This window comes from Salmo salar, chromosome 11 (assembly GCF_965601325.2).
Source record: "Salmo salar chromosome 11, fSalSal1, whole genome shotgun sequence".
NCBI lineage: Eukaryota > Metazoa > Chordata > Actinopteri > Salmoniformes > Salmonidae > Salmo > Salmo salar.
Window position 1 is genome coordinate 26881226 of NC_138301.1, and position 72089 is coordinate 26953314.

Sequence of the window (72089 nt, forward strand, 5' to 3'; positions counted from 1 at the left end):
GCTTTGCATATTTTATGGCTGTCGGGTTCAGATCCATGCTCCTCTCTCTATTGATATGAGCAGAAACCTGGTTACAAATGTATTTTAATGAAAGGGATTCTCTTTTTTGAGATTCAACCTCTTGTTTGACCACTGTGTAGAATTTCAATCATTTCTTTACAGTAGAACTAGCAGGGAACCCTACTAACTAGTGGAAGCCTGTGCCCCTGTGCAGTTCCCTGTGCAGTTGTTACCCTGAAGGGCAGAAGGAGAGTGAGAAGACAGGGTTGGTTTCTCCACATAAAAGACTACTGCTGACCTATGGTTCCAGCCAGGTCTTTAAAGAAATGGATGACAATCAAAAGGACAAATGTGACGGGAATCCCATGTGAGGTAACACATGAATGCGAAGTGCAGCCCGCTGGTTCTGTGATGTCTTTGACCTGGTAGTTCAAAGCTGCTGCTGGACCTTTGGACCTCTCTCAGTGTGTGTGCCTCAGACAAAGGCTTTGTTCATATTAAAGTAAACCCACCACATTGTTCCTTTGAGCAACACAGCACCTTTCAGAAAGCACAGGGATGATACTGCTGCTGCAGACCTAGACAAATCTACATTTTGTCTGCAAACAGAAAACAGAAAGTTCGTTTGAGATTCTACTGAATCATACTTTCCATTGAAATGTTCATTCTCTGTGATGTTGTTTCTCTCCAAGGCAATGAACCTGTTTTATGATTGGTGAAGCATTCCCTTCTCTCACCCTTTCGTTTGCTTGCGAACATGTGAGGAATTCATTGAGCTTCCACTCTGTTTAAATCTGTCCACTGAACTCAACTAAGATACACCTCAGCAGCACACGGCTCGCCTATTTAAAACATAACCTATAGCGTTCATTCATTAAATGTACAGTTTTCTCAACAAGTGCATCCTTGTGATGAGCCACACAAGTGCACCTCTGTTTGTGGGGAGAGAGAGGCACAAGGCAGGGTGGTGTGTGGTGCTACAGGAAGCCCGTTACGGTGTAGCACGAGGGGCGGGGAGGTGCTCTCTCTAGCCTACGGTAATAGTTAACCGTGTCAAAGCAGAGAACAGAGACCCTGGCTCAGGAAGGCGGCTCGTGGTGCCTCTATTTCTCCAGAGACACAAGGGTGAGCAGGGCTTAAATCTTGAAAGTGTGGCTGGAAGACAATATACTGGAAGCATGTGATCCTCTGTGTCTTTGGTGGGGATGGTGTCTGAGGGAAGGTAGGACTATGCTAATGGTGCCCTGCCTCACTGTGCTCAGCAAAGCAAAGCCTCTGTGTTGCTGTGTACACTACCTAGTGGACTATACACACTAATGGGAAGAACTGTCCTCAGCACTACGATAATAGCAGAACCAAACAAACTACTGGGTGTATGAAACTATGTGATGTTATCATGTGAACTTTATATGTCTACAGCAGGAATATGGTAAGCAGTGTGGTCAGGTGGTTGTATCACTGGCTGGATGATATTACCTGCACTATCCAGAAATGCAAAGCCACAATTACTTATATAGGAAGGTAGAATCAACCAATGACCATACACACTCTGTGAATACTGGCTCCACATAAAACATTATTGTGACCTTAATACATGTGTGATCACAAGACGCACGTTCCCACAATAAGAGGCTCTCTGGGCATGCCAACCAGTTTATTACCCATGGAGATCCCTCGAACTCCACGCTAATGAGTTATCTGACAATTAAACCCTCGTGCAGCACATCTCCTTTAAGAGCACATTAAGATGCTCCTCTTTATCAAACATACTGGTACAAGCTTCGTCTGTCAATTACAATTAGGCCTCAGTGATGATGGCCCTTCTGGAATGTATATACAGTATGCATATGTGAACACAGGCCTGCTTTACACTACGGAGTACACAGGGCATTCCAACGATTTGCACAAAGGGGGCCTTCAAATCAGAGCGGCTGGGCTTTGACAGCAGCACAACGCCGGCCTTGGGAAGCCTGTTTAATGTTGGCTTTAGGATATCCATTCAACATGATAGATGGGTCCCTACGGGTCTGGGATGGCTGGGTGGGCCTGGGGGTCTGACGTCACCATGGGTGACCGGGCCGCTGTACTGTGAGGGGTGTGGTGGTGGAGACATATGGCGAGGGCTGTTGTACCACAACAACCATACGTACAACAGCTTATCAATGCCAAGGGGCCTGGTTGGTAGAGAGAGTTTATTCAATTAAATGATACATCTAGGTTGATACATCGGTGTTGTTGATGTATAATTTAACAGTCTATTTTACTGATGGGGAGGTTGCCATTCATTTTTAAATATTTGCGTAAAAGTTGCGGGATTTCTTTGCATAGTTCACTTTCATATGCCAAACTTTATAAAATAATCATGACAACAAAATTGGACTGAGCAACAAAGACTTCCTAGGTTATCAGCTTGTTGGGTTGCACATGAGAATTCATCCGAGAAGGTCTGTCGACGAGTTTAGTTAGACATTACCAGCTGATGAACTGGTAATGGTGAGTAAAAGGCCTCTTCCCTGGTCATTCCAACGCAGTGTAAAAGGCCTCTTCCCTGGTCATTCCAACGCAGTGTAAAAGGCCTCTTCCCTGGTCATTCCAACACAGTGTAAAAGGCCTCTTCCCTGGTCATTCCAACACAGTGTAAAAATCCTCTTCCCTGGTCATTCCAACACAGTGTAAAAGGTCTCTTCCCTGGTCATTCCAACACAGTGTAAAAGTCCTCTTCCCTGGTCATTCCAACACAGTGTAAAAGTCCTCTTCCCTGGTCATTCCAACACAGTGTAAAAGGCCTCTTCCCGGGTCATTTCAACACAGTGTAAAAGGCCTTTTCCCTGGTCATTACAACACAGTGTAAAAGGCCTCTTCCGTGGTCATTCCAACACAGTGTAAAATGCCTTTTCCCTGGTCATTCCAACACAGTGTAAAAATCCTCTTCCCTGGTCATTCCAACACAGTGTAAAAGTCTTCTTACTGCAAGACAACACATACCAATCAAACGAATCAAAACATCCTCACCTGTAAAGCAGAAAAATACACACAGTTACAACACCTTAGTGATTTTCTGTGATTCCAAAGCATCTTACCTTAGTAACCCTCCTACTGGAAGTGTTTTTATTTATCTTAAGAAGATTAACTTTCTATAAAAAATGTATGTCATAAAGCTGGAAATGTAGCAAAAGGAAAAAACGAATAAATAGTTCCTAAACAACACTGACTTGATTTGTGGTCTTATGTAGGGTGGAATTTTGGAGATGCATGGCTCTTTGCTGCCACCCTGAGGGGTTTGACGGTATCACATGTTTGGGCTCCGAGGGTTATCACTATCTCTGAGCCTTCTCTTATTTCAAATGTATTTCCATTGAATATGGCCATCATCTCACTCTCTCCTTGTGGAATAGCTGGATCTGACATTACATTTGAGACAGTGAAACGTGGCTAAGTAATGGTGTGTACATTCACTATGGATGAGGGTCATTTGGAATTGAGTATATCTGATAATAGATTATGAGAAATTGCCCTTGGCCCTCACAGTACCAAACCGGTCACTAATGCACAATTTGAAGTCAAATTGTGTAGCTCTTCATCTCACTCCTCTCTTTTGATATAGAAACCCTCATATTATCGGGCACAATTAAAGGCCATGGGTTATGATTATTTTAAGTTCAATGCCATGCGCAGCAATTTCAGAGTTCATCTTGAAAATCTTGAAAGTCTTTGGAAACTTCAATTGGAGGATATCCAGATCAAATACAAAAGTTTCATTCAGCACTGACATGCAGGAAGGCAAATTAGGCCATGAAATGACATGAAATTAAACCCAGCAGACTCCAGTGTTCATCATGGTGCATTATGAATATGATATGAATGTGTTTTATTATTGAATAGGTTCCTCTTGTAGGCGGAATGGAGGCGGACAGAGCAGAGAGACTGGTGTGTTTTGAGTTTTAAAAAGTGTGAAGGCTATGTTCATATGGTAATATTTGATGGTCTTACCTTTGGTCAATGGATGACCAGAAAGATGTTAACTTTCTAAGTAACATAGTTAATTTTAATTAACCCTGCCCATTTATTCAATAAATTGTAAGTAGAATATTTTAGCAAGATTAAAACAGTTTGTAGTACTGTATGTGTGCACTGCACAGTACGCATGTCTGCCACTGTGTGTTGCAGGTCTACACTTTCAGATAATGTCTATAGAGAGGCCTCTGCTTACAGCTTATATGCATACAGCAGGCCTTTCTCACCTACCACAGACTTGGTCAAACTGAATTTGCTTTCTCGTCACCATTTTGGCTCAGGCCCAATGTCTTTAATCGCCTCATTATACATTTAGCTTCAACAAGCAGTTTAATGTAATTGAAGCTCTTTTATAGTGCAGGGAAGCCACTGACCTCAGCGTTTTTGTAATAAAAAAGCTCAGGTCTGGCAGAGTGCCCTCCTCTTATTTTGGGTCTTATTGATTGTAATTGTGTACGTCAGAGGATGGGCAGGCAGGGAGAGCAGGACAATGTGTCATAGTGATTGACGATCCACCACCTCTATACTAAACCTCATCCCACAACCTGTATGAGGAGCTGTCTTATAAAGGGTTATGTCTTATCTCATATTGGTGACACCCTGTCTTCTATCACAATGTGCTGCTGTGACGTGTAATTTATCAAGAGAGCTTCACATAGTGTGTGACAAAGGGCATGACTTTAACAGTACTCTATTTAAGCCACATAGTGGCGATGCAGCATACAGTTTGAAAGAGATGAGAGGTGGGAAACTGTGGGCTTTGCGGTGTGGTTTCTGAAAATGAGGCTCAATGAACAGAGAGGACGAGCATGTGGGTGTCAGAGTAGAAATAAATATCCTAGGAATGCAGTTTATCAAAAGTGAAACAAAGCTTCTGGAAGAGAAACATTTCTCACACAGTTTTCATTTGATAAACATGTTTAAATCCTATTCTGTGCATATGAGTTTCCTGGTAATATAATCAGGTAATAACTTTAGAGGGAGGGGGAGGAAGATAATTCCAAGGGTTCAGTCCGTGTTGGACTGTGTACTGTGCGCATCATCGGTGACATGGTGGGTCAGTCTCAAGTCATGTTCTGGGAGGCCTTTGATAACGTCAGCTGTCTGCACCGTCAGTTGTGACGCACAACAATGTGTGGGTCATATCCCACCCGCCCACAGAAGAAGACTCTAAACTTCCCTCCAGACTACTCTCTGTTCAACTTCTCAGCCTCCAGCAGTCCAATCAATTCGCTATGACCCTTGATAGTCAGTTGAACAACTCTTGGTTGAACAACTAGCCTGAACTAAGGATGTATTGAAACTAATTGAATATTGTGCAAACTCACTCCCTAGACATCCAATTGTCATGTAGTCTGTTGATGAGGGTGTTGTGACAGATGCTGCTCCCCAGACAGACACAGAGATAGGCAGGAAGCTCCTTGGACAGCTCCTCTGGGGCTGGGAACAAGCTGTAACATCCACCACCTCCTCCTTCATTATCACTGGTGTTGCTTTTACACACAGCTACTCTCATTCACCAGCTCTGGGTCCCTGTGAGTAACTCTGACCAATCAACTAAGACAGGGATCGTTTGTGTTGACAATTAGAGGAATCAAACACATTTTTAAACAATCTTCTTCATGATGATCAATACGTCGACATGGAGATCAAAACAAATGGCTCTATATTGTGGCATAGGTATTCACAATACATTGTTTGCTTTACTTCAACAACCTTGAACTACTGTTTCCATTTTTAGCACCTGATTTGTAGCTGCATGTAAAATACAAAAACAAATCATCACTGAAGTGCCGTGGAATTGCCAAAGCAAACATGCTTGAATGTGTCTATGCAAGTGACACCCTTCCACAAAGGGACATGCTCTCGTCACAGCAGAATTACTCCTAACATGAGGAGGAAACTGCTGCTATTATCATGATAAGGCCCATTATCCAGCTGACAAAGCATGGACACATTGGTATTGGGTTTTCTAGAGAGGAGAGGGAATGGCTGCCTTGTCTAATGGTCTTCCTCACCAACCCAGTATTTTCCCCACTAATTCTTCTCCGCTCACTGGAGAGCCCTCTACATTCTGTCTCACAGATAGTGGGTCTCGGGGCCAAGCTTCCTGCCCAACCTGAAGCTGCCTTGGTAAAACAACATAGCCAGCCCCCCAAATGACCTGTCCTGCTCTAAGAGTTCACTGATGTGTAAGACTCATATTCTTCTGATTTGAATCAATAGTAGTTTGCTATGTGACAATATCTGTAAATTACAAGTGATGGAAAAACTTGATTAGCCCTAGTTAAATATTTAGTTAATGAAACACAAAATTGAGGATCTTACATTTTGTTTCACAAGCCTTTATGGATTAATTCAATTGATAGATAAGAGAGGAAAACCTCTTCTGGCAGTGGTGGAGGGCACTATTTTCTGTGGAGTGATGTTATTTCTATCTCAGTATAAGGGTGGATGAATAATGTATGGGAATAGTCTCTTTTCATTATCCTGGCTGAGTGATGCTCCTGACTTTATATGTTCAGCAGAGCGAGCCGAACTAGTGGTGTGTAGACGTTGTGCACCCAAAACTTCATTCCTAGAATCTATAGATCTGTGAGGAAATCAACCCTATGTCATGCTATACACAGTGGGGTCTGAAATTATTGACAACCTAGATAAAGTTGAGCAAAAATTACTGTATAAAATAATGAATACAAATACTGAGCTGTATTGTATGCAAAAAATTGAAATTGTTTTATTTTTGTTCTAATACTATTGCTCAAAGAAAGAGATTTTGTTTAACAAGTAATACTTTTTACTGTATAAAATAATGAATACAGATACTGAGCTGTATTGTATGCAAAAAAATTGAAATTGTTTTATTTTTGTTCTAATACTATTGCTCAAAGAAAGAGATTTTGTTTAACAAGTAATACTTTTCTCTCTCAAAAAGGTAGGGGGTTGACACCCCTGTTTTCAATATCCTCACCTTGCGAGGATAATGGCACTGAACCTTTCTCTAAAATGTTGTCACTGACTTCCGCCGAAGTTGGCTCCTCTTCCTGTTCCGGCGGCGTTTGGCGGTCGACGTCACCGGCTTTCTAGCCATCGCCGCTCCATTTTTCATGTATCCATTTGTTTTGTCTTGTTCCCTGCACACCTGGTTTTCATTCCCCATTACCTCACTGCTGAAGGGGGGTCCTGTACGTCTGCAGTGGTCGGTTGAGGCGGACAGGGCTTTTGGGCACCTGAGAGCTCTGTTTACCTCGGCTCCCGTCCTGGCCCATCCGGATCCCTCTTTGGCATTCATAGTGGAGGTGGACGCATCAGAGGCTTGGATCGGAGCCATGCTCTCTCAGCGTTCGGGCACACCACCGAAGCTCCGCCACTGTGCTTTCTACTCGAAGAAGCTCAGCCCGGCGGAGCGGAACTATGATGTGGGGGACCGGGAGCTGTTGGCTGTGGTTAAGGCTTTGAAGGTATGGAGACATTGGCTTGAGGGGGCTAAACACCCTTTCCTCATCTGGACTGACCACAGCAACCTGGAGTACATCCGGGCAGCTAGGAGACTGATTCCTCGTCAGGCAAGGTGGACCATGTTCTTTACCCGTTTTATGTTTACCCTGTCCTACAGACCAGGTTCGCAGAATGTGAAGGCAGACGCACTGTCCCGGCTGTATGACACAGAGGAGCGGCCCATGGATCAGACTCCCATTCTCCCGGCCTCCTGCCTGGTAGAGCCGGTCGTGTGGGAGCTGGACGTGGACACTGAGCAGGCATTGCGTACAGAGCCCACTCCACCTCAGTGTCCCGTCGGGTTTCAGTACGTTCCGTCTGCTGTCCGTGACCAGTTGATCTATTGGGCCCACAGATCACCCTCCTCTGGTCATCCGGGGATCGGTCGGATGGTGCGCTGTCTGTCTGGGAAGTACTGGTGGCCCACCTTGGCTCGGGACGTGAGGGTTTATGTTTCCTCCTGCTCGGTGTGCGCCCAGTGTAAGGCTCCTAGACACCTGCCCAGAGGTAAGCTACATCCCTTACCCATTCCACAACGGCCTTGGTCACACCTGTCGGTGGATTTTCTAACGGATCTTCCTCCCTCACAGGGGAACACCACGATCCTGGTCGTTGTGGATCGTTTCTCTAAGTCCTGTCGTCTCCTCCCTCTGCCTGGTCTCCCTATGGCCCTACAGACTGCGGAGGCCTTGTTTACACACGTCTTCCGGCACTACGGGGTGCCTGAGGATATAGTGTCTGATCGGGGTCCCCAGTTCACTTCGAGAGTCTGGAGGGCGTTCATGGAAAGTTTGGGGGTCTCGATCAGCCTCACCTCGGGTCTCCACCCCAAGAGTAATGGGCAGGTGGAGAGAGTGAACAAGGATGTGGGCAGGTTTCTGCGGTCCTATTGCCAGGACTGGCCGGGGGAGTGGGCGGCGTTCGTGCCCTGGGCAGAGATGGCGCAGAACTCGCTCCACCACTCCTCCACTAACCTCTCCCCCTTTCAGTGTGTATTGGGGTACCAGCCGGTTCTGGCACCGTGGCATCAGAGTCAGTGACAGTACCCCCCCCCCCCCCCCCCCCCAAAGGTGTGGACTCCGGCCGCAAAACCTGACTCAATAGGGGAGGGTCCGGGTGGGCATCTAGCCTCGGTGGCGGCTCCGGTGCGGGACGTAGACCCCGCTCTGCTTGCGGATCCGCCATCCTCGGTGGCGACTCTATTTCGGGGGTTGTCGCTGAAAGCTCCGGACCGTGGATCGTTGCCGGAGGACCCGGACCGTGGATCGTCGCCGGATGCTCCGGACCGCGGATCGTCGCCAGTGGCTCCGAACCAAAGACCGCCGCCGGAGACTCTGGACCGCAGACCGTCGCCGGAGACTCTGGACCGCAAAACGTTGCCGGAGACTCTGGACCGCAGACCGTCGCCGGAGACTCTGGACCGCAGACCGTCGCCGGAGACTCTGGACTGCAGACCGTCGCTGCAGGCTCCGGGCCATGGATCATCACTGGAGGCTTCGTGCCATGGATTATCACTGGAGGCTCCGGGTCATGGATTACCACTGGAGGCTTCGTGCCATGGATCATCACTACAGGCTCCGGGCCATGGATCATCACTGGAGGCTTCGTGCCATGGATCATCACTGGAGGCTTCGGACCATGGATCATCACTAGAGGCTTCGTACGAGGAGCCGGAACAGGTCTCACCGGACTGAGGAGACGTACTGGCAGCCTGGTGCGTGGAGCTGCCACAGGGCTTACCAGGCTGGGGAAACACACTGGAGGCCTGGTACGTGGAGCCGGAACAGGTCTCACCGGACTGGGGAGATGCACTGGAAACCTGGTGCGTGGAGCAGGCACAGGATATACTGGGCCGTGGAGGCGCACTGGAGGTCTGGAGCATAGGGCTGGCACAACCCGTCCTGGCTGGATGCTCACTTTAGCCCGGCAAGTGCGGGGCGCATGCACAGGACGCACTGGGCTATGAAGGCGCACTGGCGACACAGTGCGTAGAGCCGGCGCAGGATATCCTGGACCGAGGAGGCGTACTGGAGACCAGGAGCGCAGAGCCGGCACAACCCGTCCTGGCTGAATGCCCACTCTAGCACGGCAAATGCGGGGCGCAGGCACAGAGCGCACCGGGCTATGAATGCGCACTGGAGATACAGTGCACATCACTGCATAACACGGTGGCTGACTGGTCACACAGTCAACAGTAAGCACGGGGAGTTGGCTCAGGTCTAAACCCTGACTCCGCCAATCTCCCCGTGTGCCCCCCCCCCCCCCCCAAAAAAAAATTGGAGCTGCCTCTCAGGCTTCCGTCGTTGCCGTGACTCCCGATCTCGTCGCCGATCCTCCCTCGCTGCTTCCACCTGTTCCCATGGGAGGCGATCCCATCCAGCCTGGATCTCCTCCCACGTCCAGGATCCTTTGCCGTCCAGGATGTCCTCCCATGTCCACTCCTCCTGGCCACGCTGCTTGGTCCGTTTTTGGTGGGATCTTCTGTTATGCACGTCGTAATAAGGAGACCAAGGTGCAGCGTGGTAAGCGTACATCTTTCACTTTAATAGATGAACACCGATAAAACAAAAAAATACAAAAACGAACGTAAAATTCTGCAGGCTTCAAAGCAGCTATACAAAAACAAGAACCCACAAAAACCAAGTGGGAAAAGGCTGCCTAAATATGATCCCCAATCAGAGACAACGAAAGACAGCTGTCTCTGATTGGGAACCATATCAGACCAACATAGAAATACAAAACATAGATATACATAATCTATAATGCCCACCCAAATCACACCCTGACCTAACCAAATAAAGAAATAAAAAGGCTCTCTACGGTCAGGGCGTGACACATTTTCCTTAAGTTTTTAATTGGTGGCACAAGCTTATGATTTGGTCACGTCAAGATTTTTTTGTGGGGTCAGGCAATATAAAAAAAAAAAGTAATCTAATGATCATATCTAAACCCATTCAAAGTGCTTAATTATAAGTGTAATAGGCTACTAAAATGATGATTTAAGAAATACATTTTTTAAACAAATTAACATGTTCAAGCAGGAATGCATGATTCAAGATACAGTACTTTGAGGCGCAACCTTAAACAGTGACTGTCAAAATAGGGTTCCAGAATGTTCAGATACGTTTTTTTTCAATATAGAGATGAATTTGACTAGACCTTTTTTAATTATCAGATAAGATAATTAATTTGGGACTATTTCACCACCTGAGATAGTGGTTAGTTCTCCAACTCTAAATATAGCCTAATTATTGCTGATAGTTTGCTGTGTAGTTGATAGACCTAGGGAAATATCTAACAGTAAGTTTAATGTAGGCTATAGGCCTGCGCACTCACCATGAGTGCCCTTCACTCAGTATAAGAGTTGATCAATAAAATGTCAACCTATAGAAAACTCATCACCCTCTTCTTTTTAACATTAACAACAGTGTTCAAAACAGTGGAAGGGGAATGAAACGTATGACCATGCTATGGGCATGTTCTGTGTTACATGGATCGGGTTGAATGAGATCAAATGTGACACGCCAGCCGGTTTGGGGCTGTTGACTTAGCACATAGCTGCATGTATGACTACGTGTTCAACTACAGCTCATTGGGTCAGCTCATTGAGGAAGTAAAGTATAAAGGGCCATACAGGCAAAGCAGCACACTGGTGGTGCATCTTGCAGCAAGCGTGAAAGACCCACCAACTACATTCATTCCAAATTCTTTGTGTCAGAGAAGAACCTTTAACATCCTCATTAGAAACCTGAACTGAAGTACATAGCGATCACCAGCTGACTTCAGCCCAGATGTCCTCCATGGGGACATGGTCACAACCCTTGCATGCACCCCCTCAAAAAATTGCCTCCACAATCCACAGGGACAGTTGTTTCTTTGATAGAGCCCAAATCAAATCAAATCAAATTTTGCTTGCGTATCTGACGGAGGATGGGTGTGTGGGTTTAAAGACAGTACAGGAAGACTCTTATCAAGAGTGTGGACTGGCCACTCTACTAATGGTATCTGGGTGTTCACAACACTTGACCTGGGCCTTCTTATCTCCATGCAGCTATAGGATATATTTGTCTATAGGGACAGACGGACGGATGGACGGACGGACGGACGGAGGGAACGGACAGACAGACAGACAGACAAACAGACAGACAGACAGAGAGACAGACTAAACATAGATTCATGTAGAATAGTCTCAAAACGAACAGAAAATGACAACCACTCGCTGCTTTTAACCATTAGTCAGCCCGGTGTGTTTTGTCCTTAACCACATAAGAGTTTTACTTGGGTGAGTGAGAGATTGAACGGTAAGGTGAGATGGACAGTCTACACACTGGATTCTAGAAAGAGCAGTACCTGATCAAGCCATTATGGGCTGGGTTAAAATGACTCAACACTAGTTTATTCACATAAAAAACAGATGTGTGTTATTAAGATGTAATTCATTTAATTAACTACGGAATAAGTAGATGAAATAGGAGGCCTAGTCGATTAAAATGTAATTAGCATATTCAGCTTGAAAAATATATCTGTAACACTCACATTCTTTGTAACTGTATTATCTGGTCATTGAAAGGCCATGATGTGATATGTTGGGCATTCGGGCGGGGTTGACAGAACATTGCTCCCAGTCCATTGACATTTCCACATTACTTGGAGGAAAACAACATCTGTCTTTATATCATTAGTTCTAGTAAGTGATCAACATCAGTGTTGTTGAAAATGATAATTCAATAAAGAAACCACACTTGCTATTTATCCAAACAGAGAGCCTGGATGAACGGAAACTATTTGTCAGAAACTGTTGAAAGAGACACCACGTCTCCAGTAAGTGGAGACATGATATTAAATGAATATGGGGGTATTCTCTTCGGCTTCTCCTCTTCTAAACATTTCCTGGCTGCTTCATGTGTCACACACGTATTATAGATGAATCATGTCCAGCTTGCTCTTCCTGGCCTGCTCAGGAAACATTTGTTTTTGTGTGTTTTTCTTTTCCATGGGGTGACATAGCCTGTCATACTTTGGTACAAGTACAGTTGAAGTCGGAAGTTTACATACACTTAGGTTGGAGTCAGTAAAACTCGTTTCTCAACTACTCCACAAATTTCTTGTTAACAAACTATAGTTTTGGCAAGTCAGTTAGGACATCTACTTTGTGCATGACACAAGTAATTTTTCCAACAATTGTTTACAGACAGATTATTTCACTTATAATTCACTGTATCACAATTCCAGTGGGTCAGAAGTTTACATACACTAAGTTGACTGTGCCTTTAAACAGCTTGGAAAATTCCAGAAAATGATGTCATGGCTTTAGAAGCTTCTGATAGGCTAATTGACATCATTTGAGTCAATTGGAGGTGTACCTGTAGATGTATTTCAAGGCCTACCTTCAAACTCAGTGCCTCTTTGCTTGACATCAAGGGAAAATCAAAAGAAATCAGCCAAGACCTCAGAAAAGAAATGTGGACCTCCACAAGTCTGGTTCATCCTTGGGAGCAATTTCCAAATGCCTGAAGGTACGACGTTCATCTGTACAACAATAGTATGCAAGTATAAACACCATGGAACCACGCAGCCGTCATACCGCTCAGGAAGGAGACGCGTTCTGTCTCCTACAGATGAACGTATTTTGGTGCAAAAAGTGCAAATCAATGCCAGAACAACAGCAAAGGACCTTGTGAAGATGCTGGAGGAAACAGATACAAAAGTATCTATATCTACAGTAAAACGAGTCCGCTATCGACATAACCTGAAAGGCCACTCAGCAAGGAAGAAGCCACTGCTCCAAAACCATCATAAAAAAGCCAGACTACAGTTTGCAACTGCATACGAGGACAAAGACCGTACTTTTTGGAGCAATGTCATCTGGTCTGATGAAACAAAAATAGAACTGTTTGGCCATAATGACCATCATTCTGTTTGGAGGAAAAAGGGTGAGGCTTGCAAGCCGAAGAACACCATCCCAACCGTGAAGCACATGGGGGGCAGCATCATGTTGTGGGGGTGCTTTGCTGCAGGAGGGCCTGGTGCACTTCTCAAAATAGATGGCATCATGAGGAAGGGAAATTATGTGGATATATTGAAGCAACATCTCAAGACATCAGTCAGGAAGTTAAAGCTTGGTCGCAAATGTGATGAGCATTTTAGAGCATGCCATTACAATTATTACACATTAATGCCTGAGACTATGTGGACGACCCCAGTTAGTAATGTATTTAATAATTATTTAATTGGTTTGAAAAATACATGTTTTATGGTTGATATGGACCATTAATGCTTGAATTCAGAATGAGATTGTCCAATCCAACTAGCAAAGACTTAAAAAAGCCATCTGAGGAATAAAGTCTTGTTAAGGTCATGTTCCTCATGCAACACTAGTTCCTCCTACTCAGAGTGCATTTGATCAAGGTTCATGGACAGTATATTCTCCTCTATTTCATGGCTTATTGGTAATCAGAATATGAATTGTTGAAGGATGATGGACAAACTATGAGTCATTGCAATTTAATGGTTCAGGAGTTCAGAGCGCATTCTCAGATCAACCAATTGGTAAAGCAAAGGGAGGGAGGAACTCACTGAGACATGTCACGACTGTAGGTCTACAGACTCTGTTTAAGTATAGCTATATTATAAATAAAACCTCTTACAATCACGACAATAAATGATAAATATATACCATGGAGGTGTCTTGGTAAAAAGGTCGTGTCAATTGATTGTGTACAATATAAGTCATATTGGGAATGCCCTTCTTGGTTGCGGTTTTTGATTTGATTTATTAGGATCCCCATTAGCCGATGTCAATGTCGACAGCTTGTCTTACTGGGGTCCAACATATATCGAAAAAGACATTACAGACAAAAGACTTTACAATTTGCATGTAGTGGAGTGTGTGTGTGTGTGCATCTATCAGGTACACAGTACATACACACAACAAGTAGGCCACATGGGAGAGAGGTGCTGTGTCGTGAGGTGTTGCTTTATTCGTTTTTTAAAACAAGGTTTGCTGTTCACTTGCGCTATATAAGATGGAAGGGATTTCCATGCACTCATGGCTCTGTATAATACTGCACATTTCCTTGAATTTGTTCTGGACCTGGGGACTGTGAAAAGACCCCGGGTGGCATGTCTGGTTGGGTAAGTGTGTTTGGAACAATTTGGAATTTCCAACACATTGTTTCTTATAAAAACAAGAAGTGGTGCAGTCAGTCTTTCCTCAACTTTTAGCCAAGAGAGACTAGCATGCATAGTTTTAATATTAGCCCTCTGATTACAATGAATAGCAAGACGTGCCCCTCTGTTCTGGACCAGCTGCAGCTTAACTAGGTCTTTATTTGCAGCACTTGATCACATTACTGGACGATAATCAAGATAAGATAAAACTAGAGCCTGCAGTACTTGCTTTGCGGAGTGTGGAGTCAAAAAAGCAGAGTATCTCTTTATTACAGACAGACCTCTCCCCATCTTTACAACCATTGAATCTATGTGTTTTGACCATGACAGTTTAGAATCTAAGGTAACGCCAAATAATTTAGTCTCCTCAGCTTGTTCAACAGCCACACCATTCCTTACCAGATTCAGCTGAGATCTACAACTTAGGGAATGATTTGTACCAAATACAATGCTCTTAGTTTGAGAGATGTTCAGGACCAGTTTATTACTGGCCACCCATTCCAAAACAGACTGCAACTCTTTGTTAAAGGGTTTCAGTGACTTCATTAACTATGGTTGCTGATGTGTATATGGTTGAATCATCAGCATACATGGACACACATGCTTTGTTTAATGCCAGTGGCAGGTCATTGGTAAAAATAGAAAAGAGTAGAGAGCCTAGAGAGCTGCCCTGCGGTACACCACACTTTACATGTTTGACATTAGAGAAGCTTCCATTAAAGAAAACCCTCTGCTCTATTAGATAGATAGCTCTGAATCCACAATATGGCAGAGGTTGAAAAGCCATATCACATACTGTACATTTTCTCAACAACAGGTTATGGTCAATAATATCAAAGGCTCCACTGAAATCTAACAGTACGGCTCCTGTAATATTCTTATTATCAATTTCTTGATAATAAGAATGCCCTTCTCTATAAGCATGCTGGAAGTCTGTTGTTAATTGGTTTACAGAGAAGTAGCATTGTATTTGGTGAAACACAATTTTTTCCAACAGTTTACTAAGAGCAGGCAGCAAGCTGACAGGCCTGCAGTAAAGGCCGCTTTACCACTCTTGGGTAGCGGAATGACTTAGGCTTCCCTCCAGGCCTGAGGACAAAGACTTTCCTCTGGGCTCAGATTAAAGATAAGACCGATAGGAGTGGCTATAGAGTCAGCTACCATCCTCAGTAACTTTTGATCTAAGTTGTCAATGCCAGGAGGTTTGTCATTATTGATCGATAAACATACATTTTCCACCTCTCCCACACCAACTTTAACAATTGTTTTTAAACATGACTACGAAAGCTCACTGTTCATTGTTGGCATTTGCTGCCTAAGTTTGCACACTTTGCCAATGAAGTAATCATTAAAATAATTGCCAACATAAAATGGTTTTGTGATGAATAAGCCATCTGATTCGATGAAAGATGGAGTTGAATTTGTCTTTCTGCCCATAATTTCATTGAATGTTTTTTTTCCATAATTCTTTATATGATTGATCTTGGCTTCATAATACAGTTTCTTCTTATTTGTTAAGTTTAGTTACATAATTTCTCAAATTTGCAGGAAGTCCGCCAGTCAGATGTGCAGCCAGACTTATTAGCCACTCCTTTTGCCCCATCTCTTTCAGCCTTCCAGTTTTTCAATTCCTCATCAATCCATGGAGCCTTAACAGTTCTAACAGTCCGTTTCTTAACAGGTGCATGTTTATCAATAAATTAATCAAGAGCAGCATCTGGATGTTCCTTATAAATCACATCAGACCAACAAATATTTTTAACATCATCCACATAAGAGCCACAGGAAAATATTTTGTATGATCTCTTATACACTATTATAGATCCTTTGGTTTAATCAAACATTAGACATATATGAAGAACCAGAGGATTGTGTGTGAACTTCACATTCAGAACAATATTTAATTGATGCAATACCACAATCGCAACGTGAATCCATTTTCTATAAATCAAAAAAGGTTTTGAAGTCAATCTGAACAATCCAATTATAGTTTGGAATGGACATGTGTGTTATTTTATTGAACAGGTAGTGATTTGGTTAGGTCCTCCATGCAGAGTTCAGGTCTAATGAGACTTTACTTTCACTGGGATTACATTCAGTTTAGTTGCATGGGCTTGTGTTGATATCCACTCTGTATGGGCTCAGCGGCGTTCAGTTGAAGATGGTATCAACATATTGCAATTCTACACTGTAAGCTGTCACCCTGTTAGCATTGAAGGCTGAAGTATTAATGATTTTATGTGTCTGTGAAACAGGGACATGTTGAAAACATTTCGTAATATTCCTATTCATGTTACTTTCATAGCGCCCATACTTTGGCTTTACAAGGAAGAATATACGTCATTATTCATCTCGTTTGCCCAAGTAGGCCTACGTATATTCTCCATGAAGACACTGATGAACAGGTATGACTGTTCAGGTATGACTGTGCTGTAAAGAGTTGAAAATCTGTCTTTTCTGTCTACAGCTTTCATAATAATTCACTCTAACATCTTAGACTACACACTCAAAAATAACAAAATATTTGAAAACAGATCAATACTTTATTTCTGGATGTTCAACTGATACACTTCACAATACATTTGTACCATCCATTCCAATTGGAATTGATGTAGTTCCTGTTTGTCTAGCCAGGCAGCAATGTGTCATCTGGTTTTGGGCCAAAGTGTCCATTTCATTTTCTATAAACATTAGTTGCAGATACCAACATGAAAAATAAATATATTTGTTTCGCTCCCAAGCTGCCCCTCGGTACCATTCAGGAAAGAGGAGCTTACTTAAATTAACTTTTATATATTCCTCTTCTGATCTCGTTGGGAGATGTGTACCATGTTCTGCTTCAATCAAAACAATTATCTACAGCCAACCAGTATACATATTTAAGCAGAGCTGAAGGAGCCAATACTACACAGTTATGTGTAGTTAAGCTTCAGACTCCTACTCATTAAGAAGATCACTTGGGTTTAGAGAGTTTAAATATCATTATGAATATTATTAGAGTAGCTAACTGTGGTTTCAATTATTCCACGTAAAATAGAAAACAAATCAATACTGAAACAAATAAAGTAGGACTCTTTTAATATGACTCCTGTCACGTATTCTCTTAGGAGCAGGAAAGGAGCAGAGTCAAATGCAGGAGACTGAGGTCCGGTAGATCAAAAGTTTATTTCCACCGTAGACAATAAGCCGTCCGAAAAAAAGCACAGGGTGCGCATAACACCCAAAACAGGAGAATCGTACGGAAACGTTTAACGCACGGGGCGCAGCCCAGCAAACACCGTACAGAACAGTAACACGCTTAATATTAAGCCAGCGCTAACTAACACCTGTCCTCTAGCGACAGATAGACAATCCCGCACAAGAATCCCAACTGAAAATGCACACTAAATAACCCCCCACGAATTACAGACACAAAACAGGTGCGGGATAGACAGACAAAACCAAAAGACACAGAAACAATGATCGGTGGCAGCTAATAGGCCGGCGACGACGACCGCCGGGCGCCGCCCGACCGAGGAGGGGCGCCACCTTCGTTAGATACTGTGACAGTACCCCTCCCCTGACAGTACCCCTCCTCGGGGACGGCCCGGAGGGCGAGGCGCCGGCCGATCCGGACGGCGGCGGTGGAATGTCCGCCGCTGGGACCCAGCACCTCTCCTCCGGACCGTACCCCTCCCAGTCCACGAGGTACTGCAGGCCCCCTACCCGACGTCGGGAGTCCAGGATGGCTAGGACTGTGTACGCCAGGGCCCCCCCGATGTCCAGGGGGGGCGGGGGGACCTCCAGCACCTCATTGTCCTGCAGCGGACCAGCTACCACCGGCCTGAGGAGAGACACATGAAACGAGGGGTTAATGCGGTAATATGAAGGGAGTTGTAACCTGTAACACACCTCGTTTATCCTCCTCAGGACTTTGAACGGCCCCACAAACCGCGGCCCCAGCTTCCGACTGGGCAGGCGGAGAGGCAGGTTCCGGGTCGAGAGCCAGACTCTGTCCCCCGTGTTAAACACGGGGGCGTCACTGCGGTGGCGGTCAGCGCTCTCCTTGTGTCGTTCACCAGCCCTCCTTAGGCACTCCTGGACACCATTCCAGGTCTCCTGAGAGTGCTTCACCCATGCCTCCACCGCAGGAGCCTCCGTCTTGCTCTGTTGCCATGGCACCAGGACCGGCTGATACCCCAATACCACCTGGAAGGGTGACAAGTTGGTAGAGGAGTGGCGCTGAGAGTTCTGGGACATCTCGGCCCATGGCACGAACTGCGCCCACTCCCCTGGCCGGTCCCGGCAATACGACCGCAGGAACCTGCCCACATCCTGGTTAATGCGCTCTACCTGCCCATTACTCTCGGGGTGGAACCCCAAGGTCAAGCTGACCGAGACCCCCAGCCTCTCCATAAACGATCTCCACACCCTGGATGTGAACTGGGGACCCCGATCAGATACGATGTCCTCGGGCACCCCATAGTGCCGGAAGACATGGGTGAACAGGGCCTCCGCGGTCTGCAGGGCCGTAGGAAGACCGGGCAAAGGGAGCAGACGGCAGGACTTAGAGAACCTGTCCACAACGATCAGGATCGCCGTATTCCCCTGGGACGGCGGGAGATCCGTGAGGAAATCCACCGAGAGGTGAGACCAAGGCCGCTGTGGAACGGGGAGGGGCTGTAATTTCCCTCGAGGCAGGTGCCTAGGAGCCTTGCACTGAGCGCATACCGAACAGGAAGAGACATAACGCCGAACATCCTCAGCCAAGGTGGGCCACCAGTACCTTCCCTTCAGGCCCCGCACTGGCCGTTCCACCCCAGGATGACCCGAGGAGGGTAGAGTGTGGGACCATCGGATCAGGCGATCGCGAACACCGAGCGGAACGTATTTCAGGCCCACGGGACACTGCGGTGGAGTGGGTTCTGACCGACCCGCCCGCTCGATGTCCGCATCTACCTCCCATACCACCGGTGCCACCAGACAGGAGGCGGGAAGTATGGGAGTGGGATCGATGGTCCGCTCCTCGGTGTCGTAGAGAAGCGACAGTGCGTCAGCCTTCCGGTTCTGGGAACCTGGAATGTACGAGAGGGTAAAGTGAAACCTCGTGAAAAACATGGCCCACCTTGCCTGACGGGGATTAAGCCTCCTCGCTGCCCGAATATACTCCAGGTTACGGTGGTCGGTCCAGATGAGAAAAGGGTGACGTGCCCCCTCAAGCCAATGTCTCCACACCGTCAAAGCCCTGACCACGGCTAACAGCTCCCGGTCCCCCACATCATAGTTGCGCTCCGCCGGGCTCAGTTTCTTAGAAAAGAATGCGCATGGGCGGAGCTTCGGAGGAACGCCCGAGCGCTGCGATAGCACAGCTCCTACCCCAGCTTCGGACGTGTCCACCTCCACTATGAATGGCAAAAAGGGGTCCGGATGCGCCAGGACAGGTGCATTGGTGAACAGAACCTTCAGACGATGGAAGGCTCTGTCCGCCTCTGCTGACCATCGTAGCCGCACCGGCCCCCCCTTCATCAGTGAGGTAATGGGAGCCGTCACCTGGCCAAAACCCCGGATAAACCTCCGATAATAATTAGCGAACCCCAAGAACCGCTGCACCTCCTTCACAGTGGTTGGGGTTGGCCAATTACGCACAGCCGTTACGCGGTCACACTCCACCTCCACCCCCGAGGTGGAAATGCGATATCCTAGAAATGAGACGGCTCTTTTGAAGAACTCACATTTCTCAGCCTTGACGTATAGGTCATGCTCCAGCAGCCGCCCAAGCACTCTACGAACCAGGGACACATGCTCGGCGCGTGTGGCGGAGCAGATCAGGATGTCATCAATGTACACCACCACACCCTGCCCGAGCATGTCCCGAAGAACCTCGTCTACAAAGGATTGGAAGACAGCGGGAGCGTTCTTTAACCCATACGGCATGACGAGGTACTCATAATGGCCCAATGTGGTACTAAATGCGGTTTTCCACTCGTCTCCATCTCGAATACGCACCAGGTTATACGCGCTCCTGAGATCTAATTTCGTGAAAAAGCGCGCCCCGTGAAATGACTCCACTGCCATAGCAATGAGAGGTAGCGGGTAACTGAAACCCACTGTGATAGCATTTAGACCTCTATAGTCAATGCACGGGCGCAGACCTCCCTCCTTCTTCTTCACGAAAAAAAGCTTGAGGAGACGGGGGACTTAGAGGGCCGAATGTATCCGTCTCAAGGATTCAGTGACGTATGTATCCATAGCCACTGTCTCCTCCTGAGACAGAGGATACACGTGACTCCTAGGAAGAACCGCGTCGGCCTGGAGGTTTATCGCACAATCCCCTCGTCGATGGGGGGGTAATAGAGTCGCCTTCGTCTTACTGAAGGCGATAGCCAAATGGGCATACTCTGAGGGAATGTGCACGGTGGAGACTTGGTCTGGACTCTCCACCGTAGTCGCACCGGTGGAAACTCCTATGCACCTACCTGAGCACTCCCTCGACCACCCCGTAAGAGCCCTCTGCCTCCACGAAATCTGAGGGTTGTGCGTGGCTAGCCAGGGGATTCCCAGTACCACCGGAAACGCTGGGGAGTCAATGAGGAACAGGCTGATACGCTCCTCATGACCTCCCACGACTGCATAACCAGTGGCACTGTGACCTCCCCTACTTGGCCTGACCCTAGCGGTCGACTATCTAGGGCGTGCACGGGGAAGGGGTGGTCCAGCTGAACCAGGGGAATCCCTAACCTCTTCGCTAACCCACGATCCATAAAACTCCCAGCTGCACCTGAATCGACTAGTGCCTTATACTGGAAGTGAGGGGAAAAATCAGGAAAACAAACGGAGATGTACATGTGGTCGACAGGGGGCTCTGGGTGTGGCTGGTGCGGACTCACCTGGGGGGTCGAAGTAGTGCTCTGCCTGCCCTCCGAACTCCGGGGGGGACCTCTCCAGCACCGGTCCACAGTGTGTCCTCTGCGCCCACAGCGGGTGCAGGAGAGACCCCCCCCCCCCCCTCCGGTCCTCCTCGACGCAGCCCCCCCTATCTCCATGGGCTGTGGAGCGGGAGGACTGGGAGGTGGAACGAACAGACCCCGACTGGAATGTCCCCGGGCAGCCAGCAGGTTGTCCAGTCTAATGGACAAATCCACCAGTTGGTCTAGGGTGGAGGCGTTGTCCCTACAAGCCAGCTCCCGGCGGACGTCCTTGCGAAGGCTACACCTATAGTGGTCTATCAGGGCCCGTTCATTCCACCCCGATCCAGCGGCGAGAGTCCGGAATTCCAGGGCGAAATCCTGAGCGCTCCACGTCTCCTGTCTCAAATGGAATAGACGCTCACCCGCCGCCCTGCCCTCCGGGGGATGATCGAAAACCGCCCGGAAGCGGCGGGTGAACTCAGGGTAGTCGCCCCGAGCCGAGTCTGGGCCATCCCAGACCGCATTGGCCCATTCCAGGGCTCGACCCGTGAGACAGGAGACGAGGACGCTCACCCTCTCTTCGTCGAGGGGGGGGGGCGGACGGTCGCCAGGTATAGTTCCAATTGGAGCAAGAACCCCTTACACCCAGCGGCCGTCCCATCTAACTCCCGGGGAGGAGTAATCCGGATACTGGTGGCGCCCGCTTCCGTGTGTGTGGGTAGGGGCGCAGGGTGAGGGACCGGAGCTGGCCCAGCTGGGGAAGCACCTCTCTCCCAGTTCTCCAACCGGGTCAACACCTGGTCCATGGCCGAGCCTAGGCGGTGGAGGAGGCTTCCGTGGTGAGAGACCTGCTCAGCCATGGACGGCGCTTCTGCTCCTGCTGACTCCATATGTGGTGCGGGATTCTGTCACGTATTCTCTTAGGAGCAGGAAAGGAGCAGAGTCAAATGCAGGAGACTGAGGTCCGGTAGATCAAAAGTTTATTTCCACCGTAGACAATAAGGCGTCCGAAAAAAAGCACAGGGTGCGCATAACACCCAAAACAGGAGAATCGTATGGAAACGTTTAACGCACGGGGCGCAGCCCGGCAAACACCATACAGAACAGTAACACGCTTAATATTAAGCCAGCGCTAACTAACACCTGTCCTCTAGCGACAGATAGACAATCCCGCACAAGAATCCCAACTGAAAATGCACACTAAATAACCCCCCACTAATTACAGACACAAAACAGGTGCGGGATAGACAGACAAAACCAAAAGACACAGAAACAATGATCGGTGGCAGCTAATAGGCCGGCGACGACGACCGCCGGGCGCCGCCCGACCGAGGAGGGGCGCCACCTTCGTTAGATACTGTGACAACTCCTTTTAGACAGCACCATGGGATCACTGAGAGTATGCTAGAAACCCCTGGATGACACAGCTTGATTGCAGTGAGAGATGCGGTTGTCACGCCCTGACCTTAGAGATCCCTTTTATTCTCTATTTGGTTAGGTCAGGGTGTGACTAGGGTGGGAAATCTATGTTTTCTATTTCTTTGTTGGCCGGGTATGGTTCTCAATCAGAGGCAGCTGTCTATCGTTGTCTCTGATTGGGGATCATACTTAGGCAGCCTTTTTTCCCACCTTTGTTTGTGGGATCTTGTTTTTGGTACTGTGCTGTATGCCCTACTGAAAGTTCCGTTTCCGTTTTGTATTTTATTTTGGTTTTATTTCGGTGTCCATCTAATAAAGAAAGATGTACGCTTACCACGCTGCACCTTGGTCTAATTCTTCCCTCAACGGACGTAACAGTGGTATGGCGGTCAGGCGTTCCACCAAGCCCAGGATGACATGATTACACAATTATCACAAATTTGTCTTCCCCTCAGTGTCGACTAAAAGACACAGTATAGCTGAGATCTGCACAACCAAACAGAATCACATTAAACCATAGTACACAGACATTAATCTCCTCATCATTGGTGTCATTATGTTTGAGTCAACATCATTAAAGCCACAGGCATCTTACAACGCCCCATGCTGTATGCTCTATAACTACAGACATAGAGTATATTCATGTTGTTATACAGATCACTGTTGCATAGGGATCAGCATAGACATTACAGAAGCTAAAGTGTGTTTGCTGTTACAGTGCCAATTAAAGGCAATGGTATTTTCTTTCGAGGAATAGATAAAAGAGAATAGTCTGAAATTGAACTAGAAAGTTGGCTGTCAGAAGTACTACAATGTAAACATACTTGTAATCCATCTGTCTGCATACTTCAAGACCAGTGGCAGTCAGTGTAATTTAAGATGAGGGAGGACTATTTCATTTCATGAGCTTGGTATTATTTCTATTACAGCATATTGGATGACTCTCATTCACATTTCATTCACCCAGTTCAATGTAACAGCGATAGGTTTAGGCTACTACATGATACTAGAATTGTTCCTATAACCATCATGAGATTGCAACAATGAATGAATTAAGTTTACAACGTAGATGCACACAGGTAAAGAAACCCATTTGAGTTGACACACAGTGACACATTTACCTTTATTTAACTAGGCAAGTCAGTTAAGAACAAATTCTTATTTTCAATAACAGCCTAGGAACAGCAGATTAACTGCCTTGTTCAGGGGCAGAATGACAGAGTTTTACCTTGTCAGCTCATTGATTTGATCTTGCAACCTTCATGGTTACTAGTCCAACGCTCTAACCACTAGGCTACCTGCCACACATGGACAGACTATGACAATACTGCCTTGTACACTCTTGCCTGCATCTAGTTGATATAGGGTGTAATCATTAGTCCAACAGTTGCAAATGAGAGTTTCTATTTGACAAATGCAGTTATGTTTATCCCTGTTTTGTTCCGTTTGCTTCCGTTTAAGAAAGGTGGAATGAATACACCCCTGATCACGCGTAAACACAGTTCACTTTCATAGCAGCCACATTGTATTCCTTTTCGCATCTATACCCTCTCCTCCTCTCATCTCCTCCCTTTGTTTGTGGACTTCAATGCACAACACATCAGCTTTAAGTGACCAGGCGAAATCACCTTTCCAAACTAAACCGCTGCACACAGCCTACATTGTTGTCACCATATTAGCTAAAAAGCTTACATTAGCCCAAAAGCTTACATTCACTTGGAAGACATCCAGTGTTGTGTTGGTAAGTCATAGCCAGCTAGCTAACATAGCATCCCTCTGTTTGAGCGGGGTGTTTCAGTAGACTAAACTAGCTAGCTGCATTTGCAAGCTAAGTAAGTGAAACTGAAAGTGAAAAAAATCTCTCTCTATTTCTCTCTTGCTTCTCCTTCATCTTGGAAAAACATAATTTGTTCAAAACTGATGAACTATTGTCTTTCTCTCTCTTTGAGTCAACTACTCACCACATTTTATACACTGCAGTTCTAGCTAGCTGTATCTTATGCTTTCAGTACTAGATTAATTCTCTGATCCTTTGATTAGGTGTACAACTCTGACAGGCTGGAGGAGGTCCTCCGGAAGTTGTCATAATTACTGTGTAAGTCTATGGAAGGACAATGAGCCTCCTAGGTTTTGTATTGAAGTCAATGTACCCAGAGGAGGACAGAAGCTAGCTGTCCTCCGGCTACACCATGGTGCTACCCTACAGAGTGCTTTTGAGGCTACTGTAGACCTTCTTTGCAAAATAGTGTTTTAATCAGTTATTTGGAGATGTGATTATATTTAGTATAGTTTTATCTAAAAATGATAACTTTTTAAATGTTTTACAATATTTTTTTATGAAATTAACTGAGGAGGATGGTCCTCCCCTACCTCCTCTGAGAAGCCTCCACTGTTCAAGACATGGCATATGGTGGTGTACTGAGATACCCAATGGGCTGGACGATTCTCTTCTCATCACTCATCTTGAAAAAACTCATACTAAAAACTTGGAAGTCAATCAACCCGCCATTATTGACACAATGGAAAAATCAAATGATTTATTTATTTATTATTTGAAAGGGAAAGGAATAGGGGGGATACATAGTCAGTTGTACAACTGAATGCCTTCAAAAATAGCATGGGCAACCAAGAAAAATAAATTCGAACAATTTAAGGCCAAGTGGCAAACAATAATGCAGGCACTAGGGATGGAGGTGTGAGCATGCGGGTCTGAGTAGATTAGATGTAGTCATTGTTTGTGTGTGTCTGTAAATTGTTGTTTGTATGTATACATTTGTATATGGAGTAATGGTATAGGCCTATGTTAGGAAATGTCCCTCTTATTAATTAACTGCAGTAACAGTGTACAGCCAGCCAGAATAAACATATTTGTTATATTGAAATTCATTGGCTGCCTTCCACTCAGTGACTCCTCAGCTTGATTATCTTAAGTGCTCGCAACTTAATTCTGCCTTCTTTACTGATCGATCCAGTTTAGATCTTTCTATTCTCCATGGAGGTGAAGACTTATTGTAGTCCATTTAGCTAATGACATCCTGCGGTAGAGAAATTACAGCATTGCTGTTTACAGTAAATGGGTCAATTAGCAGATACTGTAAATCCATTTTACAAGGCTCTTTTACGAAACGGGTGCATCTCACTGAGTAATTATGAGGTTGTATCCATTTCTTCACACTGTAACATTAACAGGAGGCACTGCTAGTGTACCTCCATTGTGTCTTCAGGATATTGATTTTGTCGTTTGTACTTTAGACACTGTTACCTTCAATAAACTACAGACTTCCATAAAATCATAACCATCTATTATTCCAATCCAGTCATGCTCAGAAGGTAATGTTCCTCCATTTCTGGTGCTCTGATTTGTTGCTCTGATTTGTTGCTCTGATTTGGTGCTCTGATTAGCGTGTTGACTTACACACTGACTTGTGAATAGTAGCTAACCTTTTACACTTCGATTCAAACTACTGAGTCGATTTGTCACATTCTCTATCTTCAAATTCCCCGTCATATATGAGCCAAGGCGCAGCGTGCCAGTAATTCCACATCTTTATTTGAAGAAAACCAAACCAAAACAAGTATAAGTATTTGATCACCTACCAACCAGTAAGAATTCCGGCTCTCACAGACCTGTTAGTTTTTCTTTAAGAAGCCCTCCTGTTCTCCACTCGTTACCTGTATTAACTGCACCTGTTTGAACTCGTTACCTGTATAAAAGACACCTGTCCACACACTCAATCAAACAGACTTCAACCTCTCCACAATGGCCAAGATCAGAGAGCTGTGTAAGGACATCAGGGATAAAATTGTAGACCTGCACAAGGCTGGGATGGGCTACAGGACAATAGGCAAGCAGCTTGGTGAGAAGGCAACAACTGTTGGCGCAATTATTAGAAAATGGAAGAAGTTCAAGATGACGGTCAATCACCCTCGGTCTGGGGCTCCATACAAGATCTCACCTCGTGGGGCATCAATGATCATGAGGAAGGTGAGGGATCAGCCCAGAACTACACGGCAGGACCTGGTCAATGACCTGAAGAGAGCTGGGACCACAGTATCAAAGAAAACCATTAGTAACACACTACGCCATCATGGATTAAAATCCTGCAGCGCACGCAAGGTCCCCCTGCTCAAGCCAGCGCATGTCCAGGCCCGTCTGAAGTTTGCCAATGACCATCTGGATGATCCAGAGGAGGAATGGGAGAAGGTCATGTGGTCTGATGAGACAAAAATAGAGCTTTTTGATCTAAACTCCACTCGCCGTGTTTGTAGGAAGAAGAAGGATGAGTACAACCCCAAGAACACCATCCCAACCGTGAAGCATGGAGGTGGAAACATCATTTTTTGGGGATGCTTTTCTGCAAAGGGGACAGGACGACTGCACCGTATTGAGGGGAGGATGGATGGGGCCATGTATCGTGAGATCTTGGCCAACAACCTCCTTCCCTCAGTAAGAGCATTGAAGATGGGTCGTGGCTGGGTCTTCCAGCATGACAACGACCCAAAACACACAGCCAGGGCAACTAAGGAGTGGCTCCGTAAGAAGCATCTCAAGGTCCTGGAGTGGCCTAGCCAGTCTCCAGACCTGAACCCAATAGAAAATCTTTGGAGGGAGCTGAAAGTCCGTATTGCCCAGCGACAGCCCCGACACCTGAAGGATCTGGAGAAGGTCTGTATGGAGGAATGGGCCAAAATCCCTGCTGCAGTGTGTGCAAACCTGGTCAAGAACTACAGGAAACGTATGATCTCTGTAATTGCAAACAAAGGTTTCTGTACCAAATATTAAGTTCTGATTTTCTGATGTATCAAATACTTATGTCATGCAATAAAATGCAAATTATTTACTTAAAAATCATACAATGTGATTTTCTGGATTTTGTTTTAGATTCCGTCTCTCACAGTTGAAGTGTACCTATGATAAAAAATTACAGACCTCTACATGCTTAGTAGGAAATCTAAAAGTAGGAAAACCTGCAAAATCGGCAGTGTATCAAATACTTGTTCTCCCCACTGTACATGTTCTCAAAAGGTCTTTAACAATAACTCTAAAAAGTTGGCACATGATTCCATGGCACATGGTTTATGAACTTATACACAAAATGACATCAGATTCAAAACGTAGAGTTTTTCAATTAAAATGATTAGAATGGTATATATACGGGGGATACAACCATCTCAGCTCTGCAGATTTTGCTGTGAAGAGACAGAATCATTAGATCATTTGTTTTGTTACTGTCCATATGTAGCTTGTTTTTGGTCACAGGTTCAGGAATGGAGCTAACTCTGCAAATAGCACTGCTGGGTAATTTGATAAGTCATAGTCAATTGATCAATAATTTAATAATACTCTTAGCAAAGATGTTTAATTTACAATCTGTAGAAACTATGGGAATAGAAATCAAAACTGGATGGTGTTCAGAGATTTGAGGGGAGCTGAAAGGAGGGACATGACAACAAACAACATAACTAATGTAAGATATACTGTGTTCGTAAAATGTATATAGGTTCAGAACTTTTGTGAAACATCACAGCACAGTTGAAAAATACATGGCAAATAGAAATCCAAACTGGATAGATGGAAGGTGTTGAGGGTAGCTGAAGGGTAGGACTAGGTTTTGTCGTGCCCTTTTCACAACTGTCCTGATGTGCTTGGACCATTTTAGTTTGTTGGTGATGTGGACGCCAAGGAACTTGAAGCTCTCAACCTGCTCCACGACAGCCCTGTCGATGAGAATGGGGGTGTGCTCGGTCCTCCTTTTCCTGTAGTCCACAATCATCTACTTTGTCTTGGTCACATTGAGGGAGAGGTTGTTGTCCTTGCACCACACGGTTAGGTCTCTGACCTCCTCCCCATAGGCTGTCTCATCGTTGTCGGTGATCAGGCCTACCTACCACTGTTGTGTCATCAGCAAACTTTATGATGGTGATGGAGTTGTGCCTGGGCGTGCAGTCATGGGTGAACAGGGAGTGCAGGAGTGGACTGAGCACGCACCCCTAAGAGGCTCCTGTGTTGAGAATCAGCGTGGCGGATGTGTTGTTACCTACCCTTACCACCTGGGGGCGGCCCGTCAGGAAGTTTAGGATCCAGTTGCAGAGGGAGGTGTTTAATCCCAGGGTACTTAGCTTAGTGATGAGCTTTGATGGCACTATGATGTTGAACACTGAGCTGTAGTCAATGAATAGCATTCTCACATAGGTGTTCCTTTCGTCCAGGGGGGAAAGGGCAGTGTGGAGTGCAATAGAAATTGCCTCATCTGTGGTTCTGTTGGTGCAGTATGCAAATTATGTGGGTCTAGGGTTTCTGGGATAATGGTGTTGATGTGAGCCATGACTAGCTTTTCAAAGCACTTCAAGCTACAGACGGGAGTGCTATGGGTCGGTAGTCATTTAGGCAGGTTACCTTAGTGTTCTTTGGCACAGGGACTATGGTAGTCTGCTTGTAACATGTTGGTATTACACAGTCAGACAGGGAGAGGTTGAAAATGTCAATGAAGACACTTGCCAGTTGGTCAGCGCATGATCGGAGTACACATCCTGGTAATCTGTCTGGCCCAGCAGCCTTGTGAATGTTGACCTGTTTAAAGGTCTTACTCACATTGGCTGCAGATGCTCTCAAGCATGTTTCAGTGTTACTTGCCTCAAAGCAAGCATAGAAGTTATTTAGCTCATCTGGTAGGCTAGTGTCAATGGGCAGCTCTCGGTTGTTCTTCCCTTTGTAGTCTGTAATAGTCTGCAAGCCCTGCCACATCCGAGCCGCTGTAGTACGATTCAATCTTAGTCCTGTATTGACACTTTGCATTTCCATTTTAGTCATTTAGCAGACGCTCTTATCCAGAGCAACTTACTGTAGTGAATGCATACATTTCATACATTTTGTTTTCCATACTGGTCCCCCGTGGGAATCAAACCCACAACCATGGCGTTGCAAACACCATGCTCTACCAACTGAGCCACACTTGTTTGATGGTTCGTCAGAGGGCATAGTTATGGTCAGATTTGCCAAATGGTTGGCAAGGGAGAGATTTGTACGCATCTCTGTGTGTGGAGTAAAGGTGGTCAAGAATTTTTCCCCCTTTGGTTGCACATTTAACATGCTAATAGAAATTTGGTAAAACTGATTTAAATTTCCCTGCATTAAAGTCACCGGCCACCAGGAGCAGCACCTCTGGGTGAGCATTTTCATGTTTGCTTATGGCGTCAGGCAAGTCAGTTAAGAACAAATTCTTATTTTCAATGACAGCCTAGGAACAGTGGGTTAACTGCCTTGTTCAGGGGCAGAATGACAGATTTTGACCGTGTCAGCTCGGGGATTTGATCTTGCAACCTTCTGGTTACTAGTTCAACACTCTAACCACTAGGCTATCTGTCACTCTGTGGTGGTATGTAGACAGCTACAAAAAGTACAGATGAAAACTCTCTAGGTAGATAGTGTGGTCTACAGCTTATCATGAGATATTCTACCTCAGGCGAGCAAAACTTTGAGACTTCCTTAGATATCATGCACCAGCTGTTGTTTACATAAATGCATAGGTCCCCGCCCCGTGTCTCACCAGAGGCTCTTGTTCTGTCTTGCCGATAGAGTGTATAACCCGCCAGCTGTATGTTCTTAATGTCGTCGTTCAGCCACAACTCGGTAAAACATAAGATATTACAGTTTTTAATGTCCCGTTTGTAGGATATAGGTGCTTTCAGTTCGTTCCATTTATTTTTCAGCGATTGAACGTTAGCTAGCAGAATGGAAGGCAAGGGCAGATTAGCCACTCGTTGCCTGATCCTTGCAAGGCACCCAAATCTTTTTCCTCTAAATCTCAGTTTCCTTCTCCAGCGAATCACGGGGATCGGGGCCTGGTCGGGTGTCTGCAGTATGTGCCTCGTGTCTGACTCACTGAAGAACTCCTTGTCCAATTTGAGGTGAATAATCCCAGTTCTGATGCCCAGAAGCTCTTTTCGGTCATAAGAGACGGTAGCAGCAACATTATGTACAAAACAAGTTACGAACAACACGAAAAAAACAAACACAATAGCATGATTGGTTGAAAGTCGATAAGAAGGCAGCCCTACCCTCCGGCGCCATCATAAAGGAACAAGAGTAGCGTCTGAACATAACACAGAAACAATACTGCCTGATGGGTGATAACAAAGGAGTGCTAGATATTAGGGGAGAGTAATCAGGGAAGTGATGAAGTCCAGGTGTGTCTAATGATGAGGCGAAGGTGCGCGTAATGAAGGTTGCCAGGTGAGCGAAATGATGGATCCCAGGACCGGTGGTTAGTAGACCAGCGACGTCGAGCGTCGGAGGGGAGGAGCGGGAGTAGAAGTGACAGGAGGGGTGGTAGGGTTAGGGGAAAATAATTAAGGACATTTTATTTTAAAAAGAATAATAATTGCTGCACTGTTTCTCTGTCCATTTCACTCTCCTGTGAGTCAATGCCTCAGTGACGTTACCGGTTGTCTATAATAACAGTATGCATCTTGAAGCTGCTGTCACAGTTAACATACCTGTAGTCATATTGTGAGGTAAAATTCTCCAGGTAACAGTGTATGTCTGATTGCGTAACAGAGGGAAATAAATAATTCACCTCTACACTATCCTGTAGCGATAAAAAAGTAAGAAGAGATCTTGTTGACATTGTTTCTGGATTGTGCTACTCCTCAGTAGATACCATGGAATGATATAGCATGCACCATGTTGTATTATATCTTTAGTCGCCCACGTTCAATCCAAAGCCTAGATTGCCAAAGCCATATTTCGTTGGAGAAAAGTAATCTCTCATATGAGACAGCACCATCAAATGGGATGGGATGGTTACCTCAGAGGAACAGAGATGAGATCAATGAGATGAGCTCTATTTCATGGCTAAGATGAGTTCGATGGGAAAGAAAGACGATAGTTGCACATGAATTACCCCTATAAATGAGGATACAGGCCATTACATAGATACGAGGAATTCATCCCTGAAACAGTTAGGACCTGTTGACTGTCAGCTGACAAATTATAATGGATGCGTCAGTGGTAAAGCATCTGCAGCACAAGAAATATAGAAAGATGAAGAATGGAGGGACAGAGGGATGGAGAGATGGAGGTTTGAAGGAATGGAAGAATGGAGGGATGGAGGGTTGGAAGGCTGGAGGGATGTAGGGATGAAGGGCTGGGGGATGGAGGGATGGTGGGCTGGGGGATGGAGGGCTGGGGGATTGGGGGATGGAGGGATGGTGGGCTGGGGGATGGAGGGATGGAGGGCTGGGGGATATAGGTATGGGGGATGGAGGGATGAAGGGCTGGAGGGCTGGGGGATGAAGGGCTGGAGGGATGAAGGGCTGGAGGGCTGGGGGATGGAGGGCTGGAGGGCTGGGGGATGGAGGAATGGGGGATGGAGGGATGGGGGATGGAGGGATGGGAGATGGAGGGATGGGAGAGGGAGGGATAGAGGGCTGGGGGATGGAGTGATGGAGGGATGGAGGGCTGGGGGATGGAGGGATGTAGGGCTGGGGGATGGAGGGCTGGGGTGGAGGGATGGAGGGCTGGGGGATGGAGGGATGGAGAGCTGGGGGATGGAGGGATGTAGGGCTGGGGGATGGAGGGCTGGGGGTGGAGGGATGGGGGATAGAGGGATGGGGGATAGAGGGATGGCGGATGGAGGGATGGAGGGATGGAGGGATGGAGGGCTGGGGGATGGAGGGCTGGTGGATGGAGGGATGGAGGGCTGGGGGATGGAGGGATGGAGGGCTGGGGGATGGGGGATGGAGGGATAGAGGGATGGAGGGCTGGGGGACGGAGGGATGGAGCTCTGGGGGATAGAGGGATGGATGGGACGGGAGAGATGAAGCAGAGTCTTATTATAAACTGAGTCACTACTATGGTATGAAAACAGCCAGGTTAATGAACAAAGTCTCAGCTCCCTGGATGGGATACATTTCACCACCAGGGTGAAGTAAGGACAACACCTGTGATGGCTGTTGTTGTTGCAGAAGATTATGATGATGGGAGAATTATGAAACACAGAATGAGGGCTATTTGTAATACAGATGACGGAAAAACAGACCTATAGTATGCAATGCGCGTTGAACTGTATATGACGTACATTCTGCACATGACTCCAATGCAACACAATGCACACGTCAGTATACATCCATATGTAGTTCTGTCCTTGAGATGTTCGTGTCTATTCATGTTCTGTATTATGTCATGTTTCACGTTTTGTGTGGACCCCAGGAAGAGTAGCTGCTGCTTTTGCAACAGCTAATGGGGATCCTAATAAGATACCAAATATCAATATCAATATCATGCTACAATATTCCCCACTGGATATATTAAAAGCTGATAAACCTGTTATCATTACTATAATACAATTCATTCGGTGGTGTAAAAAAAAAGAACAGCCTTATTAAGCAGAGCTCCTTACGGGGTTGAAATGAATTGATACTTGTGAAAACAAACCGGAGCCTCCTCTCCCAGAAGAGGAACTGAAAAGAGAGGTCAATGTAGTGGGAGAACAAGCACGTCAATTAGGGAAGACAAGCAGGCGTGAAGCTCTGCAACTCAGAGTCTGTCTTCACAGAGACCCAGGAGACTACATTGCCTTTAACAATGCACAAAGGAGCTAATAAGGCAATAACATGTGGGCCTTGTGAGTTGTGTCTGCAATCTGTTGACAAGAGGTCAGAGTAACTGTCGCCATCTTTACGACAGAATATATTTTACGTGCAAATCACTACCCCACAAAGCCAATACACAACACTGATATAGAAGCTCTACTATCGATAAGGATTGTAAACCTCTTTCCATCCCTTGATTTGGTTTAATGTATCCCAGAAAAACTTTTCATTACTTTTATGCTCAGTCCCATTATATTTCAGAAATATTATTAACAATGTCAATCACTGCACTTTTTATTCACCCCGACACAGAATATGCATTAAACCTCAAAATAACTGAAACAATAAAATAACAGTGCTATGAAAATATCTTTATTCTTTATTCATGCATAAATGTAAATATAACAGAATAGTTATCCCAGTGGGCGATGTGTGGCTCTGTGACATGTGATTTAGCTGTGTAGGGTGTAGTATCTTGGAGAGACCATGCGGGAGCTTGATTAAATTGGGGACAACAAGCTAATGGAGATGCTGTCTAAATCACATTGGCAGAGCTGGACGTGGACCTGGCTACAGAAATACACTGAAAATACTCTAGATCAGTATTCCTAACTCACAGACTAGTGCAACACATATAGGCCTATGTTACTGAAACATATGTACCTATATGTGCCATTATTAAAGTCATTATTGATCTGAAACCAATTAACATTTTATTGGTGACATCAGTATGAAATATGAAAAAAGGATGTCTTTATAAGTTCAATGGAGAATACTAGAACGTTTGGTATAGACTACGTTCTCTGTATCGTTGGTACTCATTTGTTGTGTTTAGAGAGTAAGAATTAATAAACAATATCAACATGGTCCTGGATGTGGTTGTGGTATGTAAAATAGCCTTTTGCTTTTGTCCTGGAAAGATCAGTGTATAAACACTATATACCTTTTCTTAACTGTGGATGAATGCGTTTTTTGTTCTGTAACCATTAGGTCAAATTCAATTAAAGAATATTTGGTATATAATGTGGAACACTGCATTGTGATCAAGGCTATGTTGATGATCTGAGCATATATGTTGGAAATGAAGGAAATGTTAATCTACCATAAGAAACTGCTCATGTTGGTAATGTTAAGTGTCATTTACCATAAGAAACTGCTCATGTTGGTAATGTTAAGTGTCATTTACCATAAGAAACTGCTCATGTTGGTAATGTTAAGTGTCATTTACCATAAGAAACTGCTCATGTTGGTAATGTTAAGTGTCATTTACCATAAGAAACTGCTCATGTTGGTAATGCTAAGTGTCATTTACCATAAGAAACTGCTCATGTTGGAAATGTTAAACGTAGTGTACCGTCAGCTCTGTCTGCTCTTTACGATTCAAATCCCTTAGAGTCGATTGATCTGTGCTACAAACGAATAAGTCACCACCATCGACAGATAAACATGACAGGCTCTACGACAGCCACAAGCTGAACTCTCTGTCGCAGACGTCCTCATTTCAAAGAGGTCTTCTCACAAAACTGACTGTCCAGACCGAACAGTCAGAGCTACAAACTAACACGAAGGTGTCGGTTGTTCTGCAGTAAGACACACACAAGCTTCAGGGGAGTAGTCTGAAGGTAACCCAATACCGGGCTGTAAAAATGGCAAAATGTGCCACTAATAACATGACCAGATTGCCAGATATAGAACAGTCACTTCAAAACCTTATTCCTTATTATTTATTTTTTGACTGTCTGTTTTGTGATATACAAATGTGGCATTCAATGTATTTCTATGGGCTATAGCAGTAAAGACTAAATTCTATGTTTCACCAAATCATTTTGAATATATTTTTTTATACCTACAGACTCCTAAAATTCTAAAGCAAATGGCTAAATGATCCATTTTATGACCATCTTAAAACAATTCCATATGTTAGCTTTGTAGATATTGTGATCTAAGGGCTTAGATAGATCATTGCAGAATAAAACAAGTACACCGACCCATATGTATCTAAAATACATTTTAATCTTGCTTAGATTCACAATTGTTACAATATTTAGATTCTTCTATATTTTTCCTTCCACTCTTTAAACATACTGTACAATTAATGAAATGTGAAGAAGTGGTCTACATCAAGGCACAAGACACAGCCATGGTCAGGGAAGCTTGTGGGGGCGGAGCTTGATGTAGTCTCCGCCCCCCTGCAGTGTGCTGCTGACTCAGGATCAAACTGTACATGTGCTCTAAGCCAAAACGGGACAGAACCAACTGGCTTGTACAGGGTAATGATCTGGTGAAAATAGACATAACAGAAGTTTGTTCTTTATTTTTTGTTGCAATGTTTTCTAGGTTGTTGTATCTCCTCATGGTCATAGAGCAAAAATGAATATCGGTAACACAGAGTATGCAAGAGGTATGCAGGAAATCAGTCCTGTAGTTTGAAGGTTGTTTTTTTAAAACAGTGAAGAGTTGTCATTTCCAGATGTCTGTAGTTGGTTCAGGACAGGATGTATTGTTGTCTCACTAAAGGGCACATACTCTGCAGGGAGACAAAATGGAAGGAAATGACTGGTTCTCCTCCTTTCTACAAAACTCTAACTCCCAACTTGTATTCATCCATAAGACATAGACCAAATTTGAAGGCCGGCAAAGTTACAAAGAGACTGTCTGAAGAGTACTGAAGTAGAATAGATGTGGAAAGACAGAGGCTGGGGAAAGAGCATTAGAGATACAGTAGAGACAGACAGAGGTTGACAGTCAGAGGCACAGCAGTGGGAAGAGAGAGGAGTGTAGAATGTTGTCATACCATATTCCTGAGGACTGTTGACACATTCACATAGGTGCTGTCATGGGGCTGTCTCTCCTTCGTCGTCCGAACGCCTTGGCGCCCACGTTGGTGGGGACAAAGTTAGTGTTGCCCATTCCTCCTGATCTGTTCAGGAAGTCAGCCAGGCGGTGGGTGACACATGTGGCAGTATTGCACGCACGCTTCTGTGCTGTAACGCTGCTTTTAGGAAGAGAAAGGATAGGTCATACAAACCTCTCCTAAATTCAGGATTTATTACAAAGATACAAATCTATGAATTACAATAAAAAGTACAAAGGTAATACATTACTGTTTGCTGGAGAAAATGTATAATATATATATCATCAAATTGAAAATAAAGACATTCAATGATCTAAACAATGAGATTCAGCTCAAATTAGTTATTCAACTTACCTCAAATGTATTGTGAATTTACGTTTACATAGCAAATACACTCTGACTTATATTGTTCAAACTGTTGTGAACTATTAAATATGTTAAAAGGCTTTGTTTCACTTGAATAATTAAGAAGGAAAATATGTTCTGGCATAAAAAAATATGTTTATTAAACAAGAACCCTAGTCATGGTTGAAAGAAGCATTGATTAAGATTTTTGTTTTGATTAACACTTTTTATATATTGTGAATGATCTGTATAGTAAAGGGATATCATACACCTTAAGATAGGGAAGTGAATCTAAATCATTATTCACTTTCTAAATCTAAAGGATTGGACTCTGCTTTGTACTTATATATTTTATTCTCTGTCAAAAAAAGGGTATTTTAACAAAAGAAAAAGAGAGCAGGGACATTGCGGGACATCAAGGTTTCTCTGCAGTCGGTCAAGCAAGCAAGATCCACATGCATCAGCAATCATCAGGCTAGGCTGGAACAGAGGGAGGTTAACTTGGGCTGATGGAGGGGAGTACCGCTCAGATTCCATCATATGAGTCTCCATAGCTTGCATAGCGGTTGCTCTCAGGCAGGCTGCGTTTCTTGCCAGGCGTGCCACTTCCCGTGTTGGTGCGGGGGTACGTCTGCAATTTGTGCAGCTCTTGGGACAGTTTGCCCAGCACACAGGTGCTGAGGTTGGAGCAACGCTTGGACATGGGTCTATCCAGGCTAGAGAGAGAGAGAGACAAACATGCAGAAACAGGCTCATAGTAACCATGGCATGCAGATGCATCCTGCTGTTATCTACATGCTACAGTAATAACACTGTATTCCAACATCATGCATTTCAAAGTCAGTTTTTACTTGCATTTATATAAAAATAACAATTTAAAGCCATGCTATCAAGTCCAACACAGGCAATTGATAATAGTCTATAGCTATAATGACCTCAGTTACTTAGGCTCATGCGGCAATCCTGTTTATAGCGTCGTAGTTAAATTATAACAAACAGCACCACTGCTGTCATGCATCCCATTCCTCTTGCACTAATTCCCATGCTTTCTTCCATTCTTTAGGGTTATTTATCATTTAGCATTCCGCAACAGGCTTTCTCATAAACAATGCTTAAATAATGAATACATAAAAATGAAGTGTTCCAAAAACCCATGCATAGATAATCACAGAGAATATATGTTTTAACTATAGATTTCCCTGTTGATGGTTGGGCGATGTCCATACCTCTGTGTCTTTAATAAATACCCATAGCTCTGACTGCTATAGGAGGCAGCAAAGGACTGGCCACATATTAGACATTTGGGGTTATATGTTTTCTTGAATAATAGGAACATGTGTCATCCATACAGTATACACCAAGTAAACCTAGAGAAAATGAAAAATAATTTTGTTAAAAACAAGTTGTGGAGATGAGGAGAGCTGTACCTACCTATTTCCTTCATTGGCTTGTTGCTCCAGTTCCTCTGAAGTCATTTGAACAAACTCCTTGACGATGGCGTTGAGTAGCCTTCGGGCTTCATAGTCAGTTAGCGTGACTTGGTCTGTCATGGACTCTAAACCAGTTCTGAAAACACATAGGCTATTAGGTTGATCACTTGATGAACTGCACCAGCACTGGGTTAAAAATAGTATGACGTAGGTTATGTGAGTTTGCTCCAGCTAAAAGCCATTGACTCATGCTTTAAGGGATACGAGCCAAACTCAAAACAATCTGCTAAAAGTGTTCCTTTTAAAAAGCTGACAGGTAGCCAACTTAGAGCTTTATGACAAAATCAATATTGTAGTAAGAATGGTGACCAAGGTCTCTCTATCCGGAATATTGAACACCCATGCATTCTACAACCATTTGGAAATATTCTACATGCAATAGCAATCATCTTAGCCTATTGCTGTGGCATTAAGTTGGATTGTTTCCAAATGGATAGAAGTGGTTAGGAAGTTATACATAGAATGGCTTTATGATTCACCGGATTGATTAGATTACGATATCGTAATCCAATTGCATCGTTTTACTGAAAAGAGGGCATTTAATGTAAAGTAATGTATGGATTTCTGTAATCACATCATGTTATCTGAAAACCAAATAATCTAAATTAGCATACATAAGATTTATGTGGCTGCCAAGATACCTCTTTAGAAAATTATCAATGAAATAACAGCAATTACTATTAGAAAGATGGAAGTATCCCAACGGATCTATGGCGTTTCCTTTTGGGATTGCTATAAATGAACATCCCTGTATTCTATACATACATTTCAGTGACTGACTGGACATTGCAGTTTATAAAACATGCTTTGATCCTCACCTGGCTGGAGCTGCATGTGAGCTGTACATCTGACAAATGACCAGGAAATAGGCAATGAGGAGGGCAGAGAGCTTCATCATAACCATGGTCCCTGCTGTAAAACACAACCACAACCACTGAAACTTGGTTTTAAAAACATTCACATTTGTCTCAAAGCAGAATAAAACAAGCATTTCATCCGGATGAAAACAAACATCTTCGTATGTCCCTACACATGACTTATCGCATGTAAGCTCCATCCATCTCAGTTTCAGTTCAGTTTCCCACTGTTCTACTGGGAGTGAAGAAGCTCCCCATCTCACACTCCCTGTCCCAATGCATTCTCTTCCCTTCTGCGATGAGACAGTCCTACCAAAGTCCCTAGTTCCCTGCTATCAGAGTGAGCCATCTAGTCTCAGTGCTCCCCTCTAACTGAAGAGAAAAACTGGGCTTGGAGACGCAGTACCAGACATTGAGGAGGAAGGCATTAGTGATACTATCTAGATTAGGAGTTGGAGCCCCAGCTAACCAGCCAGTGGCTCCCACAGGAGCCCATGCATTAGTGGAATAGCTGTAGTCTAAACCCAGCTGTAGTCTAAACTCACAATCACCTCATCTACCCTTGAAAAGCCATCTGAACTGCATTTCTCAGCAGCATCTCACAGAGGGTCAATGGCCTAGGCAAAGTTTATGCCATCTCATTATGTCCCCTCTATCATCACTGGAACACTCTGCAGATTTAGCAGAATATCTAATAGCCACAGAAATGACATCCCATCCATGCTAACCCAATGCATCATGTACACAGAAAAGTGGTTGAAATTCTCTGCTTACCGTGATTGGTTGTTTTCGTGGACGAAGATGGAATGAGTTGAGGTACTTCAAGTTTTAGACCAACTTGTGAATCTGTTGCACCCTGCTACAATACGCTGTCTTATATATCTACCACTTGGGTTTCTGTACTGGCTAAGTAGTTGTTTAATTATCTCATTTTAGCCAATCAGAGCGTTCAGCCCCATCCACTAGCCAATCAGGTACCGTCCAGCGGTTACAACAAACCAGTAAAGACGATAGAACACAAATGACGTCATTGTTCTGTCACAAAATGCTCCATTCACAAAAATCTGCCATTCATTTGCACCATTTGATATCATAATTTGCATTGAGGACAGGGCCAAATCAGACTGGCAGATACTGAAATCATCCCAAAATAGTTCTAAATATTTTAAAGGTCCCAACAATGTTCCATTGCTTTATATTTTTGAGGAATCAAGTGAATAAGACATCCTCGTTGGACTTGCTGGCAGAGCCACCTACTGTACAAACAGACACATTGCAGCTCTCCAACTCTTGAGACACATTTGTTGTGTACTACACCGTGCTTTGTTTTCCCAACTCCGGTCCTCCAGTTATCCAACAGCACACATTTTTGTTGTAGCCCCGGACAAAAACACCTGATTCAACTTGTCAAGGGCTTGATGATTAGTTGACAAGTAGAATCAGGTGTGCTTGTCCTGGGCCACAACAAAAATATGTACTGTTGGGGGTACTCAAGGACAGGAGATGGGAAACGCTGTACTACAGAATTATCAGGCAACGATCATGTGTTGTTATATTAATGTAAAATATACATGTTTGGGTTATATGATAACAACTGTTATAATATTTTAATTGATTATATTGAAACATAATTGTTGAGTTGGTCAGGCTGTTTAATTTTGATTGCCAGAATGACCAGATTATCAGAATATACAGCACGCTTAGGACTTTTCTACATCCAAAAATGGATGACATGTGTAACATTTTAGACATTATAAATTCAAAGATGTTGGCAGTTTAAACTATCTCTGTGAAATGCTTGGACCTTAGTCTTGTGGTATTTTTGGAACAATGACATAGTTAATACTTCATATTCCATAATCAATTCCCATCCCCTTCCCCATACAGCACACTACTGACTCCTCAGTGACCGGCTCTTTTCAGGGAATCAATGGTGTGGCTGACAATAGTCGGCCCAATTTCTCAGACCCAATTACAGAGCTGTTGGTCTCTGGGCATCATCTTGTTCCCCTTACTTTACATTATTGGGTAAGGTATCGTAAAGCATCCTGCCCAAGAGTCTTCTTTTGCGTCACGGAGGAACCCCATTAGTGTGGATGAGGCTTTTAGTGCTATTGAACAGAGTGCGGGGCCTATGACGGAACCACTAAATCAGGGAAATTGGACAGAGCCGGGGTCCACCCCCCTCGGTGCTCCCGGAGACAGCGGAAACTGTGGTTGTGTAGGCGTACAGGCTTGCCTGACTATAATGAATTGCCACTTCCGAATAAAGGCCTAACTATATGTGAACAGATGCAGCATGACCACATATCTATGGATCATCTCAGTCCCTACTTCAACTTTCTGTTCCCCGTTTCTAACTTTCAATTCAATACAGTAACCTTTCCAATCTATTTTGGTCAGAGCATCTCATGGTGCATCAACCTGGTGTAAGTTATATCAGGAGACAGATAATCATTGTCTTATCTGAACAGGGAGGGAGGGAACACTGACATGTGACATGATGCACTGTACTGTAAATAAGCTTAGCTGTATCTATTGAAAGGGTGTTGAGATGACAGAAACACATTCATTACGCCTGCTAAATCAATACCACACTATGGTAATGGAATACAATATCAATGCCAAAATAGGAAAGATAATTTCAATGTCAAAGAATGAGACTGTATCATATGTGTCTGAATGCAAACATTAATGGCACTCAATGCATACTGTAGGGCAGGCTAAGCATCTCCCACAAAAAGTAGGGAATTGACAGAATGTTTGATTACATGGAATAAAGACTGGAGTGTGACACAAGCTTCCGCCACTTGATGCTCTCCATTGAAAGTTTGACCACCTGGAGACTGTGGTGACACAGGGATTACAGACTTAAACATGTACACTTGACCTGGCTGTCCTGTCAGGGCTTCGCTAGGGAATTGGATGGATGTTATCTAGAATCCACTTTGAAATGCAACTTACCTCATCTCTGGCGGAAACAAGAACGTTTGCACTGTGCATCCTTGCTGGGACATTAAGGAAATGAGATGTAATCACAGAGCCTAGGTTACCCATCAATCAAAGCTCCTCTGTTCTGTGTGATCACACTGCAGGATGCTGCCACCTCTCTAACCTGGCCTGGCCATGGCAGCTCTCTCTCTCTCTGCATGGGGCTGGGCAGGCTCTCTTCTCCTGTGGCATAATGAGGAGAACCCAGTTAAACACCTGTGCTAAAATTATACTTGTGAGATCCAAACAGCAGATTTTTATATTTGTATTAATAATATATAGATTTATGAAATTACATTATTGTTTGTGTCATTGTGAGTCATGGGTGCATAGTCCTATGGGAGTAGCTGACTAGAGCTGGCTTGTGCACAATAGAAGACAATAGAAGTCAATAGATAACAATAGAATATAACAGAAGACAATAGTAGACACTACAATATAACAGAAGACAATAGAAGACAATATAATATAACAGAAGACAATAGAAGACAATAGATGACAATGGAACATAACATATTAAAATAGAATACAATAGAAGACAATAGAATATAACAGAAGACATTATACAACGGGTGGGCCTAATCCTGAATGCTGATTGGTTAAAACCGCATTACAGCCGGTGTCTATTTCACAAGTTACCACCCGCTAAATCTATGACGTTAAAATGCCTATTTACTCGGTTCCATCTGACTGCACAATCCACTGTCTCATCAGCCCAGCCAAGCAATTTATAAACTTGATCTCCACTATAAAAAGCATCTAGACATTATCTCATATTTCTTTTAGACTAACATTTAGTTTTCAACAGCGGAGAGTTGTATAAATCTTGCTGTCTGTCTCCAACATTTGCAATATTGTTTCAATATTCAAATTTGTTTATTACTATTGCACAGCAAATGCAGTTACTGTGCTGTTATTATTTTTGACGTGACTGTAAGTCAAGAGATAAGAACGTTGCCAGCCAGTATGCTAAAGGAACATTTAGAACGAACGACTGGGTTGCTTCCATAGATTAGCGACCGAACCGATAGAACAAAAGCCGTCTTGGGTAACAACCCTAGATTTGTGTAGGGACTATATCTTGTGGAAACATGAAATAGTATGAATATATAAGCCAGTGTTTGGAGGATATATTGGCACGGGTGTTCGGCAAACACCGGCTTCAAGGGCATTATCACTTTTATACAACAGGTTACCAACATATTCAAATAACGATTGACATATTAAAAAAAATAATAATAATAATTATTCATACTATTTCATCCTTCGACAAGAGAGCCGTGTCTGTGCCTCGATCTAGGTTGGGCAAAATTAAAGATGGCGGTGTTCGCTTTAGCAATCTCACTAGTATAAAGACCTCCTCCATTCCTGCCATTATTGAAAAAGATTGTGATACCTCACATCTCAAAATTGGGTTAATTAATGTTAGATCCCTCACTTCCAAGGCAGTTATAGTCAATGAACTAATCACTGATCATAATCTTGATGTGATTGGCCTGACTGAAACATGGCTTAAGCCTGATGAATTTACTGTGTTAAATGAGGCCTCACCCCCTGGTTACACTAGTGACCATACCCCCCGTGCATCCGGCAAAGACGGAGGTGTTGCTAACATTTATGATAGCAAATTTCAATTTACAAAAAAAAAAACAATGACGTTTTCGTCTTTTGAGCTTCTAGTCATGAAATCTATGCAGCCTACTCAATCACTTTTTACAGCTACTGTTTACAGGCCTCCTGGGCCATATGCAGTGTTCCTCACTGAGTTGCCTGAATTCCTATCGGATCTTGTAGTCATAGCAGATAATATTCTAATTTTTGGTGACTTTAACATTCACATGGAAAAGTCCACAGACCCACTCCAAAAGGCTTTCGGAGCCATCATCGACTCAGTGGGTTTTGTCCAACATGTCTCTGGACCTACTCACTGCCACAGACATACTCTGGACCTAGTTTTGTCCCATGGAATAAATGTTGTGGATCTTAATGTTTTTCCTCATAATCCTGGATTATCGGACCACCATTTTATTGCGTTTGCAATTGCAACAAATAATCTGCTCAGACCCCAACCAAGGAGCATTAAAAGTCGTGCTATAAATTCTCAGACAACCCAAAGATTCCTTGATGCCCTTCCAGACTCCCTCTGCCTACCCAAGGACGTCAGAGGACAAGAATCAGTTAACCACCGAACCGAGGAACTAAATTTAACCTTGCGCAATACCCTACATGCAGTCGCACCCCTAAAAACTAAAAACATCTGTCATAAGAAACTAGCTCCCTGGTATACAGAAAATACACGAGCTCTGAAGCAAGCTTCCAGAAAATTGGAACGGAAATGGCGCCACACCAAAATGAAAGTCTTCCGACTAGCTTGGAAAGACAGTACCGTGCAGTATCGAAGAGCCCTCACTGCTGCTCGATCATCCTATTTTTCCAACTTAATTGAGGAAAATAAGAACAATCCGAAATTTCTTTTTGATACTGTCGCAAAGCTAACTAAAAAGCAGCATTCGCAAATGGAGGATGGCTTTCACTTCAGCAGTAATACATTTATGAACTTCTTTGAGGAAAAGATCATGATCATTAGAAAGCAAATTACGGACTCCTCTTTAAATCTGCGTATTCCTCCAAAGCTCCATTGTCCTGAGTCTGCACAACTCTGCCAGGACCTAGGATCAAGGGAGATACTAAAGTGTTTTAGTACTATATCTCTTGACACAATGATGAAAATAATCATGGCCTCTAAACCCTCAAGCTGCATACTGGACCCTATTCCAACTAAACTACTGAAAGAGCTGCTTCCTGTGCTTGGCCCTCCTATGTTGAACATAATAAACGGCTCTCTATCCACAGGATGTGTACCAAGCTCACTAAAAGTGGCAGTAATAAAGCCTCTCTTGAAAAAGCCGAATCTTGACCCAGAAATTATAAAAAACTATCGGCCTATATCGAATCTTCCATTCCTCTCAAAAAAAATTGAAAAAGCTGTTGCGCAGCAACTCACTGCCTTCCTGAAGACAAACAATGTATACGAAACGCTTCAGTCTGGTTTTAGACCCCATCATAGCACTGAGACTGCACTTGTGAAGGTGGTAAATGACCTTTTAATGACGTCAGACCGAGGCTCTGCATCTGTCCTCGTGCTCCTAGATCTTAATGCCGCTTTTGATACCATCGATCACCACATTCTTTTGGAGAGATTGGAAACCCAAATTGGTCTACATGGACAAGTTCTGGCCTGGTTTAGGTCTTATCTGTCGGAAAGATATCAGTTTGTCTCTGTGAATGGTTTGTCCTCTGACAAATCAATTGTAAATTTCGGTGTTCCTCAAGGTTCCGTTTTAGGACCACTATTGTTTTCACTATATATTTTACCTCTTGGGGATGTCATTCGAAAACATAATGTTAAATTTCACTGCTATGCGGATGACACACAGCTGTACATTTCAATGAAACATGGTGAAGCCCCAAAATTGCCCTCGCTAGAAGCTTGTGTTTCAGACATAAAGAAGTGGATGGCTGCAAACGTTCTACTTTTAAACTCGGACAAAACAGAGATGCTTGTTCTAGGTCCCAAGAAACAAAGAGATCTTCTGTTGAATCTGACAATTAATCTGGATGGTTGTACAGTCGTCTCAAATAAAACTGTGAAGGACCTCGGCGTTACTCTGGACCCTGATCTCTCTTTTGAAGAACATATCAAGACTGTTTCAAGGACAGCTTTTTTCCATCTACGTAACATTGCAAAAATCAGAAACTTTCTGTCCAAAAATGATGCAGAAAAATTCATCCATGCTTTTTTTACTTCTAGGCTGGACTACTGCAATGCTCTACTTTCCGGCTACCCGGATAAAGCACTAAACAAACTTCAGTTAGTGCTAAATACGGCTGCTAGAATCCTGACTAGAACCAAAAAATGTGATCATATTACACCAGTGCTAGCTTCCCTACATTGGCTTCCTGTTAAGGCAAGGGCTGATTTCAAGGTTTTACTGCTGACCTACAAAGCATTACATGGGCTTGCTCCTACCTATCTTTCCGATTTGGTCCTACCGTACATACCTACACGTACACTACGGTCACAAGACGCGGGCCTCCTTACTGTCCCTAGAATTTCTAAGCAAACAACTGGATGTAGGGCTTTTTCCTATAGAGCTCAATTTTTAGGGAATGGTCTGCCTATCCATGTGAGAGACGCAGACTCGGTCTCGACATTTAAGTCTATATTGAAGACTCATCTCTTCAGTAGGTGATTGAGTGTAGTCTGGCCCAGGAATGTGAAGGTAAACGGAAAGGCTGGAGCAACGAACCGCCCTTGCTGTCTCTGCCTTGCCGGTTCCCCTCAGTCCACTGGGATTCTCTGCCTCTAACCCTATTACAGGGGCTGAGTCACTGGCTTACTGGTGTTCTTCCATGCCGTCCATGGGAGGGGTGCGTCACTTGAGTGGGTTGAGTCACTGACGTGGTCTTCCTGTCTGGGTTGGCACCCCCCCCCCCCCCTTGGGTTGTGCCATGGCGGAGATCTTTGTGGGCTATACTCGGCCTTGTCTTAGGACGGTAAGTTGGTGGTTTGGCAAAGTGGGTGGGGTTATATCCTGCCTGTTTGGCCCTGTCCGGGGGTATCATTGGATGGGGCCACAGTGTCTTCTGATCCCTCCTGTCTCAGCCTCCAGTATTTATGCTGCAGTAGTTTATGTATCGGGGGGCTAGGGTCAGTCTGTTACATCTGGAGTATTTCTCGTCTTATCCGGTGTCCTGTGTGAATTTAAATATGCTCTCTCTAATTCTTTCTTTCTCTCGGAGGACCTGAGCCCGAGGACCATGCCTCAGGACTACCTGGCATGATGACTCCTTGCTGTCCCCAGTCCACCTGGCCGTGCTGCTGCTCCAGTTTCAACTGTTCTGCCTGCGGCTATGGAACATTGACCTGTTCACCGGACGTGCTTGTTGCACCCTCGACAACTACTATGATTATTATTATTTGACCATGCTGGTCATTTATGAACATTTTAACATCTTGACCATGTTCCGTTATAATATCCACCCGGCACAGCCAGAAGAGGACTGGCCACCCCTCATAGCCTGGTTCCTCTCTAGGTTTCTTCCTAGGTTTTGGCCTTTCTAGGGAGTTTTTCCTAGGGAGTTTTTCCTAGCCACCGTGCTTCTTTCACATGCATTGCTTGCTGTTTGGGGTTTTAGGCTGGGTTTCTGTACAGCACTTTGAGATATCAGCTGATGTACGAAGGGCTATATAAATAAATTTGATTTGATATAGTCCCGACACAAATCTAGGGTTGTTACCCAAGCCGGCTGGTTGTTCGTTCTATTGGTTCAGTTGCCAGAGATCCGACACAGGCGTTCAGTGTTTTTGTTCAGTATCTATGGATGCGACCCAGTCGTGTGTTCCATTGCCATTCTGGCTGGCAACGTTCTTATCCCTTGCTTGCTAGCTAGCCAACTACAGCTAACTTACAGTCACGTCAAATGTCAAAAATAATAACAGTAGCTGCATTTGCATTTGTTTAAGCTCTTTTCTAGTGACATTTATTTGGATACATCCATCACCTGAGCTAATGAGGCGTGATTTCGCTTGGCATGTTCTCTCTCGCCAGGACACTGTTGTACAGAGGAGCTAGCCAACAACACAGCTAACACAATCACTTCAAACACTGAAGCTGTAAAGACCGCAAATTAGCTGCACTTTGTTTAGTTTTACCTATTTTCAATTAACATTTATTTGTATATATCCATAAAAATTATGCCAGCTGATTCCTGATTTCGACTGGCTGAGAAATGCTGACTACCTGTCTCCTCCCGACCCCTACACGTTCATTACTATGGGACTGCTGGAGATCGAATTTGAATATTTAAACAATGTTGCAAATGTCGGAGAGACAGACAGTAAGGTTTATAGAAATCTCTGCTGTTGAAAACTAAATGATGGTCTAAAAGTATTTGTGAGATAATGTCTAGATGCTTTTTATAGTGGAGATCAAGTTTATAAAGTGCCTGGCTGGGCTGATGAGACAGTGGATTGTGCAGTCAGATGGAACAGAGTAAATAGGCATTTGAACGTCATAGATTTATTGGTAACTTTTGGAACAGACACTGGCTGGAATGCGCTTTTAACCAATCAGTATTCAGGATTAGACCCACCCGTTGTATAAGTGTGATTATAAGCTGGTTGGTTCGAGCCTGAATGCTGATTGGCTGAAAGCTGTGGTATATCAGACCGTATACCATTGGTATGACAAAACATTTATTTTTACTGCTCTAATTACATTGGTAACCAGTTTATAATAGCAATACGGCACCTCAGGGTTTTGTGATAAACGGCCAATATACCACGGCTAACGGCTGTGTCCTAGCACTCTGCGTTTCGTCGTGCGTAACAACAGCCCTTAGCCGTAGTATATTGGCCATATACCACACCCCCTCTGGCCTTATTGCTTAATTATAAATTGGGTGGTTCGAGCCCTGAATGCTGATTAGCTGACAGCTGTGGTATATCAGGGGATGACAAAACATTTATTTTTACTGCTAATTACGTTGGTAACCCGTTTATAATAGCAATAAGGCACCTCTGGGGTTGGTGGTATATCAAATCAAATCAAACGTTATCTGTCACATACAAGTGTTTAGCAGATGTTATTGCGGGTGTAGCGAAATGCTTGTGGTGTGGTATATGGCCAATATAACACGGCTAAGGGCTGTATCCAGGCCCCCTGCGTTGCGTCGCCACATACCACACCTCCTCGTGCCTTCTTGCTTAAATAGATAACAATGACAAGTCATCTGGAGAAAACGATCTCAGAATGACTTTCTGATTTACACCTAAGTAGTTGCAGTAAATGACAAAACTTAAGGTTGCTGATGTATATAATGGTTGATGAGGTTATATTTAAACATCTGTTAAAAAGATGCTTGAACAAAACATGTCAACATATTTGACGTTGTGCCTACAGTTTTCAAGTAGTAAGGCTGATTTCCAGTAAGCACAAGGTCTGTTGGTCAGCCATTCCCAACACAGTCACAAGTGGACGTTTCCATTCAACAGTGAGAACAAGTTCATTCAATGATGTCTTTGATTGATGTGTAAAATGCTTCCTGGACAGTTTGTTGTATCTGGGGGGCTGGCATGAAGTAGAAAAGCAGTTCCTTGAATGTCCTCATTAAGTGGCGATAACAAATCCAAATCATTGGGCGAGGTCTGGGGAGACCAGTTTGTTACATTTGGAGAAAAAAATAAGCATCTCTGCCAGCTGCCTCAGCAAGAAGGAATGTCTGGCTGGGTAAACAGACATCACTGGTACTAATGAGGAGCAAGTCACCACCCACTGAGTGGACAGGCAGTCGATACAGAGGAACTCCAGAATCAACGGGCACACTATTATTTGATCCAGATTTGGGCCCATATTCATAAAGCTGGCATGCAAATCTGGATCAAAGGGTCGATTTTGACATAGACAGGAGGTACCTGATTCTGGATCGGCACTCCTACTCTGAGATGCTTTATAAATACAGGCCCAGATCTGTGTTTAGGTGTGTGGTTAGTGAACAGGCACAGCTTAATTAATGATCCCATGTTTAATTTCCTTCATTTCTGCCAGTAGCCTATGGACAGAGCATAAAGGTGAGTCAAATCAAACCAGGTCAACTACAACTGCAAGAGGAAAGTTTGTGCAGCATAATGCATGAGAAGAAAACTCTATAAGGGGGTTTCTATTATTCCCATGCTATGATGGCTGTGACATCCCTGAACCAGTCCTGACCAGTCCTGTCCTGTCTGATGCCACCAGGGAGTGATGTTCTGAATCCACCTCAGACACTGTGCTTCTTTCCAAACGGCACCATATTCCCTATATAGTGCACTACTTGTAACCAGAGCCCTGCTCAAAAGTAGTGCACTATAAAAGGAATAGGGTGCCATTTGGGACGTAACCTGTGCTTCCCTTAGCCATCACAATAGCGCCAAGGTGGTTGCAGGAAGGTTTTCGTATACGTTCTAGACCCAGACATACCCTTTCACAACCTCTACTCCACATATACTGCTATCTGCAGGGCCTAAGACACACTACTGGAGAAATGTGTGGTATTTCATTGAAATGGCTGAGTAGACTTTCCTTCCACACCCCAACGTAACCTGTTGGAGACTTGCAGTGGTGGAAAAAGTACCCAATTGTCATACTTGAGTAAAAGTAAAGATACCTTCATAGAAAGTTACTCAAGTAAAAGTGAAAGTCACCCAGTAAAATACTACTTGAGTAAAAGTCTAAAAGTATTTGGTTTTAAATATATTTAAGTATCAAAAGTTAATGTAATTGCTATAATATACTTAAGTCTCAAAAAGTAGAAGTAAAGTATAAATAATTTCAAATTCCTTTTATTAAGCAAAGCAGACGGCACCATTTTTTTTTATTTTTATGTACGGATAGCCGGGGGGGATAGCCAACACTCACACATTATTTACAAAAGATGCATTTGTGTTTAGTGAGTCCGCCAGACCATAGGCAGTAGGGATGACCACATGTTCTCTTGATAAGTGTGTGAATTAGAAAAATGTTCTGTCCTGCTAAGCATTCAAAATGTAATGAATACTTTGTGGTTGTCAGGGAAAATGTATGGAGTAGAAAGTACAATAGTTTCTTTAATAATGTAATGTAGTAAAAGTTGTCAAAAATATAAATAGTAATGTAAACTACAAATACCCAAAACAACTACTTAAGTAGTACTTTAAAGTATTTTTACTTAATTACTATACACAACTGGAGATGTCCTCAGGTTCTCTCGATGCTCCAAAGGGCTGTGACAAGGTTCATTATAGTGCATAGAGCCACTCAGGAGGTTAATGTAGGAAGAAATGTGCCATATAGCATGAGCATTGCTATTGTAATAACTTGTGATTGTTTTACATGATATGACATAGACATTCTACACATTTGCTTGCAAGTTGCAAGATGTTTGCTTTAATGATTGACACTAAAGTGGGACACTTGGGGGAAAGACAATCATCTTTATATTGTAATACTCTTAATGTACAACCCAGACTGCATGCTGGTGCTGGTTTAGCCTACCAAAAAAAATACAGCCCAGACAGAATGGCACAATTGTGAAGAAAGTGATTGATCTATTCTTGTATCCTACTGATTGTAGGGTGTTCCAACAACACGGTATAGGGCAAAGTATATATCCTAATGCAACAACACAGTATAGGACAATGTATATATCCTAATGCAACAACACAGTATAGGGTTAAGTTTTTATCCTAATGCAACAACACAATGTAGGGTGAAGTTTATATCCTAATGCAACAACACAGTATAGGGTGAAGTTTATATCCTAATGCAACAACACAGTGTAGGGTGAAGTTTATATCGTAATGCAACAACACAGTGTAGGGCGAACTATATATCCTAATGCAGACAAGGACATGTTTTACCCCATGACCTAGGTCTTTTAAAATGGTGTTATAGGTTCAGCCTATGTGTTATAACTGTGTTATATCACATGAATTTGAAATAAATATTGTATTTTATTATTATACAGCATTAGGCTATGAGTTATAGAAATAGCTCTCTTGAATCAATCAAACATGAACCTTGCGTTTGCTGCACAATGCCAATTTGTCTAGATATAAGACAGGCTAAACAACACTCACATAGAAAGAATGCATGACAATGGGATCAGCCAATTTGGACTCAGGGGTAGACGTAACACAGTAAATGAAACATCCGTATTCCAAGACACTCAAATGAGTATGATATGTTAGGTTTGGTATGGTATCTATTAGTTTGTGACTGTCCATCATCCATTTCATATGATATGTTATGAATTACAATTTGTATGATATGTTACGAATTATAATTTGTATGATATGTTACGAATTGCAATTCATACAATATGTTACGAATTTGCAATACGTATGACATGTTATGAATTCAAATTTTTTGTGGCTAACTTTAGCTAGGTGGCTAGGTGGATAATGCCAGTGTTTGAAGTTAGGGTTAGGGTTAAAGTTAGGAGTTAGGTTAAAGGATTTTAAGCTTAGGGTTAGGGGAAGGGTTCGCTAACATGCTAGTTGAAAAGTAGCTAAAAAGTAGTAAATAGTTGCAAAGATGCTAATTATCTACCCTGACTTTTGTTTTTGCCTTAAGTAACATTCTCTCTTATGCAACCATAACAAATGTAATATATCATGCTATTTTGTCTGTCCCGGGGATTTCGTTTACTATGTTATGTCTAGTCTATGAGACCAGGTTGGATCCGCGGTGACAAAATAAAGCTTTTTAGTTACCAACTTGATCTGTGTGGTGCCAGCTGGCCGGCAAGTTATGCTGCATGTCAACAAATGGCCAGAAATCATCATTGGGAAATCAAATCCTCAGAAATAGCAGAATTACGATTTGTTGATAGCTAGAATTGATCGAAGGCTGATCAAAGTTCATCGATAGTCATCACAGCTAAACTTCTAGCCAATCTTAGCCTTGTAGAGGGAGAAGCATTCTATTGGGTAGAGGCTGGGGATAGAAACATGTGCAAGATGATATAGCCTACATAACTCTTTCACAGAGGAGAGCTTAGTCCAGACAGCAAAGTTAGAGATAGAAAAATGGTATTAATTCAGTTATCATCTCTAGTCTCAGAAGTGTCGCATGGACAGGCTTTCTTGGGTTTGTGTAGTTTACTTATTTCCCTTATTGTTCTTTTGCTGATCCGGCAGCTTGTGAAGCAGAGGAGACCCCTAGGATTCCCACCTGGACCGTCACCTATCCCTGTCATAGGGAACATTATGTCTCTAGCAACAGAACCGCATGTCTTTATGAAGAAACAGAGTGAAATCCATGGGCAGGTACGGTACATAAATTATTGTGTGAAAGTGGCTTGACTAAACCTAGGCATTTTTTTGTGTTGGCTACTTGTGTGCACCCCCATGTAGGCTAGTCTTCTTGTGCTCATATTGGTTTAACTCTTGCAGTTTAGCCTATTGAGTGTTCATTTATGAATTTTGCATTACAATAGATGTATTTTATATAGTGCTTTTCATTCCAAAACAGAATCTCAAAGTTGCTTTAATTTCACTGGTGAAAAAACTGTGCGAAATATAATTTGTAATGGGGCGGCAGGTAGCCTAGTGGCTTAGAGCATTGGGCCAGTAACCGAAAGGTTGCTGGATCGAATCCCCGAGTTGACAAGGTAAAAATCTGTCGTTCTGCCCCTGAACAAGGCAGTTAACCCACTGTTCCCCGGTAAGCCGTCATAGTAAATAAGAATTTGTTCTTAACTGCCTTGTTAAATAAAGCAACAACAAAAAATCATCCGGCACACACATACCATAATTCCTAAGTGTGTCAAAGGTTAGTTAGGGTGGATGCTCCATTCTTGTCCCTATGTCTTGCGTCAGCCTATAAAAAAAGCTCTGAAAAATAAACAAAAGAGGCTCGCTATTCGCTAAATTATGGCAGGCTCCAGCTGCGCTGGCAGGGTTTCTAAAAATGGCGAAGGTCCGCTTAGTCACCATGCCTCGGCAAATAGAGTGAGGGCTACTTGCCTATCTCTAGACTAGTCTAATAAACTCAGCAAAAAGAAACGTCCTCTCACAGTCAACAGCGATTATTTTCAGCAAAATTAACATGTGTAAATACTTGAATGAACATCTCAAGATTCAACAACTGAGACATAAACTGAACAAGTTCCACAGACATGTGACTAACAGAAATGGAATAATGTGTCCCTGAACAAAGGGAGGGTCAAAATCAAAAGTAACAGTCAGTATCTGGTGTGGCCACCAGCTGCATGAAGTACTGCAGTGCATCTCCTCCTCATGGACTGCACCAGATTTGCCAGTTCTTGCTGTGAGATGTTACCCCACTCTTCCACCAAGGCACCTGCAAGTTCCCGGACATTTCTGGGGGGAATTGCATTCACCCTCCGATCCAACAGGTCCCTGACATGCTCAATGGGATTGAGATCCGGGCTCTTCGCTGGCCATGGCAGAACACCGACATTCCTGTCTTGAAGGAAATCACGCACAGAATGAGCAATATGGCTGGTGGCATTGTCATGCTGGAGGGTCATGTCAGGATGTGTCTACAGGAAGGGTACCACATGAGGGAGGAGGATGCCTGCAATGACAACAAACTCTGTCCGATGATGCTGTGACACAACGCCCCAGACCATGACGGACCCTCCACCTCCAAATCGATCCCGCTCCAGAGTACAGGCCTCGGTGTAACGCTCATTCCTTCGACGATAAATGTGAATCCGACCATCACCCCTGGTGAGACAAAACCGTGACTCGTCAGTGAAGAGCACTTTTTGCCAGTCCTGTCTGGTCCAGCGACAGTGGGTTTGTGCCGGTAATGTCTGGTGAGGACCTGCCTTACAACAGGCTTGCAAGCCCCCGGTCCAGCCTCTCTCAGCCTATTGCGGACAGTCTGAGCACTGATGGAGGGATTGTGCGTTCCTGGTGTAACTCGGACAGTTGTTGTTGCCATCGTGTACCTGTCCCGCAGGTGTGATGTTCGGATGTACCAATCCTGTGCAGGTGTTGTTACACGTGGACTGCCACTGCGAGGACGATCAGCTGTCCGTCCTGTCTCCCTGTAGCGCTGTCTTAGGCGTCTCACAGTACAGACAATGCAATTTATTGCCCTGGCCACATCTGCAGTCCTCATGCCTCCTTGCAGCATGCCTAAGGCACGTGTTTTTCAGAGTAAGTAGAAAGGCCTCTTTAGTGTCCTAAGTTTTCATAACTGTGACCTTATTGCCTACCCTCTGTGAGCTGTTAGTGTCTTAACAACTGTTCCACAGGTGCATGTTCATGAATTGTTTATGGTTCATTGAACAAGCATGGGAAACAGTGTTTAAACCCTTTACAAAGAAGATCTGTGAAGTTATTTGGATTTTTACGAATTATCTTTGAAAGACAGGGTCCTGAAAAAGGGACATTTCTTTTTTTGCTGAGTTAAGATAATTTGCAGTTTAGATGTTATGTCATACTGGACTATAGTCTACTTTTTTTAAATCCAAAATTAAACATATTTAGGGAAAATATATGGCATATTATTTTGGAGGTCTATTTATTCAAGTATTTTATCTCAGATTTTTAGTCTTGATTTGGGAGGCTACTCAGCAGTGGTGCTGAATGGATATGATGCCATCAGAGAATGCCTGTACCACCAGGGTGATGTCTTTTCTGACCGGCCATCTCTGCCTTTATTTATGAAAATGACCAAAATGGGAGGTAAGAAAGTCAGTTATAATGTATTCTGAATATGCACATTATGGCATTGTTATATTGTTATTAGTTATTATATGCAAATACAAGCTTGGTGTTATCGAACTCTCTAGGCTGTTTGATGGTATTGAGATCAAAATAGGTCCACCTATCCTGAGAATAATATTTAGTATCCTCACACATGCTCAGTAAGGTCTCATTATGTCAGCTCTAATCTCAATATCTTCCTTCTCAGGACTTCTGAATGCTAAATTTGGCAACGGATGGATTGAACATCGTCAACTGGCCAGCAACTCCTTTCGTTACTTTGGCAGTATTCAAAAGCCCCTCGACCAGAAGATCTTGGAAGAGTGCATGTTTTTCGTGGATGCCATCGACGAACACAAAGGGAAACCCTTTAACCCAAAGCACCTGGTGACCAATGCTGTGTCCAACATCACCAACCTCATAATCTTCGGCGAGCGTTTCACGTACGACAACTGTGACTTCCAGCATATGATCGAGATCTTCAGTGAGAATGTGGAGCTTGCCGTCAGTGGCTGGGCCTTCCTTTACAACGCCTTCCCATGGATCGAGTACCTCCCCTTCGGAAAGCACCAGAAGCTGTTCCGCAACGCAGCCAAGGTCTATAACTTCCTGGAGCAGATCATCAAGCGCTTCTCGGAGGGCAGAGTGTCCAACTTCCCACGCCACTACATTGATGAATACCTGAACAAGTTGGACAAGAGTGCTGGCGACTTGGGCACCTCGTATTCCAGGGAGAACCTAATCTACTCTGTGGGCGAGCTCATCATCGCAGGCACGGAGACCACCACCAACACCCTACGCTGGGCTATGCTCTACATGGCCCTCTACCCCAACATTCAAGGTCAGTGTGCTGCCTTATAGCACAGTAGGCCTCAGCATCAAGTCCCCTGCCTTGTCCTCACTCGGGCCTCATAGCACCGTGCCTTGTCCTTACTCAGGCCTCATAGCACCCTGCCCTGTCCACATTCAGGCCTCATAGCACCCTGCCTTGTCCTTACTCAGGCCTGATAGCACCCTGCCTTGTCCTTACTCAGGCCTCATAGCACCCTGCCTTGTCCTTACTCAGGCCTCATAGCACCCTGCCTTCTCCTGACTCAGGTCTCATAGCACCCTGCCTTGTCCTTACTCAGGCCTCATAGCACCCTGACTTGTCCTGACTCAGGCCTCATAGCACCCTGCCTTGTCCTTACTCAGGCCTCATAGCACCCTGCCTTGTCCTTACTCAGGCCTCATAGCACCCTGCCTTGTCCTTACTCAGGCCTCATAGCACCCTGCCTTGTTCTTTCATCACATTCCCAGTGGGTCAGAAGTTTACATACACTCAATTAGTATTTGGTAGCATTGTCTTTAAATTGTTTAACTTGGGTCAAATGTTTCAAGTAGCCTTCCACAAGCTTCCCACAATAAGTTGGGTGAATTTTGGCCCAGTAATTCTGACAGAGCTGTTGCTGAGTCAGGTTTGTAGGCCTCCTTGCTCGCACACGCTTTTTCAGTTCTGCCCACACATTTTCTATAGGATTGAGGTCAGGGCTTTGTGATGGCCACTCCAATACCTTGGCTTTGTTGTCCTTAAGTCATTTTGCCTGTCACATCCTGACTATAGTAAGATGCTATTTTCTATGGTAGAGTAGGTCAGGGAATGACAGGGGGTGTTTTTCTATGTTTTGTATTTCTATGTTCATGTTCTAGTTTTGGTATTTCTACGTTGGTTTTGTTTGGGATGATCTCCAATTAGAGGCAGCTGGTCCTCATTGTCTCTACTTGGAGATCATACTTAAGTAGGGGTTTTGTCCACCTGGTGTTGTGGGATCTTGTTTTTGTACAGCTCTGTAAAGCCTGCAGAATGTGACGTTCGTTTTCCGTTATTTGTTGTTTTGCTTTAGTGTTCTGAGTTTAAATAAATATTTATCATGAGCACGCAACACGCTGCACCTTGGTCTACTCCTTACGACAACCGTCATATTGCCACAACTTTGGAAGTAGGCTTGGGGTCACTGTCCATTTGGAAGACCCATTTGCGACCAAGCTTCCCGACTGATGTCTTGAGACGTTGCTTCAACATATCCACATAATTTTCCTTTCTCATGAAGCTGCCACCCCCGTGCTTCACGGTTGGGATGGTGTTTTTCGGCATGCAAGCATCCCCTTTTTTCCTCCAAACATAACGATGGTTATTATGGCCAAACAGTTCTATTTTTGTTTCATTAGACCAGAGGACATTTCTCATAAAAGTGCGATCTTTGTCCCCATGTGCAGTTAGTTGCAAACCGTAGTCTGGCTTTTTTATGGCGGTTTTGGAGCAGTGGCTTCTTCCTTGCTCAGTGGCCTTTCAGGTTATGTCGATATAGGACTCGTTTTACTGTGGATATAGATACTTTTGTACCTGTTTCCTCCAGCATCTTCACAAGGTCCTTTGCTGTTGTTCTGGGATTTATTTGCACTTTTCACACCAAAGTAGAGACAGAACGCGTCTCCTTCCTGAGCGGTATGACGGCTGTGTGGTCATATGGTGTTTATACTTGCGTACTATTGTTTGTACAAATGAACGTGGTAACTTCAGGCGTTTGGAAATTGCTCCCAAGGATGAACCAGATTTGTGGAGGTCTACATTTCTTTTTCTGAAGTCTTGGCTGATTTCTTTTGATTTTCCCTTGATGTCAAGCAAAGAGGCACTGAGTTTGAAGGTAGGTGTAACGGTCGTCGTAATGGATGGACCAAGGCGCAGCGGGTATGTGAATGCTCATTTTTATTAAACACGAAACAAAACAAGAAACCGATGAACGGACGACAAACAGTCTTGTATGCTCACACAGCAATACAAAGAACAATCTCCCACAATCCCCAAAACAAACAAACTCCTAATTATAGGACCTTCAATCAGAGGCAACGATAACCAGCTGCCTCCAATTGAAGGTCCCAATCCCAAATACTAAACATAGAAATAAACACCCTAGAAACAGACATAGAACTGTACAACATAGAACTAAACCAAAAACCCCGGAAACATAAATAAAACACCCCTCTACATAAACACACACTCAAAACCATATAAAACAAATACCCCCTGCCACGTCCTGACCAAACTCTAATTACAAATAACCCCTTTACTGGTCAGGACGTGACAGTAGGCCTTGAAATACATCCACAGGTACACCTCCAATTGACTCAAATGATGTCAATTAGCCTATCAGAAGCTTCTAAAGCCATGACATAATTTTCTGGATTTTTCCAAGCTGTTTAAAGGCACGGTCAACTTAGTGTATGTAGACTTCTGACCCACTGGAATTGTGATACAGTGAATTATAAGTGAAATAATCTGTCCGTAAACAATTGTTGGAAAAATTACTTGTGTCATGCACAAAGTAGATGTCCTAACCGACTTGCCAAAACTATAGTGTGTTAACAATAAATTTGTGGAGTGGTTGAAAAACAAGTTTTAATGACTCCAACCTAAGTGTATGTAAACTAACGACTTCAACTGTAGGTAATCAATAATAGTTGAGTAAGCAACTTTCATTTGCGTTGTGTCTAAGGTTGGATTGATTACTGTTTTTTTGTTTCAACTATTTCTCTACTAAGGTATTGTCACATCCTGACCAGTGAAAAGGGTCATTTTGCCATAGTAAAATGGTCAGGGCGTGGCAGGTGGGTTGTTTTGTATGTTTTCGTCAGGTTGGTTAGGCTGGGGTTAGGTGTTTTTCCTCTGCCTTTGTATTTATAAGGCTGATGAGTTTGGGCTGCGCCCCTACTTTGCTTTCGGGCTCATACTGTTGTTTTTGTATTGCTGCCCTGCCTTGCCTGTTTTTGGCTGTTTGAGGATTACGCCCATTAAACGTGTGTTCACGGACATTTGTCTCCTGCGCCTGACTTCACCCCTCCTGCTTCCTTGAGTACCCCCTTGACAGGTATACGCTGAGTGTACAAAATATTATGCTTTTTCAATGACATAAACTGAACCGGTTATTGATGACACTTGTTAAATCCACGTCAACCAAATCAATTTTATTTATAAAGCCCTTTTTACATCAGCAGATGTCACAAAGTGCCTATACAGAAACCCAGTCTTAAACCCCAAACAGCAAGCAATGCAGATGTAGATGCACGGTGGTTCGGAAAAACTCCCTAGAAAGGCAGGAATTTAGGAAGAAACCTAGAGAGGAACCAGGATCAGAGGGGTGGCCAGCCCTCTTCTGGATGTGCCGCGTCGAGATTATAAGAGTACGAAAATGTATGCACTCACTACTGTAAGTCACTCTGGATAAGAGCGTCTGCTAAATGACAAAAATGTGTAAATGTACATGGCCATTAAAGCCAGATCTTCAAGATGTTCAAACTTTCACAGATGACCAGCAGGCTCAAATAATAATCCCAGTAGTTGTAGAGCAGGCCTGGGCAATTCTTTTCCATGGATGGCTACATTAGAATATATTTTTGCCATCATGGCCAGAATCATATTACAGGATTATACATTACAGGATTATGCATGTATATGACTGTTGACAGATATATCTATTGTAAATCACATCCAGATATTCTACTTATTTTACTTTTTTAACATGCACAGAAATAAACCACATCCATGTTCTCCTTTTGGTAGGTATTTTAATTGTTAAACATGCAATGAACTACACAGAGGGAAAAGTACACTGTGCATTCAGCACCACGGACAGAACTCTTGTTAACGGGTATGCACAAAAACACAAGAAAGAGAGAGAGCTCAACATTACATTTAAACTACTCAATCAGTGTGAGAAGTGAAGTCTGATGGGCATTGACTAGAGCAGTGAAGAAAGGTATAGTTTCTGACGTCGCTATGCGCAGGATTGCTGAGAGGTGAGAGTCAGTAAGAGATGATCTGTGCCTTGTCTTATTATATTTCATCAATGAAAATGTTTGACCCAAACAGTACAAACATCCTCTGAGCATGACTCCTAATCTTTGGAAAGTTATGTTCATCAAGAGATGCATAGAACCTCATCAGTGACATTGTTTTGAATAGTTCTCCAATCCCTGCATCAGACTGAAGATCAATAAGCTCAAGATGCAGGTCAGTGGGAGCGTTATCCACATTGAAGGTGAAAGGAGAAGAAACCAACAGCATGTCATTTTCCAGCACTTTGAAATCCTCAAAACGAAGAGAAAACTAACCGTTCAAAGCATGCAGCAGCGATGTATACTTCTCCAGCTGGTCATCTGATAGGGAACAGACCAGTAGTGTCAGTAGGTGGGTGAGATTATTGGCTTCTACTTGGCGGGTCAGGAGGAGTAATTTTCCCTTGAAGGCTTTTACAAGGCTGTACATTTGATGTGCAAAAAGGCCCTTCCCTTGTAGTTTGGAATTCAGTTCATTCATGAGAGCCATGATGTCCATGGTGAAGGCAAAATCAGCCAACCATTCTTTATCTTGCAGTTGAGGGAAATCCACATATTTTCCTTTCATTTGCAAAAACTCAGAAATCTCCGACTTCAGGTCCCACATCCTTTTAAGCAACTTCCCCAAACTCAGCCATCTCACGTTTGTGTGGTAGGGGAGATCTGCGTGACCCGACTCTGTCTCTTCCAACAGTGAGACAAACTGCCTGTGGTTTAAAGATTTTGCTCTCATGAAGTTTACCACTTTAGTGACTGTATCCACAACATGGCTCATTTTCAGAACACATTTACAGAGCACCTCCTGATGAATAATGCAATGCAAGAAAAATGTATTCTGATCTGGGTTCAGGTCAGCTACTTGATCTTGTATCCTTTTCAAAAGGCCAATGTTTTTTCCTGTCAAGTTTGGGCACGCACTCAGTCCCAGCTTTGCCACACACCTATTAAACTCCTCCACTAAATATTTCCCTTTGGTTGTGCTCTTCATTGACTGCACTGAAGCAAGCTCCTCTTTCATTTCAAAGTCTGGGGTTATGCCTCGTAAGAATATCAACAACTGCGCCATGTCACATGCATCACTGCTCTCATCCCTGGCCAAGGAGAAATAGGTGAAATCATTTACCTTGTCTTTCAACTGTTGTTCCATATTCTCTGCGATGTCCTCAACACGCCGTGTCACTGTTCGTCTTGACAGGGAAATATTTTCAAACAGCTCTTTCTTGTCGGGGCAAAGTATTGCTGCTGAGTCAATTAAACATTCTTTAATGAATTCACCCTCAGCGAATGGCTTGCTATGTTTAGCAATTTTGTGGGACGGAAGGTTGGAGTCATTAAAACTCGTTTTTCAACCACTCCACAAATGTATTGTTAACAAACTGTAGTTTTGGCAAGTCAGTTAGGACATCTACTTTGTGCATGACACGTCATACCGCTCAGGAGGAGACGCGTTCTGTCTCCTAGAGATGAGCATACTTTGGTGCGAAAAGTGCAAATAAATCCCAGAACAACAGCAAAGGACCTTGTGAAGATGCTGGAGGAAACAGGTACAAAAGTATCTATATTCACAGCAAAACGAGTCCTATATCGACATAACCTGAAAGGCCGCTCAGCAAGGAAGAAGCCACTGCTCCAAAACCGCCATGAAAAAGCCCAGACTACGGTTTGCAACTGCACATGGGAACAAAGATCGTACTTTTTGGAGAAACGTCCTCTGGTCTGATGAAACAAAAACAGAACTGTTTGGCCATAATGACCATCCTTATGTTTGGAGGAAAAAGGGGGATGCTTGCAAGCCGATGAACACCATCCCAACCGTGAAGCACGAGGGTGGCAGCATCATATTGTGGGGGTGCTTTGCTGCAGGAGGGACTGGTGCACTTCACAAAATAGATGGCATCATGAGAAAGGAAAATTATGTGGATATATTGAAGCAAAATCTCAAGACATCAGTCAGGAAGTTAAAGCTTGGTCGCAAATGGGTCTTCCAAATGGACAATGACCCCAAGCATACTTCCAAAGTTGTGGCAAAATGGCTTAAAGACAACAAAGTCGAGGTATTGGAATGGCCATCACAAAGCCCTGACCTCAATGCCTTAGAAAATTTGTGGGCAGAACTGAATAAGTGTGTGCGAGAAAAGAGGCCTACAAACCTGACTCAGTTACACCAGCTCTGTCAAATCAAATCAAATGTATTTATATAGCCCTTCTTACATCAGCTGATATCTCAAAGTGCTGTACAGAAACCCAGCCTAAAAGCCCAAACAGCAAGCAATGCAGGTGTAGAAGCACGGTGGCTAGGAAAAACTCCCTAGAAAGGCCAAAGCTTAGGAAGAAACCTAGAGAGGAACCAGGCTATGAGGGGTGGCCAGTCCTCTTCTGGCTGTGCCGGGTGGAGATTATAACAGCACATGGCCTAGATGTTCAAATGTTCATAAATGACCAGCATTGTCAAATAATAATAATCATAGTAGTTGTCGAGGGTGCACCAAGTCAGTAACACAAGAGTAAGTGTCAGTTGGCTTTTTCATAGCCGATCTTTGAGAGTATCTCTACCGCTCCTGCTGTCTCTAGAGAGTTGAAAACAGCAGGTCTGGGACAGGTAGCACGTCCGGTGAATAGGTCAGGGTTCCAGCAGGTCTGGGACAACAGGTCTGGGACAGGTAGCACGTCCGGTGAACAGGTCAGGGTTCCATAGCTGCAGGCAGAACAGTTGGAACTGTCAGGAGGAATGGGCCAAAATTCACCCAACTTATTGTGGGAAGCTTGTGGAAGGCTACCCGAAATGTTTAACCCAAGTAGAACAATTTAAAGGCAATGCTACCAAATACTAATTGAGTGTATGTAAACGTCTGACCCACTGGGAATATGATGAAAGAAATAAAAGCTGAAATAAATCATTGTCTCTACTATTATTATGACATTTCACATTCTTAAAATAACGTGGTGATCCTAACTGACCTAAGACAGGGAATTTTTACTAGGATTAAATGTCAGGAATTGTGAAAAACTTAGTTAATGTATTTGGCTAAGGTGTATGTAAACTTCCGACTTCAACTGTAGCTAGCTCTCGCAATTCCATCGTTTTCTGAATGCAGTTTTGTGAAAAGTCCTTGCTGCTTTTGCAACTGAGAAAGCAACTCTTTCGATGCACTTGCCCTCTGCTTAGAAGACATATTCCTATATTTCTCTGCATGCATCGTCTGGAAGTGTCGGGACAAGTTGTAGTTTTTCAAGACATAGATGCTCTCTCTGCACACTAAGTACACAGCTTTCCCTGATACCTCAATAAATAAATATTTTGTTGTCCACTCTTGCTGGAACACCCTACATTCATTGTCTACTTTCCTTTTCTTTGAAAATCAGTTACTATTTGTAACTGTGACGTGTGTGTCAGCCTGTCAGTCACTGTCTGTCCTCGGGCAGTTGTTATTTATCCATGCCTTCAAAATAAATGTACCACAAGCGGTGGGAGTTAAATCATTACACAAAGGCGAGTATTCATTGGGCTTTACATTTCAATAACAAATACGTTTTTCAAAACTTTACTATCACAAATTCTTTATGTGATCTGAGCAAAATTCCGGGGGCCGTGGGTCGGCCTTTGCCCAGGCCTGTTATCCTCTTGAGGACCCCTTCGAGATACAATCCAACTAAAGGGATTGGTTGGACAACAACCAGTGAGATAGCACAGCGCAAAAAATCTCAAAATTTAAATTCAAGTACTATACGGCATTTTAAAGATACTCTACTCATTAATCCAATCACATTGTACGATTTTAAAAAGACTTTACGGTGAAAGCAAAACATTAGATTATTTTAGCACAGCACATTAGCAAAAAAAAAGCAATTTTCCAAGCACGGATAGCCATCACAAAACCAGATATACAGCTAAAATTAAGCACTAACCTTTGACAATCTTCATCAGATGACACTCCTAGGACATCATGTTAGACAATACATGCATTTTTTTGTTCGATCAAGTTCATATTTATATCCAAAACCCCAATTTTTACATTGGCGCGTGACGTTCAGAAAATGTTTTCTCCCCATAACCTCCGGTGAATAGGCACATTCACAGAAGATCTCATAAACGTTGACAAAATTTATAACAATTATTTAAAGAATTATAGATAATCTACTCCTTTATGCAACCACTTTGTCAGATTTCAAAATAACTTTACGGAAAAATCACAGTTCAATATTCTGAGTACAGAACTTAGCCTTCAATGCTAAGCTATACAGTTAGCCTACAACCACGGCGTTGACAAATCTCTAAAAATATGTTAGAAATATTTACTTACCTTTGCTGATCTTCGGCAGAATGCACTCGGAAGGGGTCCCACTTCCACAAGGAATGTTCATTTGTTCTGCAAAGTCCATCATTTATGTCCAAATACGTCCGTTTTGTTGACCCATCCAGAACACTTTACAATGCCATGTCCACGCAAATCCATAGATGAAATGTTCAAAGTTCCATTACCGTTTGTAGAAACACATCAAACGATGTTTACAATCAATCCTTTAGGGTATTTTTTTGTAAAATTGCGATAATTTTACAACCGGGCAATAGGTATTCATCCTAGAAGAAAAATAAAAAACAACAAAGTCACGAGACACCTGTCCTCAGACTGGCCAGTGATTGACTGAGCCACAATTTTCTGCCCGGTAACAGGTGACGGATGAAACCAGTTCCTAAAGATTGTTGACAGCCAATGGAAGAGTTAGGAGGTGCAACGTAAATCCTATGTCACTGTAGTTTTTCAAGGGATTCAAAAGAAAAACTACATTTCTAATTTCTCCCACTTCCTGATTCAATTTTTCTCAGGTTTTTGCCTGCCATATGAGTTCTGTTATACTCACAGACACCATTCAAACAGTTTTAGAAACTTCAGAGTGTGTTCTATCCAAATCTACTAATAATATGCATATTCTATTTTCTGGGCCAGAGTAGTAACCTGTTTAAATTGTGTACGTTTTTCATCTGGCCGTGAAAATACTGCCCCCTAGCCCAGACAGGTTAAAGAGGGTTCAACAGGTCAGCACCTCATGAGTAAATGTCTGTTGTCTTTTCGTAGTTGAGCTTTCCGAGGTCGAGACAGCAGGTGAGGTAGAGAGAGAGATGAAGGGAGAGGGTTGAAAACAGCATCTGGTGAACAGGTCAGAGTTCCATAGCCACAGACAAAACAGCAGAAACTGGATAAGCAGCACTACCAGGTGGACTGGGGACAGCCAGGAGTCATCAGGCCAGGTAGTCCTGAGGTATGGTCCTAGGGCTCAGGTCCTCTGAGAGAGAGAGAGAGAGAGAGAGAGAGAGAGTGATGGGAGAATTAGAGGGAGCATACTTATGTTCACACAGGACACCAGATAAGACATGGGAATTTCACCAGACAGGACAGACTGACCCTAGACTATTGCAGCATAAATACTGGAGGCTGAGACAGGGGGGTCATGGGACACTGTTGTCCTGTCTGACGATACCCCCGGACAGGCAGGATATCACCCCAGCCACTTTGCCAAAGCACAGACCCCACACCACTAGAGGGATATCAACAGACCACAAATGTACTACCCTGAGACAAGGCTGAGTATAGCCCACAAAGATATCCTCCACCGCACAAGTTCGATGTGGCGCAAAACCGGATAGGAAGATCACGCCAGTGACTCAACCCACTCAAGTCGTGTATAGTGAAAAAAGCCTGGCACGACGTGACACAGCCTTTCTAGGGAAGCATGGAAGAGCACTAGTGAGCCAATGAGTAAGCCCCAAATAGTAAGCCCCCATAATAAGGTCAGAGGCAGAAAATTCCAGTGGAGAGACGGGAGCCGGCCAGGCAGAGACAGCAAGGGCAATTCGTCACTCCAGTGCCTTGCAGTTCACCTTCACACTCCTGGGCCAGTCGACACTCAATCATAGGGCCTACTAAAGAGATGAGTCTTCAGTAAAGACTAAAAGGTCGATACCGAGTGCGTTTCTCACATGGATAGGCAGACCATTCTATAAAAATTGAGCTCTAAAGGAGAAAGCCCTGCCTTTAGCTGTTTGCTTAGAAATTTTAGGGACAATAAGGAGACCTGTGTTTTGTGACCGTAGAGTACGTATAGGTATGTATGGCACGACCAAATCGGAGAGATAGGTATGAGCAAGTCTATGTAATTGACACGTCTACTCCCGCTCCTCCCCTCCGGCGTTCGACGTCGCCAGTCTACTAACCACCGGTCCTGGGATCCATCATTACGCACACCTGGCAGCCATCATTACACGCACCTGCAGATCATCATGATACTTACCTTCCTGATTACCTCCCCTATATCTGTCACTCCCTTGGGTTCCTTCCTCAGTTAGTATTGTTCTTACGAGTAAACGCCACTGTTATGTTGTCTCGTTTCATGTTTGTTGTTTTATTAAACGTTTCTCCTGCACCTGCTTCGCGACTCACAGTGTCATCGTTACAGTAATGCTTTGTAGGTTAGCAGTAAAAAATTGAAATTAGTCTTAGCCTTAACAGGAAGTCAAAAAGTAGAGGCTAGCACTGGAGTAATATGAACACATTTTGTGGTTCTAATCAAGATACTAGCAGCCGTATTTCAAATCAAATCGTATTAGCCATATGTGCCGAATACAACAGGTGTAGACCTAACAGTGAAATGCTTACTTACGAGCCCTTAACCAACAATGCAGTTTAAAAAAATACGGACAAGAATAAGAAATAAAAGTAACAAGTAATTAAAGAGCAGCAGTAAAATAACAATAGCGAGACTATGTACGAGTCAATGTGTGGGGGCACTGGTTAGTTGAGGGAATATGTACATGTACTGTAGGTAGAGTTATTAAAGTGACTATGCGTAGATGATAACAACAGAGAGTAGCAGCGGTGTAAAAGGGGGGGCAATGAAAATAGTCTGGGTAGCCATTTGATTAGGTGTTCAGGAGTCTTGTGGCTTGGGGGTAGAAGCTGTTTAGAAGCCTCTTGGACCTAGACTTGGCGCTCTGGTACCGCTTCCCGTGCGGTAGCAGAGAGAACAATCTATGACTAGGGCCTTCCTCTGACACAGCCTGATATAGAGGTCCTGGATGGGAGGAAGCTAGGCACCAGTGATGTACTGGGCCATTCGCACTACCCTCTGTAGTGCCTTGCGTTCGGAGGCCGAGCAGTTGCCATACCAGGCAGTGATGCAACCAGTCATGATGCTCTTGATGGTGCAGCTGTAGAGCCTTTTGAGGATCTGAGGACCCATGCCAAATCTTTTCAGTCTCCTGAGGGGGAATAGATTTTGTCGTGCCCTCTTCATGACTGTCCTGTCTTGGGGTGCTTGGACCATGTTAATTTGTTGGAGATGTGGATTCCAAGGAACTTGAAGCTCTCAACCTGCTCCACTGCAGCCCCGTCGATGAGAATTCCTTTTTCCTGTAGTCCACAATCATCTCCTTTGTCTTGATCATGTTGAGGGATAGGTTGTTGTCCTGGCACCACAAGGCCAGGTCTCTGACCTCCTCCCTATAGGCTGTCTCGTCGTTGTCGGTGATCAGGCCTACCACTGTTGTGTCATCGGCAAACTTAATGAGGGTGTTGGAGTTCCAGTCATGAGTGAACAGGGTATAGAGGAGGGGTCTGATCTCGCACCCCTGAGGGGCCCCTGTGTTGAGGATCAGTGTGGCAGATGTGTTGTTACCTACCCTTACCACCTGAGGGCGGCCCGTCAGGAAGTCCACGATCCAGAGGGAGGTGTTTAGTCCCAGGGTCCTTAGCTTATTGATGAGCTTTGAGGGCACTATGGTGTTGAATGCTGAGCTGTAGTCAATGAATATCATTCTCATGTAGGTGTTCCTTTTGTCCAGGTGGGAAAGGGCAGTGTGGAGTGCAATTGAGATTGCATCATCTGTGGATCTGTTGGGGCGGTATGCAAATTGGAGTGGGTCAGGGTTTCTGGGATAATGGTGAGCCATGACCAGCCTTTCAAAGCACTTCATGGCTACAGACATGAGTGCTACGGGTCGGTAGTCATTTAGGCAGGTTATTTTAGTGTTCTTGGGCACAGGCACTATGGTGGTCTGTATTTTGCACTAACTGAAGTTTATTTAGTGCTTTATCAGGATAACCAGAGAGTGGAGCATTGCAGTAGTCTAATCTAAATGTTACAAAAGCATGGATTAGTTTACTGCATCATTTTTGTACAAAGTTTCAGATCTTTGCAATGTTACGAAAATGGAAAAAAGCTACCCTTGAATTATTCTTAATATGTTCGTCAAAAGAGAGTCCAGAGCAATGCAGAGGTCCTTCACATTTTTGAGACAACTGTTCAACCATCAACATTCATTTTTAGATCAAACAGCAGATCTCTTTGTTTCTTGGGAACTAGAACTTCTCTGTTTTGTCCGAGTTTAAAAGTAAAACATTTGCCGCCATCCACTTCCTTATGTCTGAAACACAGGCTTCCAGGGTAGGCAATTTTAGGGCTTCACCATGTTTAATCGAAATGTTCAGCTGTGGGTCATCCGCATAGCAGTGAAAGTTGACATTGTGTTTCCGAATGACATCACCAAGAGGTAGAATGTATAGTGAAAATAATAGTGGTCCTAAAACGGAACCTTGAGGAACTAACACATGATTTGTAAGAGGACAAATCATCCAAAGAGAGTAAATTCTATATTTTTCGACAGATAAGATCTAAACCAGGCAAGAACTTGTCCATGTAGACCAAAGAGGGTTTCTAATCTCTTAAAAAGAATGTGGTGATCAATGGTGTCAAAAGCGGCACTAAGGTCTAGGAGCACGATGACAGATGCAGAGCCTTGGTCTGATGCCATTAAAAAGTCATTTACCTTTTAATACAGTTGTGGACAAAAGTTTTGAGAATGACACAAATATTAATTTTCACAAAGTCTGCTGCCTCAGTTTGTATGATGGCAATTTGCAAATACTCCAGAATGTTATGAAGAGGGATCAAATGAATTGCAATTAATTGCAAAGTCCCTCTTTGCCATGCAAATTAACTAAATCCCCAAAAAAACATTTCCACTGCATTTCAGCCCTGCCACAAAAGGACCAGCTGACATCATGTCAGTGATTCTCTCGTTAACACAGGTGTGAGTGTTGACGAGGACAATGCTTGAGATCACTCTGTCATGCTGATTGAGTTTGAATAACAGACTGGAAGCTTCAAAAGGAGGGTGGTGCTTGGAATCATTGTTCTTCCTCAGTCAACCATGGTTACCTGCAAGGAAACACGTGGAGTCATCATTGTTTTGCACAAAAAGGGCTTCACAGGCAAGGATATTGCTGCCAGTAAGATTGCACCTAAATCAACCATTTTTCAGATCATCAAGAACTTCAAGGAGAACGGTTCAATTGTTGTGAAGAAGGCTTCAGGGCGCCCAAGAAAGTCCAGCAAGCGCCATGACCGTCTCCTAAAGTTGATTCAGCTGTGGGATCGGGGCACCCCCAATACAGATCTTGCTCAGGAATGGCAGCAGGCAGATGTGAATGCATCTGCACGCACAGTGAGGCAAAGACTTTTGGAGGAAGGCCTGGTGTCAAGAAGGGCAGCAAAGAAGCTACTTCTCTCCAGGAAAAACATCAGGGACAGACTGATATTCTGCAAAAAGGTACAGGGATTGAACTGCTGAGGACTGGGGTAAAGTGATTTTCTCTGATGAATGCCCTTTCCGATTGTTTGGGGCATCCGGAAATGGGGTTGCTTCTCAGCCAAGGGAGTGGGCCGACTCACAATTTTGCCTAAGAACATAGCCACGAATAAAGAATGGTACCAACACATCCTCTGAGAGCAACTTCTCCCAACCATCCAAGAACAGTTTGGTGACGAACAATGACTTTTCCAGCATGATGGAGCACCTTGCCATAAGGCAAAAGTGATAACTAAGTGGCTCAGGGAACAAAACATCGAAGTTTTGGGTCCATGGCCAGGAAACTCCCCAGACCTTAATCCCATTGAGAACTTGTGGTCAATCGTCAAGAGGCGGGTGGACAAACAAAACCCCACAAATTCTGACAAACTCCAAGCATTGATTATGTAAGAATGGGCTGCCATCAGTCAGGATGTGGCCCAGAAGCTAATTGACAGCATGCCAGGGCGGATTGCAGAGGTCTTGAAAAAGAAGTGTCAACACTGCAAATATTGACTCTTTGCATCAACTTCATGGAATTGTCAATAAAAGCCTTTGACACTTGTGAAATGCTTGTAATTATACTTCAGTATTCCATAGTAACATCTGACAAAAATATCTAAAGACACTGAAGCAGCAAACTTTGTGAAAATGAATATTTGTGTCATTCTCAAAAATGTTGGTCACGACTGTACATTATTTGTCTTCCGGAAGGCAGTGAGTTGCTGCACAACAGCTTTTTGTAAAAATTGAGAGTAATGGGAGGTTTGATATAGGCCGATAGTTTTCTAAATTGTCCGGGTCAAGGTTTGGCTTTTTCAGGAAAGGCTTTTTTAGCTAGTTTGGTACACATCCGGAGGATAGGGAGCCGTTTATTATGATCAACATAGCAGGGCCAAGCACAGGAAGTAGCTCTTTCAGTAGTGTAGTCGGAATAGGGTCCATTAGGCACCTATTCAGCGTAGAATTTCTTGTATACTGGAGCCTCAGTATGAGTTGCCTCTGCCCATAAAAACGACATCCTATCTGGGAAGCTTTAAAAATAAGTTTGATGTCTTCTGTGCCCATATGACGATGTAACTGCAATGATGAGATAGATGTTCTTTTTATGTTTTATTATCTCAATGCCATACTGTGTCCAACTTGCCGAGCCATCTTGTCTCAAGAGGACCACAATGGAAATAAGCCCCAGACTTGTGTGTTATCCTCCATAATTTTATTCATGTGCATGTATGGCTTTTTCAAGTTGTGTGGGCTTGTTTTTTTTTAAATGGTAGAATTAAACTAAACAAGGGTAGGGGACAGGTTAAAGAAAGATTTTTAAGCATTGAAATATGGATTACAGTGGCAAGAAAAAGTATGTGAACCCTTTGGAAATACCTGGATTTCTGCATAAATTGGTCATCAAATTTGATCTGATCTTCATCTAGGTCACAACAGTAGACAAACACAGTCCGCTTAAACTAACAACACACAAACAATTATACGTTTTCCTATATTTATTGAACACACCATGTAAACATTCACAGTGCAGGGTGGGAGAAGTATGTGAACCCTTGGATTTAATAACTGGTTGACCCTCTGGCAGCAATAAACTCAACCAAACGTTTTCTGTTGTTGTGGATCAGACCTGCACAACGGTCAGGAGGAATTTTGGATCATTCCTCTTTCCAAACTGTTTCAGTTCAGCAATATTCTTGGGATGTCTGGTGTGAACTGCTCTCTTGAGGTCATGCCACAGCATCTCGGGTTGAGGTCAGGACTCTGACTGGGCCACTCCAGAAGGCGTATTTTCTTCTGTCGAAACTATTCTGTTGTTGATTTACGTCTGTGTTTTGGGTCGTTGTCCTGTTGCATCACCCAACTTCTGTTGAGCTTCAATTGGCAGACAGATAGCCTTACATTCTCCTGCAAAATATCTTGATAAACTCCCTCCACCATACTTTACAGTTGAAATGAGGTTTTGATGTTGGTGTGCTGTGCCTTTCTTTCTCCACACATAGTGTTGTGTGTTCCTTCCAAACATCTCAACTGTAGTTTCATCTGTCCACAGAATATTTTGCCAGTAGCACTGTGGAACATACAGGTGCACTTTTGCAAACTTCAGACTTAGAGCAATGTTTTTTTTAACAGCAGTGACTTCTTCCGTGGTGTCCTCCCATGAACACCATTCTTGTTTAGTGTTTTACGTATTGTAAACTCGTCAACAGAGA

The 72089-nt window shown here is 43.8% G+C and overlaps 2 protein-coding genes across 4 annotated transcripts in view; one reads left to right on the forward strand and one right to left on the reverse strand.

Annotated features, from left to right (window-relative positions):
* Nucleotides 1-35572: 35572 nt before the first annotated feature.
* LOC106562334 (calcitonin-1) lies at nt 35573-40005 on the reverse strand. Of its 3 annotated transcripts, XM_014127152.3 has the most exons (5): nt 39902-40005; nt 39089-39182; nt 38212-38346; nt 36376-36573; nt 35573-36108 (listed from the first exon to the last, which is right to left on the reverse strand). In XM_014127152.3, the coding sequence occupies exons 2-4, from the start codon at nt 39172-39174 to the stop codon at nt 36402-36404; spliced, it is 393 nt and encodes a 130-aa protein (XP_013982627.1). In that variant the 5' UTR covers nt 39175-39182; nt 39902-40005; the 3' UTR covers nt 35573-36108; nt 36376-36401. The 3 variants fall into 3 exon arrangements, with proteins under 3 accessions (XP_013982627.1, XP_013982623.1, XP_013982624.1); XM_014127148.3 differs by lacking the exons at nt 35573-36108; nt 36376-36573 and adding an exon at nt 36917-37496 and having other exon boundaries at nt 39902-39991; XM_014127149.3 differs by lacking the exons at nt 35573-36108; nt 36376-36573 and adding an exon at nt 36917-37496 and having other exon boundaries at nt 39089-39204; nt 39902-39982.
* Nucleotides 40006-52603: 12598 nt separating this feature from the next.
* The window catches only part of LOC106562333 (vitamin D 25-hydroxylase), a 23905-nt gene continuing 4419 nt past the window's right edge, over nt 52604-72089 (forward strand). The window contains exons 1-3 of the mRNA XM_014127147.3: nt 52604-52967; nt 55220-55361; nt 55591-56223. Of these exons, the coding sequence (XP_013982622.1) occupies nt 52728-52967; nt 55220-55361; nt 55591-56223 (1015 nt within the window). The 5' untranslated portion in view covers nt 52604-52727. The remainder of the gene's footprint in view (nt 52968-55219; nt 55362-55590; nt 56224-72089) is intronic.

Coding starts and splice junctions, on each gene's coding strand:
- LOC106562334 (XM_014127148.3), bottom strand. CDS start 39,174: ATGGTTATGATGAAGCTCTCTGCCCTCCTCATTGCCTATTTCCTGGTC. Junction 38,347..39,088: donor TCACATGCAGCTCCAGCCAG/GTGAGGATCAAA, acceptor ATGTGTTTTCAG/AACTGGTTTAGAGTCCATGA. Junction 37,497..38,211: donor CAAGCCAATGAAGGAAATAG/GTAGGTACAGCT, acceptor CTCTCTCTCTAG/CCTGGATAGACCCATGTCCA.